This window comes from Prinia subflava (assembly GCF_021018805.1).
Source record: "Prinia subflava isolate CZ2003 ecotype Zambia chromosome W unlocalized genomic scaffold, Cam_Psub_1.2 scaffold_22_NEW, whole genome shotgun sequence".
Classification (NCBI taxonomy): Eukaryota; Metazoa; Chordata; class Aves; order Passeriformes; family Cisticolidae; genus Prinia; species Prinia subflava.
This window is the reverse complement of record NW_026960606.1, coordinates 4,838,066-4,910,154: the sequence shown is the minus strand read 5'-3', so window position 1 is coordinate 4,910,154 and position 72,089 is coordinate 4,838,066. Positions and strand designations below refer to the sequence as shown.

General features: G+C 44.4%; 1 long non-coding RNA gene across 2 annotated transcripts; it reads left to right on the top strand.

Annotated features, from left to right (window-relative positions):
• The first annotated feature begins 31,190 nt into the window (after nt 1–31,190).
• Nucleotides 31,191–70,798, top strand: LOC134564913 (uncharacterized). Of its 2 annotated transcripts, XR_010083703.1 has the most exons (4): nt 31,191–31,422; nt 50,692–50,806; nt 57,460–57,547; nt 69,388–70,798. It is a non-coding gene; the product is annotated as an uncharacterized LOC134564913 (long non-coding RNA). The 2 variants fall into 2 exon arrangements; XR_010083704.1 differs by lacking the exon at nt 57,460–57,547.
• The last annotated feature ends 1,291 nt before the right edge of the window (nt 70,799–72,089 follow it).

The following is a 72,089-nucleotide window of genomic DNA, read 5'->3' as shown; positions in this document are numbered from 1 at the left end:
GCACAACTGGTTTTCCAGTAAAGTGCAAGACTGGGGAAAAGGGAATGGCTTTAAACTGACAGAGAGCAGAATTAGACTGGACATTAGGAAGGAATTGTTCTCTGTGAGGTGAGGCCCTGGCATAGGGTGTCCAGAGAAGCTGTGGCAGCCCCTGGATCCCTGGAAGTGTCCAAGGCCAGGTTGGACAGGGCTTGGAGCACCCTGGGACAGTGGAACCTGTCCCTGATATGGCAGGGGGTGGCACTGGATGATCTTTAAGGTCTCTTCCAACCCAGGCCATTCTGTGAGTACATTAAAAAAAAGGACACTGAACCATTAGATATTTGGGGTTTAACCACGAAATCTGGCATTCCCCAGCCACTAGAGATTTAGGGGTTCAAATGAAAGGAATGGAGTATAGATTTTAGAAGTTTTTCTATATTGCTGTATCCATCATGTATTGTCTTAAAGACATCCAAACCTACTGGCAGCCAGCTCTGCAAGACTGTCATGCCTAATGTTTGGGGCAAGGAACACAATTTGTATGAGTGCAAAAGTCTCTGGGTTTTGTTTTCTACATGTATCTAGTGCTTCAGGGCACCCAGAGTTAATGAAACCACATAAAAATGAAATGGTTGAAAACAAACTTCTCTGTAAAAAAGTTTCTTTTTTTTCTTTGTAAAGTTTGGATATGTACCTGTTTTGTGTTGTGTTTTCCTTAGTGCATCAACAGGGCTTGAAAAGAACTGGATCTGTAGAGCTGTAAGCAGAATCTATAAAAGAGACTCTCTGGGAATTTCATCCACCTCTCCACTTGCAGGTAAAAAGACGAGGAAAATAACACATCAAAACTATATTCCTTAAATATTTCATAGATAATGTCCAATATTCCCAGTCTCTCAAGAATGCCAGAGTAGTACTTCCTTTAGTGTTTTATATGTGATACTTTAAAAACATCTGAAGGAAGTTTATACCTTGCATGAGCTACCTATAGCAAACCATCTCACAGTCCATGTGTGATTCTATTAAAGGTAGAGGAACACCTCTCTGGAACACCTGATCTTGATCTTTACAGGGCAGAGCTGTTCTTGAGCTTGTGTTTAGGGCTGAGATATATTCCAGTGGCAAAACCATGACCAAATCTCAGATGAATCTGTGATTTATAAGAACTGACCGAGCAAACAAATACCCTAAGCTTTCAGGAAGTAGAGTAGATTGAAAATGAATTGGATGTAAGGTTAATGACTTGGCGAAAAATCCAAATGTCACCTAGGAAGGCTGGCATCATGCCTCTGGTGTAATTATAAGTCCGTAGTGATTGTGCATGTGAATGGCTGAAGCTAAACACAAGTTTGAAATATGGGATTCCTTACCCAAGAACTGGTAGAGAATAGAAAAGCATAACCCTGCATTTTAGCTAAATTGGCAGCATAAATCCAGATTAAATCTTTCTGTATTTCTTAATTAACCGCCAAGTTGCTTTATGCAAATAGTCTGATGTACATATTTGTGTGTGATTGGCACAGAGATCAACCGTGTCAACTTTAAGTAAACATGAGCATACAAACTCAAACAGAAAGATGTTTGCCCAGCAAGACAGCATCACTCTTGCAAACAGAAAGTAATTTCTTCATCTTTGCCCAGAAAATCGTTTTCTGTAATAAATGACATAAAATAATTCATGTTATTGTGTACATAAAATGTGATTTAAGATATGTTCTGTAAAATAAAATTAAAAAGCCAGACAGGCTTGAGACACGAATTTTAGGATGAACAATAGCCTCTGCCAGGAATCCAGGATGAACAATACCCCTGCCAGGGATCAGGAAATACAAAATTAACAACAGAAAAGAAGGTGGGCCGAGAAACAGATGGGCCCTCTTGGGCGGTGGAACTGTGAACGACCCAGCTATCAGGAATGATAGGGATCTTGCATCAATATCAGGAAAACGCCTCTCCATTCACAATTCCACCTCCCCATTCATGCTTCCCAGAAACTGAATTACTATTCATTTTCCCTTGGAAGAACCATTCAACAGACCCGAGGCAGAAAAGGGACTCCTATGAATATGAAGAAAAAAAAACGGAGGACAACGAACTGTGGAGAAATACTCTGCCTCCGGCTAAATAAATTGTATATAAGGAGACTCCTAAAAGACTGGACTTTGTGAACAGGGGGAGTTACGGTGCGCTAGAGGCTGTAGCTAAGGTTCACCCAGTGCCAATCCTGGGACTCGACACTGAACTTCCGATTGCTGGCTTGTCCTAAATTCTTGTTTTGTTAATTCTTTAATTAATAAAAGTATTTATTAATTTGGAATTGGCTGAACGTTTATAACATTTTCTAAGTGTCTTCCTTCCCTAGGAGCCCTGCAGAGTCAGGTCTTACTGCACCAAACGATTCTGTATGGATGCAATCAAGTGTATTGTGAAGTACCTCAATTTTGCTTACTGGTACAAAGATCGCTGCAAGGTAAAGCCTTTGAGATCTGGCAGCCTCAGACAAAAAAAAAAAACCAAACTTCTGCAACTGTTACTCAGTTAGTAGTCAAGATCTGCTCCAGAGCAAACCTTGACCTTCTTATTTCCATTAATTGAATCAACCTGATGTGTCTGAGGGATGCTGGAGAGACATAAATGCAGCTCCAAATCCATTGTCCATTCCATGGACAGTATAAGTGTATTAAAGTTGTCTTTTCCTTTTCTTGCTATAAAACCTTGGGGTGGGTTGGTCAGTGAATGGCTTAATGTGACTCTGGAATGCTCTTCTTTCCTGTAGAAGGTACAACGAGTGAGATCTGATTTTTGAGATGCCCCATCACGTGCAGGACAGAAGGGGTGAGGGTGCCAGAGCTTCAGGCCTCTGCAGGGGCACCCGTGTGGCCTCTGGGTGGCTTGGAGCAACTTCACAGCCCACAGGGGACAAAGGAAGTGGCTCAGAGCAGCAGCAGTAGAGCTAATTAGGGTGTTAATTTTCCTTGTACCTGCGCCTAGACCACAGTAGCTACTTGGAGCAAGCAAGAATTGGCAAAGGCTTTCAGTCACTAAAGGCTCTGATAAGATCCAAGCTCAAACTACTGAAGAACTGAATGATGCAGGGTGTGTTAAAAAAGGTGCAAAGAGTTCCTGCCAATTGAGCATGAGCACAATTACCGATACCATTTGAACAGTTACAGACGTTTTAGCCTCAGCTTTGTCGGTCCTATAATTTCTACAGCCCACGATTGGACTCCACAAGGGACCTTCTTCACGTGCGTGTAGTGTATACTGTGTAGAACTCACTCTCACAGAAGCACTGCATGGTTATAAGTGACATGTTCATATGTTGATTATATGATTTCACTTAGTCTATCATGTTGCTGTGACAAAAGAACCCACACAGTTTCTTGTGATGAGGACATGGAGCCTTTTGCCAAACACAGTTTTAAACATAGGAATCAAGAACATGCCATCAGTAGATAGGTCTTCACCAAGTAGTTACTTAAGCAAAAATCTTCACTGATATTATTGCATGATTTGTGGTAACTTTGCAAAATACAATTTAAAATGCTTTTTAGTTTCAAATGGGAGTCTGGTAGTGTTCAGAATGGGTTTATACAGGAAGTTCATGACATAAATGATGTTAGCTAAAATTCATATCGCTACACAGTTTGGTACTCAATAGATGTTTAAAGATTCTTTGGTACTCAATAGATGTTTAAAGATTCTTTGGTACTCAATAGATGTTTAAAGATTCGCAAATTTCAACTATAAAGATGAAAAACTCCATGTCATAGAACTGCTGACAAAAGGTTTTGCTTCTGTTACGTTTTTCTGTTTTAGGGTTTCAGGAACAGGGTTTATTTTCTTGTGCAGTATAAATGGTGTAGCCACTTCTCTACTTCTGAGAATGATGTTACATAAAATATACTTTAGATCACATTACAAAAAAAAAAAAAAAAAAAAAAAGAAAAAAAAAGAGAAAATTTTGTCATGGACATGTTCTGGCTCCTACACAATTTGGTATGAATTCATATAAATGACTGTGCCTGGTCCTATGCAAATTTGCCCAAATCTAGCCAATTATAAATTTGTGAAAAGTCATACAGTTCCTACCTCTCTGAAACCTCATATACACGTTGAAAAATCTTGCCAGTCTCACAACTAAATGGCATGCTGCTTGATCACAGAATCATAGAACCACTTAGTTGGAAAAGACCTCTAAAATCACCAAGTCCAGCACTAACCCAGAAGTACCAAGTCTTCTGTTAAACCGTGTTCCCAAGTGCCATATCTACACATTTTTGAACACCTTCAGGGACGGTGATTCCACCACTTCCCTGGGCAGCCTATTCCCATGTCTGACCACCCTTACGATGAAGAAATTTTTCTTAATATCCAATATAAACCTTCATTGGTCCAACTTGAAGTCATTTCCTCTTGTCCTTGAAGAATAGAGAACACTTCTTTTGCCCCATATCCTTTAGCTAGCTGTCACGGTGTGTGACTCTCTCCAGTCCCAGGGCACACAGCGGCCAGGGGTGCGACACCTTCCCCCCTGGGGAGCTCTCACCTCCCCACCTAGGGACTCCGATGTTCTCGGCAGTGTCTATTTCGGAAGCAGAGATGGAGTGGAGGCGAGATGGGTCTTGGGGTGAACTGAAGAGGTTTATTAAGGAGATGAGCAACTAAAAGACAACACCCCAAGAAGCCCCGAGCAGGGCTCGGGCAGTGGGTTTTATACAACAAGCTTAGGGGAGGGGTAAAGGGAGCGGTAAATTTAAAGCAACCAATTAGGGTCTGTATCTAGGGTGTTGCATCCGCGGGTAAAGCTAACAGAAACCAATCCAGGATGTGTGGGATGGGTTTACATAAGGTGGGAAAGATAATAGACAGATAACTGAAAGTCACATAACATAACAGGTGCACGCATAACTTAAAGCAACTGAAGGAGACAAAGGAATACTAATGAGGGGGGTAGGGGTACATAGAACTAAATTAAGGGCACATAAAGAAGGAAAATGGGGTACGCAAAACTGAGTTATTACAACAAATATGAAATCATAATAAAGTAAAAATAATGCACCGCCACAGCTAGCCATATAGAACATGTGTATAGCAAAAGGTTGGTGACCCAGATTTCCTACTGCTCTCCAATATATCTACATCTCTTAACAAATCTGCCAGGGTAAAATCAACAGCTTTTGAATCTCAATATTTCTGCTGTGTTGTGAGGCTCCAAAGTCACTGGTCAAATGTGTTCCTCCACTCCCCTCTAGTGGGAGGTCCACACAGCAAGTGTTTCCTCCCTCTCCGGCTTTCCACCGTACTTTGAAGAATAAAGGGCTGCTCTGCACACCTAACAACCCCCGCTCTGCTTCAATGGTTTTGCTTTTGTGGGGACACAGGCATACATGCTCAATTTACCACATTTTTTTACCTCATTCTCTGTGTTCAAATTAATTAGTTCTAAGCCACAAGGCTACACTGAAAGACAAAATTGCCCAGCAGTCCAACATTACGAAGTGTTCACATAAAGTTTAATTCATCGCTATACGAATATGTGTTTTGCCTAAGGATTGAAATTAATGATGATAAGACTCCCACTTCATTAAAAATATAGGATGAACAGTGCTTGGACATGAATCAGTTTTGTGTCATGACTGAAGATCACTTGATTCTTTGGAGACGGGCACTGCATGAGGCAGATGAACAAAAGACATTGTGATAGAAGTCACCGAATGCTCCTAGAAAACCAGTTGCATCCTGTCTTTAACAAATTTTCTTTAAAATAATATAAGTTCTATATTCTCACATTTTGGACTTACAACTTGTGATTTTGAAATATTTTTTGTTTGAAGAAGTGCTGAGCTTTTGTAGCAGCCACTAAGATAAATAGGAGCAGTACTCTGAGCATACATGCTGCTACATAGTCTGAGAAATCAGACCTTGGGCATCTCAAATTAACACCCCATATTAGCTGGCACTTTTCACAATTCCCTATCTATAAAATGGGGAGAAAAATACCACAGGGACATTATGAAGATAAATTCATTAATTTCCATTAATAAGCAGTATATTTTGAAAAAAAAAAAGCACCAGGGAAAAGCCCATTAGGAAATGAATAATTATGTATTCAGTGGAAGGTTTGGATGGTGTGCAGAAAATTAGGCATGGGGACATATATAAAGTGATGAGAAGAAAAAGGAATACTGCACGGCTGATCATTCTGAGAGCACAATCTGCCTTGTGCACTGAGTGAAGCAGGACCCCTGTGAGTGGACATGGCTGTGTAATTAATGACTGCATTAACACAGGCCACTGTCATTTTCTTCCTTCTCTCTTTGTGACTTTGTAAAATTTCTTTGCTAAGTATATGATGGGATGATAAACATATATTTAGAATATTAAATAAATTGTTTAATGTTACAGATAGGAAATTGATATCTCCCAGCTCAAAAAAATTCTAAGATTTCCCTGATTTCTTTATCAAGTATAATTGGGTAAATCTATGGGAAAATCAGGAAGAATACCACTTGTGTGCCACTGAAAAAGCAAGGATGACCTTGCATGAACATTAATCCTTTTCTTGCAGCAGTATTGTTTGCTTTGAGTGAAAAAAAACACAGGTCATCCTGTTTATGACAGGAGTCCAAAAATCTCCATACTCCTCAGAAGCTGGGTAAGGTAGAAGAGCTGGCATGCATAAAACGCTGCTGCAGGCATTGAGCATAATCTGTGGAAAAAAAAAAAAAGTGAAGAAGTCTTTGACGATGGAGTTTGTACCACCCTGGTTTTCAGAAGAATATGCATTGGTTACTCAGAAATTAGAGGAGCCAACTTCTTTAAAAGTTCTGAAGAGGGGATTTCCAGAGTTTTAAAGCCTAAGCATAAATTATTAATTTTCTTCTTTTCCCAAGGAATAATTATTTCTTAGGTATAATGACATTTTATTTAGAATTTCAAGTAATTTTCACAGACTAGGAGTGAAATGGTTCTATTTTCCTTTCAAATACTTGAAAAGAATTTTTACATCATTCTAATGTTGAACTATCTCACCAAGTTTCTGACAGAAGTGGGGCTGAAAGCCTGGGCAGCAGGCAGAGAGGAAAAAGATTAACCAAGGGTCTGAAAGCACCTTTCCAGGGAAAAGTAGTACAAATCTGAAACTATGTTGCTGCCAGAGCCACCTGCAATAAGACATCACAGAAGCTTTCAGACAAGTATAATGAGCATCAAACAGATCTGTGGTCTTCCCAATAAATATGACTATTCAGTCAGCATCTCAGTAGCTGATTGCTTTGCCATTTACATTCTGATTACCTCTCTTTGCCAGGTTAACTGATTTTAAACATCTGCCTTTAAGCTGTCAGACAAGCTGGTTCAAAGCTCACCTTAGTCAGTAAGAAGAATTGAAATTGATTTCACTGCAGGGAGTGTCTGTTGGCACTGACCTTTGCAACCACAGGGGCTGAAGGACTTCATCAGTTGTTCCTGCATCAGGTGCAGTGATTGGGTGATGGCTGGCTTTCAGTACTTGGAAGAGACAAGACTAAGATAGATCATCTTGCATTCTTCTGAACAAGGGTTAGATTAGGTTATCAGGCAAATTGTAATATTTTTCAGATGAATAAAAATTTTAGGTAGGAGTGCACAAGAGAGTCATTAAGCAAATGGGCTCACAGTAGATTTTCACATGCTGATTTTCCAACATAAAATGAACATTTCTGCATTGAGCCTCCTGATTAAGCAAGTCAGCACCAAAGCAAATTGCCAAGAAATATGCAGGGGAGGACATTGTTTTGTTTTTAAGTCTATTTCTGTTATTGTTTTGTATTTGACAAAATAGGGTCTTCTCCTTTATAAGAGGTTTCACCCTGTAAACAAGTCCATATAACAATTCTCAGCTGAGTGGATTATTTCCCTTGAATGAGCTACATTTCTATTGTGCCATGGTGTAAATGATTTTTTTTTTTTGTCATTGTCAGGAGGCTGAAGAGTGATGGCCATTGGTGCTTGGTCCTACAATGTTAATTCAGCAGAGAGAAATAAGACAAAACGTTTGCTCTGTGTACAAGGCCGCATAATAAGCTGAACTGCTGCACTGAGTGTAACCAAGTCACAGGAACAGGCTAAAACCAATGGCTGTGATGAATGATGTGACAAAAGAATCTAACTAAGTAAGGAGTGTGTTCAGGAAAAATTAGGCTCCAGTGCTATTATGTTTATTAGGCTCAGATTGGAGTCTCCAGTCTCAGTAACAATCACTATTGTGAAGGAGGAAAGGAAGGAAGAAAGGAAGTTCTGTTACTTTGAGGTGAGAGGATTGATTTATCAACCCTAATAGATACAGTTGCCAGGACAAGAACCTGAATTTGATGGGGGAAGAGTAAGGAGATGTTTGAGACCCTGCCATGCTTATGAACATGGTGAGTTATGCTGCCTTGGAAAGATCAGCTTGGCATTACTACACATGAAGAATCAATCAGTGTCCCTAAAGCACCTTGGCACAGGTTGAATCAGAAGAAGGATGGCAAGGGATGAGAAAATGGGACCCACGATGCAGGTGTGAAGCAGAGGTGGCCTTTCAGCGCTCCCTGCTCTTGTCTGACAGCGCTTGGAGTGTCAGACTCATTCCGACAGGACCGCTGCAAGCCAGGTGTGCCATCTAGGAGAGGTGTGGTGGTACCTACTGCAGGGGGAAATGGGGCATTGAAGTTCTAATAGCCAACCAGGACCACACATGAGATTGATGTGAATTTTCCTATCAGTCCCTCTAGCTGTTCAGTTTGGCCCTTTTGGATCTCTCTTTCAGCATTATCATTTTCTGTTTGATTGACACCACCTGAAGCTTGGTCAGTTACTCTTTTTGTTCTAGGGTTGGTTTCTAGGTGCTCTGAACATTGTGTGGTTGCTTGGAGGTAATTTTTTATTACAAGAACTGTCTCATGATTTTATTACAACTCTGAATACTGACAGTCATCAAACACTGCATTTATACTTTAAATAATGCAGTAGAGGTGATTTTTAATGACTTCTATATATTTCTGAAGAGGGAGGAAAGAAATAAATAATTCCTTGATAAGGCATTAATGAAGTTAAAATTTCAGTAGTTGTATTCTAATACCAGAATGTTAATAGTGAATTAATAGTATTATTCTCAAAAGTTTGAAATGAGCAAAAAAGAGAACACCATATTGCAGGCATTGATTCTAAAACTAAACCAGAATATATATAAATTCAGAAAATATCTATTTTCTCAAAATTAATATTAGTCCCAAAATCACCCTTTATCCTCCTGCATGGTCTTTTAGATTTCTTTTCCAGATTTTGGGAATAAAAGTTGCCTACTGAGTTTCCTTGGAGATATTTAGCAACATAAGGCATTTGGAAAAGTTTCTCATTTTAGTGAGTGATTGATCACTGGAAATGGTCATAGGACCAAGACTGCCAGAGTTCAGGGAGGGTGTAGATTTTGCTCCTAAGTTACATGGTTTAGTTGTAGTTAATCCTCTGAGGAGCAGGGAGCTGAACTTGATGATTCTTATGGATCCCATACAATTTCAGATATTCTATGACCCCATGATTCTTATAAACATTCATTAATTCCACACAGATATAATGAATATATAGTCTCTTTCCAGCACAGGCCATTTCCAAAGTTGCTCATTTATTTTGCAGGTATGGATTCTGACAGATACATACCTTACTTGGAAAGGAAAAAAAATTCTTTCTTAGACCATCATCTTTATCACCGGTTTGTAAAATTTTGTTATTGTGTTTCTCTTCAGGTTACTAATAAGGATGTCCAGTGTAATGCACTTCTGCAAAAAGTCTTTACTTTTATTTTTATAGCTGCTGAAGCAGGTATAAAACAAGATAACCTCTTCCCCCAGCCTCTAGCTTTGAAAATTTAATATCCACAGAGCTGCTCAAAAAATACACTGTCTCTTTTGAACTGTATGCTAATTATTATCTCAAAATAATTGCCAAACTAGGCATTTTCTCTGAAGCCCTCGTTACACATCTGCCTGTCCTTTGTCACTATTTTTTATGATTTCACTGTATCTTAAAGATTGTTCTATTTTACTAATTTGCAGGATGTCCAATTTCTTCTCACTTTCAGTAATTTTGTATAGTTGTTGAACTTTCTAAATTTATTCTAATTCCAGGATTCTGACAGATATTGTGTCTTCTTAGTTCTAGTTCTCTTTTTAAAAGATGGAAAACTTCAGTAACAAAGATGTCTCTCATTACAGCTTGCCAGCAACACACATAATTTTAAAAACTATTTCATCTTTAGTATTTTCTTTTGGAAATTTCAAGAAGTACCTGTTTCATTCTTGTACTTTTATGAGGTTACAGGATATAACTCTGCTCAGACTTTTTTTGTAGTATTTGCTTTTTGATTACCAGAATATTAACTCCAATTGTAAGTGATGATGACAGGTGATTGTTGAGAAGAATTTAGGAGGGAGGATATCCATGTATTCTGTATTATGGAAGTGAATGGTATGTGTGAGTTCTAATTTCAAAGTTAATAATTTTCCATATACTGTTAATTTCTCTAACAATTTACTAGCTCTTTGTGTCACTTCCTTTGTCCAGTTCTCTACTCCCTTAACCTTCAGGGGCAGTTTATGGCCTTTCAGCAGTCCCTTGCTCCCCGGATTTACTAAGATACCTTAAAAACAATAAAAATAAAATAATTGATTCTGCCTATAGACTCATAGGAAAATTTTTACTTTTCATTCCTCTTTTAATCTGCCTCTTTGTTCTTCCAACTATGTCCTAAAACCAAAGTGACTTCTTGATAACAGTGACTTTCATTTTCTCAGTTACTTCTTGTAGAGAACAATGTGCTATGTGTGTATTTTGCTCCTAGTTATTTTTTTTTTTTTTGTATCCTCAGCTTACAAATGGGTTTGGTTTACAGTCTGTTACCAGTATATCTACCTGTATTGCCTGTAAAACCTTCTTTTTCTTGACAGGGCTATTTGGATCTTTAACTTTTATGGATGTAATTTTTATTGACTCAAAAGTCCACAGTTTATCAGTGCATATTCTCTTAAACTTTTTGTCTTGGCAGTGTAATTCCAACCCTGTCAGACTAAGACATGCCGATATAGTATTAAGCTGTAATACTGAGAATATAGTTTAAAACTGATTTTCACATTTTTACAATAAAAATATAATACATTTCCTGGTCATTTCTTAGTCTCCCAGTATATATGGATTTCTATTTTTATCTTCTTTAGTCGTTGTATAAAAACTGTCTCTAAAAATTAACTTTTTAACCATGGCCCCAAACAGATAAATATGTCTCAGACAATTCCTTGGCATCTGCTGCTTCTTTATTTCAAATGCCCATGTATGTGGATCCCCAAATAATCCTTTCCACAAATCTATTTTCTTTTACCTCTAACCATGGAAACTCACCCCCACCCTGGAATGGTGAAGAACAATCATTCTCTCTTTGTCTTCCAGATGAAGTCCCACCTGGAGGGTTTCAGTCTGTCACCTGGGTGAAGAAGCAGTACTGTATATAGACACCGGTGTTTGGGCAGAGCTGGGAGGGTATTTCTCCTTGTTGTAGGTCATCCTCCTTCTCATTTCGGTGTTAATCTATTCATATCCCTCTATTCTTTCTTCTTGGGTTTAGAATGGTGCTTTACCACACCAGTGTTTCTTCATATGTCTGTGTTGTGGTTTAGGAATTCTTTTCTGCAGTTTCATATTCCCACTGAAACCACGCACTGCTCGCTCACTTCGCCCTCCCCTCTGGCAAGAGCTGGAGAGGAGAACTGGGAGCACAAAAGGTGAAAACCATGGGTTGAGATAAGACCAATTTACTGGAAACAGCAAAGATAAGAAAATGAACAGTAACAGCAACGATATGAATGGCAAAATGTATAGAGAGAAGTGAGCGATTCATGTGCATTCCCAGGATTTCCATCCTGGGAAACCAGGTGAGGTGGTACAGAAAAACCTCTGGATCCCATCCATGCCCCCTCCTGGCTACTGCAAAAATTAACCTTGTCCTGGCTGGAACCAGGACCGTCTGTTACCAACAGCAGGTCTTTTACCGTTTTACATGTTATTGCTCAGTTATACCTAAATTCCCTCAACCAACCATAACTTCATTCCTTTTGTTTACCACTTTTCCTGTCTTTGCTATGGATGACATTTTTCACTTTCCAACAAATTTGGCTCATAATCTTTCTGAACTAAATTCAGTTTCTGAAGAACTGCATTCCTTTCTTTCCTCTCCTGTTTGATGTGCTACTGGTCTTGATATGTAAAATGCATTACAATGCAAACTACACTGAAAAGAAAGTGGTCTCTTTTTCCCTTACTATTTTAATATAGGGAGTAGTCTTATTCATCTCCTTTATTTTCCTCCTAGTAGCCCTTGTGCCTTGTTGGAAACAGCTATTTTTTAGCTTATTTCTTGAGGTTCTAAATTTAGAAGGGATTAGAACAGAATATTTCATCTTCCATATTCACATAGTTTTGTAGTTTTATTCAGAATTCGTAGATTATCAATCCTATTTCCAGTTCCTTCTAATTGATTTTAAATCTATCAAATTCTGATCGCACTGGCAATTTAGGTATCAGATTACCAAAGTTAAGGCAGAGAGGAAAGGATAATGCATTTTTCTTGGTATATCCATTTTAAGGGGTTTCAGGTTGCATATTTCTTCAAGTTTCAGTCAAAATATATTTTCTCAAGTTGTGTCAAGTCAAAGATGCTCATTTTCATATAGTTCTGACAGTATTTTTCATTTTGTAGAGATTGTAGAGGCTATTGAAACAGCTTGTTTTATTCAATACAGCCCCTATGATTTTGTTAACAACTCAGCAACAAATCAGAGAGAAAAGGACTGGAAGGAGAGCACAAGAGAGAGAACACAGATTGTTTTATAAATTACAAGACATACAAATAAGTATCTTGGTAACTGCAGTTCTAATTTGATTAAATAAAAAAAGTATTTTACACAAATTACCTGGAAATGGGTGTGTACAATAAATATTACAAAATTGCTTGATATCATCTGAGAAATACCTGCAACCATCTCAACCAAACTCCATATTTTCCAGGCTGGGTACTTAAAGTTTCAGTCAATACAGTATTTTCTGCCTCTTTCATTCTTTTTGCACAATATTTCTCTTTACCTGAACCCCACAGCCCGAGGTAGAAGTCATCTGACTGAATGAAGAGCTGTTTGACTGCAATAGTAAACTGCTTGAAAAGCTGATGTGGGTAAACAAGGATTTCTAGGATGTGATTCTTCTTTTCTTCATGAAGATAGTTACAGTGAGTCAGTTGAATGATGATTGAAGCATCCCCATATATCTCTGTTAATTTTAAGGAAAGTCTAGGATACAAGAAGAATCCTCCATATATCCAGCTATACTTATGATACATGATAAATTATATCAACTACTGGCCAATGTGCATGTTCTTGAAATTGAAAAGGACCACTGCAATCACATAATCTGATTTCCTGAATACCTAAGACACAGTAATTTACATGATAATCTTTTCACTGAGCCAAATAAATTATGACACAATGAAAAAAGTCCAGTTTTCCTTATCTGCCTTCCTCCTTCTTATGGGATAAAAGTACTAGACCATCTTAAATTTAAAGTCAAAATATAATGTTAAAAAGCTATTTACTAGAGTCTAGAGCATTTCCACGACACAATTAGTAGGTTTGTTTTCAGGCCTTACCCAAAAATATGCACTGTCTACTTACTTTACAGCCCCGTTTGTAAAACAGTACAGCCCAGTACTCAATGCCTTGAAAATCACTTCATATTTCCAAACTTATGGTGAAAGTGAGATTGTTTGGGGTTTAGAGTAATTTTATTTTGGTATTTTATATACATTTCATTATATCATGAAACTGCTTTTGTTTTGTCATTTTATTGTAGTGCTAAATTTGGCTATAGATTTTAATAACTGTAGTGCTTTGAGACCATGCTGAAAGGTATTTTATCAATTTATTCTATTATTACTCTGCCCAAAGGCTCACCTCATTTTCAGCAAAGGCCACTTATTTTTTGTGGAGTCATCACTTTTCCTCTCTATTCATTCATCCTCCCTTTTCCCCAGACTTTTCTTTCTCATTGAGAACAGCTATTTCTAAAGCATTGCTCTATCTGGTAGGACAATTGTACATCGCAATTTGCCTGGTGCCGCCCTCCTCAGGAGCCAAAGGTACCAGGAATCACATCAGGTGTATCCTGACACTAAAAAAAGGAGTATAAGAGACACATGAAAAATCACAGTTGAGAATTTATGTTGGGTTCAGAAGAACCCAAAATATATATCCAGAATTTGAAAATTTTCATCCCTACTTTCATAACTCCCCCAGCTACTAAAGCTAGATTTGAAGAAATGGAAGAGTGTTTAATCTAGCAGTGAGAGATAAATTTCTTATAAGTTATTTGTATTAAGGGAAGGAAAATCTCACTGAACCTCAAATCCTTTAAGTTTTTTCATAAGAGGAGACCTTTTCAAGCCTTCCTTTGAGGCTTTCAGCTAAAATCTCAATGTTCACCTCTGGGCCTATAAATTGTGAGCTCTTCTGTAGTGACTAAGGACACATCTTTTTAGCGTGAACATGAAACTGGAAGAAACAGAGAAACTCTGTTTTGGCCTGGACAGCATGAGGCATATATGGCTCCACAGTATCATTCTGGCTTTGTGTCATTGTCAGCCTTGCTGAGGGCATGCTGCCCTATCATCCAGATCACCAGTGAGGACACTAAACAGGGCTGAACCCCGTACTGATCCCTGGCCTGCACCACTGGTTGCTGGCCTCTGGCTAGCACTGCCCTTTGGGTTTGGCCATTCAGGCAGTTCTCAATCCACATCACAGGCCACCCAGCCACCCTGTGGCTTCACCAGCCTCCCCATGAGAATGTTATGGGAGACAGTCGTGAAAGCCTTTCTGAAAGCAAGGTAAACATCATTCACTGCTCTCTCTACCTAGGGGAGAGAAAGGACTTTCAGAATGTCTTTGTCTAAATCTCTGAAGGAAGCAAATCCATCAAATAAGCTGGTTTATGGTTTGCAATAAAAAAAAATCATTCATAAATTATCCTTTACTGCTGCCAGTAGAATAGTCCTTCACTTCCTTTTTTACAGAAGGGAAGATAAAGGTAGCCTAGGACCCTTCCAAGGTAGGGTATTTATAGACTGCATGTGGGACACTTTGATTGGATTGCTTCTACAGTTCTACAACTGCTTTTCTTTCCACAACAACTACAAAGACAGTCTAGAATACAGTTATGTATTTGGACCTCAGCTAATTTCCTAAAGCTAGATTGGCTGAAATCAGGCTAAAATTTAAAGTGCATTTTTCACCACTGCATACCTTAGCATTTTGCTGCCTCAGTGTGTTTGAGTAGAACTGTTTAACATAATTGCTAGTCATTTGGCTAGAATTCTGAGTATTGAGATGGTAATATTTGCAGATGATGCATTTACTTAAATGACCAGGGCTGAATTATCTGTCACTACCCTTTCTTGAAAAAAAATATGAATTATGTAGAAAGCTGATCTGACTTGGCATTTCCTGTACAGCATACACCCTGCCCGATGCCTATACTGAGCCTTTATCACTCTTGACTAAAATCCATAAAACCCACCAGCAACAGCGGCAGAAAACTCTCTGGTACATTTCACACATTGCTCTCTTCTATGGAATCAAAGTCCTGCTGAAAAGGAGACAGAAGTCTGGGGTAATTTGGGGCATTTAGGGGTTGAGAAAAGAAGAATACAGACATATTATGAACTTGACTTCTGCTCAAAACATTTGGGATTTTTTCAGAGGAAACTTTTCAAAAGTTTCCTGATCTCCGTTGGAACATTGTTCTACAGCAAAATCCCTTAGCAGCATTCTCTCAGCCAAGAAAGCTTCATTCCCAGTTTTCACACATTTTGCTTTGGATTCCTGGCTCAAAGAGACAAAGGAAAAGAGGCTCAACCACTAAATTTTTTCGAAGGAAGAAAGATGGCAATATTGTCTTGCAGCATCTTGAAACCTGCACCCAGTGCCAGCCAGAAAAAAGAACTGAAAAGGCACACAGACACTTATCAGTTTTGAAAATTATTCTTTTCTTCCAAATGCTTGAGCTTATGAAAGTGCTCTTATTTTATCCACATAATTTTTCGACAAACAAAATTAGCTGGCAAGCCAAGAGCTGTGCAAACACTGGACAATTTTTTCTTTGATTCAACTCCAAAACACGGTGGGAGAAGAAGAGAAGAGAATACTTCTTACTCTCCACAGCTTAAAGACAGGTCTATATTTGGCATGGATCAAGCATGGAGCAACTTTAATAACAACACAAGGCCTAGTACTATAACCCAGGTTCATAAGTGTTATAAATGCCAGGACAATTTATTTCCAAATTCAATAATTTTGTTTATTAAAAATTCAAATCACAAAATTTGGATAGGAATCAAATCACAGAATTTTAGGCAGCAAAAACCCCCACAAACAGTGATACCTACTTGACAGAGTTTTCCCGGGAAAATAGTCAAGGGTGACCCGGAGACACACAGAGCCTGGCAGTATGCTATCTCTTGCAGGGTACACGAATTTGCCCGCTTAGGGACTCGGTTTAAATACTTTCCCCATAGTTTCTGTTAAGCACCGGCAATTAAGAGTGTTTACATTAAGCCCTGAAAGAGTCCCTCGATCCCTATTCAAGTGCTAATGACCAGAGTCAGTCCTTGCTTTGAGGTGATTTTGTGGATGACTTGCCGCAGGTAGTCGAGGTATAGGTTGGTTGATGTTCATTGTCTTCTTCTGACAGAGTTTTTGCCTTGTATTTTTCACCTTCTATTTCTGGACCGGGAAGATCAGGAGAGGTGCTGTGAGGCACAGGGATCTGTGAGGCACGTGGGTGGAGCACGTACACATCTATCATACATTTATACAGTATATTACAGTTTCCAGTTTATAATTATCCATAAAACATGAATTAAATAACCCTATTTTTCACAATTCCCCCATTTCTTTTTTTTTTTGTCAACAATTTTAATTCATGTTTTGTATTTGCCTTATTGTTTTCCTCTATTACTGCCCATTAACACCCTTCTTCCCAAATTGTATTTCAAACCTTTTTTAAACTTGAGCAGCCCTTTTTCTTTGGTTTTTCTTCGTATTCATAATTCTAAAAGTTCCCATTCTCCTTGTTATCCAACACCAGGGGATCATGTATTTCATGGTAAGTCTGGGATTTACCAGGATCCATATCATTCCCATAGCCCATAATCCTATTATCCCTCCTCCCCCTTTTATTATCCACCCCCACATTGAAAAACGGGTGTCTGGATTCTTTAGCTTGCTTAACATATTTTCTTCTTCCCTTTTTATAAGACAGTCCACCCTCTTTGACTGCACATTTGCCCAATTTTCTATTTCAGTCCAAATTAAATTAGTTTTACTTTTCGGAGTGTTGTCTCCCACCAGTTCCATTATCTTCTGCAGCCTTTTTAATTCAATTTGTATACTGAAATTCGTGGATTCTCATTCCAGCTTCTGCTATTTGAGCCGGGTTGCATGTGATTACCACTCCCTCCGAGGTTCCTTCTGAGGGGGTCCTCTTGAAGGAAGAGAGTATTTCTGGCCATAAATCTTTAGACAAGGTCTGTGGGCTGGAGTTTCTTTTAATCAATTCCCTTCCCTCATCCAGATTTCCCTTTTGAGGGTGCTCCATTTTGGACATTATGTCAACTTTGAGACCGCCCTCTCTAGGAATCCCCAGGCTGAGTCCAGTGTCATTGTACTGACTCTTTGTAGGTATTATAGTTAAGCTTATGATCAGTAGGGAAGTCCACAAATGAGTTCCTCTGTTTATACCAAAGCCCATTGGGTTGCCACCAATGGCTGGTTCCGGGTTCTTCTCAACAGCAAGAACAGGTTGCTCAAACCCCCTTCCTGATCCTTCCTTCATTTTGTGCTGGGTTGTTTTCCCTGGACAGCTTGAGATGCCCTTTTGTCACAATAGGAACTTTACTGGATCGATTTCTCCACTTCTATGCTTTTCGCACTCTATCCCCCCCTGTTGGCCGAATTTCAGGTATTTGCCAGATTAACCCACACTACTCCCAGCAGACCGCAATTTCTAAGATCGTATGACCAAGGAGAAATACCTTCCTTCGGGTTACCCTTCCCTCTTTTTAGTTTTCCTTTTCGGGTGGATACAAAGTTTCCTTTGAGGATTCTTTAGGCCGCAGCTTGATGTTTCTCAGGGCAGTTGCATCCTCGGTGTAGCTGGACCTCAGATCTCCGGGGGAAGAGATGACTTTCCACTCGGGGTTTTCCCTCAGGGCTGCTAATTTCTTAGCTCTGGAGGCATGTGTCCAACCTCTCTCAGCTGTTCAGATGGCTGTATCTGTAGTTAAAAGGACAAGAAAGGGTCCCTCCCAATGAGGGGTTAGTGACACCGCTTTCCAAACTTTTATCAGTACTTTATCTCCTGGTTGTATTTCGTGAACAGCAAATCCCAAGGGAGTACTCTGTAGAATTATTCCTTTTTTCCTCAATTCTTGTAAGTTTTTATTGACAGCAGCCAAATAGGGCTGCAGCTGCGAGTCCTCCACTTGAGGATGACCCACTGGCATACCCAGTTTTCCGCTTTCCATCCACAACCTGTGCAGACCCATCCACAAACCACTTCTCGCCTTCCTCCAGCTCTTCCTTCTCTAAATCGGGTCGTATTTTTGTTTGTAGTTCAACAATCTCAGAGCAGTTGTGCCAATCATATATAAATCAAAATCCTGCAACTTATTCCAAATTGAATTTACCAATTAAGAACATATACACAATACAAATTCCAAATCAGCCCGGTACTACAGGAATACTCTACAGAAGGAATGCCTGCCACGTCTACCATTTAGAAAATCTGAATATTAGAACAAGTCATCCAATAGTACATTCACACATTCATCATAAAAACAATTTTGTCCCTAGATCACTATGATTTTCCACCTCACAATTCACTCATTCATCTTCATACAAGCAAAACAATGCACCGTACAATCCAAAATATTCCTTTCATTAAAAAAAATGATTCAACACATCATCCAAAATTTAAATAATTCAATACAAAATTCAAAAATCCTTTTTTGTACTGTTACAGGGAGAAAGTAAAACTAACAGGATGGGAATTTTACCTCCCATCAAATGAGGTTTATAATAAAACAGACAGACAACAACTTTTATATTCTACCAATACATCTGAAAATGTCTACTTGGTACATGGATTTTGTACAACTAAGACAACCTTAAATCCCATAGACTAGTTCCAGGTAATATGTTTCTAATGAAGAATAGCCTCTTAAGTAAAACTAGCATTCACATGAGATAAAAATTTTAGACCTCAACCATAATCCTGGGGAATACTTTTAACAAGTCATAGAAGAAAAAGAAAAAGAAATAAGGTATACCAAATAAAAGGAAATGACCCCACAAATGACAGTCTACTCCTTTACCACTTATAAAATATTCTCAACATATACAGATGCTATAAGAACAACACTGACAGCAATATAGAAATGGCATCGCCTCAGGCACTTCTCACATCTATAGCTCGAGACTAGCTTGAAAAATAGAAAGATTTAGACCAGGAGCGTCAGGGTTGTAACTTATTGCGGGTCTGAGCTTCTTCAGTTTTATCATAGGAAGCAAATAGAACAGCAAGGCTAACCCATCTGTAACATGCATCAAAATACTTGAAAGTTTTCCAGGGCTAAGAGTCACATTAAAACTCAGGCCCTATTAGCCAGACAGCCTTTTCCAGTGCAGTTACCAGTACATAGACACCACTGTTTATCACAAAGAGCTTCCACAAACTTAGCTTTTACTACCAACCAAACTCCAGCCAATCTATTACCATTTCTTTAGATCAACGCAACACCCCTGTACCTTCCATCCATTTTTGGGTATTAGTACACCCAGATGCGTGGCCTGAAGAACTACGGGCAACTACCAGCCATATTCAATACAAATGACACAAAAGCTGCTCCACATAAGTCACTTACTCTCTATTTTGAAACACAGGTATCAGGATAGCTCCAAGGTTTACATTTTCCAGACAAAGGGGCAAGTAAAGAAGACAAAATATCAAAGGGACAACATTAACTATCTTTTCTAAGAAATAAGTAATTAAAAGGACAAATCCCTGTTTCCACTAGACAAAAATACTTACAAAATAGAGATCGTAGAAAAAACTTCTAACTACTAACACAGAGAAATTACAGATAGTAATTCCAATCAAGCAGAAAAATCCTCCATGCACAGTTATGGCTTGGGAAAGAAAAACTTTAAGGCTTGTTTCCCCCTAATTTATTTTTACTAGTTGTACTAATTTCCTGGCTTCCTCTCAATTTCTATCAACAAATAAATGTAGTAAAATAGTTCTTAGATAGGGAAATGACAGATTTAAGAGATTTCTCACTAAGGCAAACAATATACCATTCTAACTCACACACTGTTGCTGAAAACTGACTGCTCACTACTGTTTTAGAAAAAGTTGTAGCTCGCAGTCCCAGGATTACAGCAATCCTATGATCAAATCAGCAGATCCACTGAACAACCCTAATTGCTTCTTCAGCAAGCAGACATACAGGAGGGTAATAAAGAAAAAAACAACGCAAGCTCCTCAAATGAATTGCAACAAGTTTTCAGGCATTCAGCACTTGCTACCATCTAATTAACTCAAAGACAGAAAAATCCCTTTTAAATTTTCCCTACATTCTCAGGTTCTATCGGCTCTAAGTCGCGGCAGAATCACAATATCCACAAAAACACCTTCTAGCCACTGCCTTAAAAAAACTCCTAATATCCTTTCTAGTAAATCAGTTTTATTCTTGGTCCCTTTTTCCCAGTCTTTTATACGTTCCTGCCCTTCCATACTTTCTCTCCGTAATTTAGCATCTATGGCCGGGGGTTTGAAGTCAGGACTAGAAGCGGGGACTGAGTTCCCTCTCGGGAATCCCCTTTGAGCGAGAGGAGGGGGGGCAGCCACGGGTCAAGTGGCCCCGCATGGGTCTAGGATGACGTAGCTAATGCTATCACCGAGAAGGCTGCAGAGGAGACCGGAGTTGGGACAAACTTCACCCTGACCACCAGGCTGCGAGAGAGGCTTTTCCCGTAGTCCAATTCATTCAGCATTTTCTCCTGTCAGAACACGACCCTGCTTCAAACACACATCCCCCTTCTCACCTCCTGACCAAATGCTCTCGCGTCTGCGGTGTTAATAGATACATTCATACTTCCTACAACTCCAGGGGCAATGTACACCTCTCGCAAAGGGCACAAACCCTTTCTTTCTTCCTCCGCTTTTCCACCCCCCCCTCCTTTCTTCCCCCTCGCACCGGGGATGTGAGCACCGGCTTTGGTTCGGAGCGCATGCGCTGGCTTGAACCAGGAAAGAGCGGGGTTTTGGGATGGCGATAAAGCGGCGGGGCAGGGGTCTCGGTTAGTGAGACCCCATTCTCCGCCGGCGGCGCCGAGGCTGTAGCGGGATGAACTCGGGCACGCTGCGGACTAGGGTAGGGAGCAGGCTCCAGGATCGGGGCAGGGGCCGGCGCTGGTGGGGGGGTGCGCAGGGAGGAGGAAGGCAGTCCAGGGGCTCCCATTCATTCCTTTTTCCCAACTCCCCTACCGGATACACTCTAAACTGGGATCCATCCCACAACAGCACACATTCTAACTCGTCTACCTCCCTTTGCCTTTTGTTCCTGACATATTTACACAAAGCCTTACATGTCCAGGACTCAAACGTGCCGAACTTCGGCCAGACCACATATTTCTCTATCTCCTTACCTCCCCACACTTCCATACAGAAATAAATCATCCTTTTCCTGGATTTTTCCCCCCTCTCGGGGTACTCACTCCAATATTCCAGCATCCCTCCCAGGGGACTCTGCCTTGGGATTTCGGGAACCGCCTCCTCTGAGGCTTCCCACAGCTGACTTTCCTGGTCTCTACTGAGATACGATTCCATCCTCCCTGTGGCACGGGAGTTCCGATGGGTTTTCCCAAAAATTAAATCCCGAGTTTCCAAACTCAGTGCCGTTAACTTAATAATCCAGCGGATGACCGTTCCGTGCATGTTCAGTTAACAGCGGGGTCTGCAACCGCCACCGAAAAAATTAACGGACCCCTCTCGGTCGCGGTCAAGAAGGCTTACTAGTCCCCGAACTCGAAGGGACGTCCTCTTTCCTTCAGGACCCCTGGTGACTCCCACAGCCCGTCAGGTAACACTCACACGCGAAATATCACACGTTCTAATCGCTTTGTGATAAATTACGTCTCGTTCATGCACACACTCACACGCACATATACACGTTCTCAAGCACTTGGTCACCCCACTCAACCACGCTATACTTACAGTCCTTCTCCTGCGTGGGATCTTCGTGCACGTCGAATTTTACGAGTGAAAAAAATACCGCGGTTACCAGGGAAACCCCTGCTGAGTTCTAGAGCCCTCCCCAAGCTAGCTTGTCCTAACACCTAATACCTTCGCTGTTGTGGTTTCTGGGTTCGTAAAGCCAGTTCGTTCTTCCAGACTTACCCGCTCTGCCAGGCCGCTTTATATGGCGGGGCACCTCCTGGTCAGAAGTGGGGGTCCGTAGAATATTCAAAACTGGTCCCGCTGTTGGGCATCAAAATTGTTATAAATGCCAGGACAATTTATTTCCAAATTCAATAATTTTGTTTATTAAAAATTCAAATCACAAAATTTGGATAGGAATCAAATCACAGAATTTTAGGCAGCAAAAACCCCCACAAACAGCGATACCTACTTGACAGAGTTTTTCCCGGGAAAAAACAGCCAAGGGTGACCCTTAGACACAGAGCCTGGCAGTCTGTGGTCTAGCTGGGTACACGAATTCGCCCGCTTAGGGGCTCAGTTTAAATACGCTTTATTTCCCCTTCGGCAGCACTCTTCCCATTGTTTCTGTTAAGCACCGGCAATTAAGAGTGTTTACATTAAGCCCTGAAAAAGTCTCTCGATCCATATTCAAATGCTAATGACCAGAGTAAGTCCTTGCTCTGAGGTGATCTTTGCTGCACGTAGTCAGGGTGTAGGTTGGTCAATGTTCATTGTCTTCTTCTGACAGCGTTTGTGCCTTGTATTTTTCACCTTCTATTTCTGGACCAGGAAGATCAGGAGAGGTGCTCCACGGGAGTCTGTGAGGCACGCGGGTGGAGCACGTACACATCTATCATACATTTATGCAATATATTACAGTTTCCAGTTTATAATTATCTATAGAACATGAATTAAATAACCCTATTTTTCACACCTGAGGAGCAGGGACACCAGGATGGATCATGTCTTGCCAGAGGGGCAGTCAGCAGGAGCAGCCTCCGTGCCTGGCAAGGAGTTTGCTCTGCTCCAGCCTACAGTTTGCTGATTTATGTTTAAAACAGACAATTAAATTACATGGGAGCTTCTCAGGATTGTTGTTTCCCTGAGATTCTCCTTGGGGTTGCTGTTCCCCAAGGTAATAAGGGTTCCCCCAAGGTTGCTGTCCCCTGGGAGTTTCCCCTGGGTTGCTGTTCCCAGGGGTAATAAGGTTTTCAGTCTTCTCTTCGCCCTGGGTGTTTCACACCGAAGCCAGAGACGACAAGTTGAGTCCAGTAGTTCGTGTTATCAAGCTGTTTATTCTTAATTATCTATCAGTTCTTGTCCAGCTTTGCAAGGCGTCCCCGGCAAAGCAAGACACGCGGCTGGACTGGGGCGGATCAGAGAGCCCCGCACCTTAAGTACGGTATCTTTGACCCAACCACTGTCCGAGACGTATTTTTTATTTACAAAATTTTACCAATACCTATTACCTATGCTAACATGTCAGTTCTACTCTAAGCCAATCTCTAAAACCCAACTCAGCACAAGATGGGGGACGAGAGCAAGAACTAGGAGGACAAGGGCCACTCCCCAATTCCTCCATCTTGCCTCTTCAGCCCCATATACTAAGAATCCTAATTTCTATATTTATATTCTATAATAAACCATTCACTACTTATTCTAAATTCTTAGGATTCGTGATTCTTCCTGCATGTGAGTGTTCACTCCCATGGACAGGAATCAGAGTCAGTGTCCTCCTGGGATCTGTGTGGGTCTAACTGACCCCCCTGTTCAGATCCCAGACCCTCCTATACAGTCTTCAAATCCTCCAGGGTGGCCAGAGGAATATCCTGGACTCCAACATCTCCCCCTCCTGTTTGCACCAAGAACACCTCTCTGGCAGCCTTGTTCATGGCCCGCCGTATGCATTGAAGCAAGCACGGCACAAACATCAGAAGAATCACAAGCCCTAACAAAAAATATATCAAAACTTTCAAAAGTTCTCTCCTCCATGATGAGAAATTAAACCAATTGAGCACCCCATCTAGCCATGATCCAGTGACCTCTCCAAGTTTGTTAACACTTTCCCGCAATTGCTTTATATTCTCATGGATGGATTTGGAATGGTCCGACAAATTCATACAGCACATTCCCTCAAATTCCTCACACCCGTGTCCGTGTGTCAGCAATAGATAATCAATTGCTGCTCTGTTTTGGAGAGTTGCTCGTCTCACACTGTCAACATCAGTTAACATCTCACTCAGTGCAAGAGAGACGGATTGGGCGTTTTTGCTCAACCAACAGCCCATATGATCCAACTGCCTCAAAGCCGCTTCTATTGCTACCTGTGGGAAAAATATAGCTGCCAAAACTCTTCGGGTCTTGTCCCAGGTGTAAACACTATCAGTACAATTGGGATCATATTGTTTGATATCTCTTTTTCCCCTATATTTTTGCTCTCTCAACCACGTCATGTTAGGTGTTAACAATGAAAGTCTTCCAATGCTGCATGGACCACCTGTCACCTGTGCAGGGATCGCGGGCCAAATCCTGTCCCCGCAAATTAAAAAGATCCCTTTTGGCAATTGCGCTGGACCATCATGGCTGAATGGTTTGCTCTGCACCTTGGTGTAATTGCACCAAGAGGATGTATTCTTATAGATTATTTGATTCGGTGTAACATCTATTACTTTGTTTTCTGTCACCCTCGGAGGGCCGAATTTTACACAAAATTTTATTCTGACTGATCCAAAAATTTCCAGTTCCTGAGGTTCAAAGGGAGCCTCAGGAAGGGATTCCACCCAAGCATCCCATTCACCTTCTGTTGGGATTGGCCATTCGTTCACTGGCAAGCCCACTAAACATGTTGAAAAGGGTTTCTTTGGCTTTGAGTGTGTCAGACAGATTGTATCCAACCCTGACGCATTGGCCAGAGTTTCCCAGACATTTTCTCTTGGTTGTATAATTGGCAGATCTGCCACACTGCCTAAGGCAATTGGTGAGAAAACGAGGCATAGGAGTAATACCTGATCAAGCTCCATATTTAAAAACCTCATTCCTCCTGGGAATTTCTGAGATCCAACACCACCCAAGTCCCAAAAGAACCCCAAGTCCCAAAGTCTTTTGCACGCCAGACGAGAAGATGTTCACAGTCTTGGCACCGGCTCATGTCTGCGTGCTTGCTTCTCCGTTCCCGGGGCTCGCGTTTGCTTGCTTCTGGACCCGATACGGTTTCACGTGTCTTGCCGACACCCACTTTGGTCCAGCTCCTGTGGAGACACAAGCATAACCCTTGCCCCAAGTTATTAATTTGAACGGACCTTCAATTTTTCCTGACTCTGGGTTTTTGACCAAAACCAAGGGATTCTCTTTCAATTTCGCTTGAGAACTATTTGAGAAGTGTCTAATGATTGGTGGAGTGGGCTCTGTAAAAGAGCCGTTCAGGAAATTCAACACATATAAAGCTTTGTTCTAACGCATGTGAGGTGTTGTGTCCGCCTCCCTCCTTTTTTGTTTATCCAAAAGGGACTTCAATGTATGATGTGTTCTTTCAATGATTGCCTGACCTGTTGGAGAATGTGGGATGCCAAAGGTGTGACGGACACCCCATCTTTTCAAAAATTTATCAAGCACCTTTCCTGTATATGTTGGACCATTATCTGTTTTAACTTCCTGCGGTACGCCTAATGATGCAAATGCTTGTAAAAAGTGTCTGCATGCGTGTTGTGCTGTTTCTCCTGCGTGCAGAGATGCAAAAATTGCGCCTGAAAATGTGTCGACTGAAACATGAATATTTTTGAGCTTTCCAAAAGATGGATATTTTGTTATATCCGTCTGCCATAGCTGCAGACTTTGCAATCCTCTTGGATTGACTGCTCCCATGGATGCGGGGGGTTGCACGAGCTGACAATCCGGACAAGCACTTATGATTTCCTTCGCCTCATTTTTAGAGATGCGAAAGTTTTCCATCAGTGCTTGTGTATTCTGATGAAAAAATGCATGACTCAGCCTTGCCTGTTCAAAGATATTTGGCAGAGTCTTCGAAATTGGCATTGTCAGTTCGTCTGCATGTGCATTCCCTTCCGCTAAAAATCCTGGTAGAGAGGAATGTGCCCTGATGTGTGAAACAAAATATTCATGTTCCCTTTCCTGTAACAATGTCCTCATGCAAAGTAAGTATGTGTATAGCTCCTCATTGTCAGCTTCTCTCAAAAGTGACCCCTCAATCCTCCTGACCACATTAGCTACATATGCTGAATCTGTAATCAGATTAAAGGGTTGCTGGAATAATTCAAAAGTCCTCACTACTGCTGCAAATTCTACAATTTGGGGTGAGCCCTGTACTATTTTTATATTTGATTCCCACTTTCCCGTGGTTTCATTCTGCCACGTGATTACCGATTTGTGAGTTTTTCCTGAGCCGTCAGTAAACACCGTTATGGCATCCAACGGCACTTCACTTATTTTTGGTTTTCCTCTTAAACTTATTTTTGCTTTCAGCAATCTGTGGCTTGGAAAGTGAATTGTACAGATGCCTGGGTAGTCTAACAATGCAATTTGTAAATCTTCTGATTTCTGCAATGCCCAGTCAAGATACTCTTTTTTCAAAGGCAGGTAAATTGTAGCAAATTCTTTGCCTACCATGGACAACAGTCTTGCCCTAGCTTTTATTATAATTTGAGCTATCATTTCTAAATTTGTGAGGATTGTTTTGGAGGATCTGTAGGGTAAAAATGTCCATTCAATGATCAATAAAGGGTCTTTTTGTGACACATCCCACTGGAAAATCAGCCCGTACAACTGTATTTCTTCTCCTAATACTGCGAGAAAGAACGGTAATGATGTTACAAAGCGATGTGCTTGTCTTTGTTCGAGCATCTTCGCAATTTTCTCAAGGGCTTCTTGAGCTTCGGGTGTGAGCGCTCTGGGAGATTTGATGCTAGAGTCCCCTCTCAAAAGATTGAACAATGGTGCAAGTTCATCATTTGTGATTCCCAGGACTGGCCTCATCCAGTTGATTTCCCCTAAAAGTTGTTGCAGATCTTGTAGAGTGTGGATTTCTGTTCTGATTTGTATCTTCTGTGGCCTGATTGTTTGTTCCGTGATCTTCCATCCTAAATATTTCCATGGCGCAATCTCCTGAATTTTTGAGGTGGAGATTTCCAACCCTGTGCCTTGCACTTCTGCAATCACGCTGTCATGAACTCTTTGCAGTTCTTGTTGCATTTGTGCTGCGATGAGCAGATCATCCATGTAGTGAACGATCCTTGCTTCTGGATGTTTCTCTCGCACTGGGGACAAGGCCCGTGCTACAAACCATTGGCATATTGTCGGTGAGTTCTTGAGGCCTTGTGGAAGAACCACCCAATGATATCTTTGCAGGGGTTCCTCCCTGTTGATGCTCAGGATGGAGAATGCAAATCGAGGAGCATCATCTGGATGGAGTGGGATATTGAAAAAGCAATCCTTGAGATCGATGATCACAAGTGGCCAATCTCTCGGGATCATTGAGAGAGTTGGGAGTCCAAGTTGCAATGGTCCCATTTCTTCAATGACCTCGTTGATTTTTCGGAGGTCATGAAGCAATCTCCATGAGCCTGAGGTTTTCTTGCGAATCACGAACACTGGAGAGTTCCAAGGGCTATTTGTTGGTTTGAGGTGTCCTTTTTCCAGCTGTTCTTGGACTAAGTTTTTCAGTGCACTCAGTTTTTTCCGTTCAAGGGGCCACTGATCCACCCAGACAGGGTTGTCTGTTTTCCAGGTCAGTTTTAGAGTGGCGAGTGCCACAGTGACCCCTACTGAAAATCCATTTCTAGCTTCACGCCCCATTGTGCTAAAACATCTCTCCCCCACACCGTGATGGGCTTTTGCACAATGAACGGGCGGATAATTGCAGTCCTTCCGCCAGGTCCTGAAACAGCAATTGCGTTCTCACTTTGCAGACACAAGGAGCTTCCCCCTATGCCTGAGAGAGAACTCAGAGGTGCAATCAAATTCCATTCTCTAGGCCAAAAGATGTACGATATAACTGAAACATCGGCCCCTGTGTCGAGCATTCCACTGACTGTGACCATCTTCCCGCCATAGGACAATTCGCAGATGATGATGGGTCGATCCTGACCTATGTGCTTCACCCATGAAGCATGAATTTCCACATGCTCTGCAGATGGAAAGCCTTGTTGGCCAAATACTGGCATGACCTGTTTTGCATCATGGCATGGCAAAGCAATGGCCTTGGCTATTGAGGTATTTTCCGGGATGACCAGTGGTGTCCGAAGAGGTGTGGCCAAAACTGTCAATTCCTCATTGTGATTTGCTGAGACGATGGAAGGATAGATGATGAGTCCTAGAATGCTGCTCCTGTCTTTACCTACGATTAAAAAGTCTTGTCTTTTGTAAGATGTTCCAGTGACTCCCGTGGAGATCACTGCATGATTCCCGTCGAAAAAACATGTTAGTTTGGAAGCTGCCAAGTCACATTGTGCCCCTGGAGGCAGCAATTCTGGGTCACTGGGGATCCTGCAGATTGTCCTGCTGAGGGCATCTGATTGACGTTCCCCAAGAATTGTGTGTTTGGCAGAACCTGGTTTGGAGTCATCGCCATCACTTGTGTCGTTGCGCGCTGGCGACTCGCGCTCTTCTTCGAGTTTCCCGGAACTGGTAGAGGTGTTCCGTCTATATCGGTCTTGGAGCGACACTTTTTTGCAAGATGCCTTCCTCTTCGACATCTTGGACAAAGGCCTATCTGTTTCGTGGCTTTTGCGAGCTCTGGACAATGTATCTTGAGATGTCCTTGTTTGCCGCAATTATAGCATGTTGCTTTTGAAAATCTCATTGCCGTTGTTTCCGAAGAATTGGATTGATGAAGTGCTGCAAGAGCTTCCTTGAAGTTCTCATTCTGAGCTTTGAGAATTTTGTCAATCTGCTCTCCCAAAAGGCTTGCTTGAATCGATGCGACATGTTGAGGTGTGCCCACTTTGCTGCATGCTTCCACCATATCTGTCAGAGAGGGTTGACCTGGCATGGCGCTGATGATGCGCTTGCATTCTGCATTGGCATTTGCAAAAGCGAGACTTCGAAGTAGGTACGGTTTTGCCCCTTCATCATTTACTTGCCTGTCTACTGACTGCGTGAGGCGATCGACAAATGAAGTGAAGGGTTCCGAAGGACCTTGTTTGATGTCAGTGTAAATGCTTTCTGGAACTCCCGCTGGTGGGATTTGCACAATTGCTTTACGTGCTGCATCCTTGATATCTGCTAACACCCCTCGTGGTAAGTTTCTGACTTGCTGCTGCGGGTTATCATTTGGTGGGTCTCCTGCCATTTCTGCCACGGTGAGAGCTGCATTTGGTCCTCCTTGATATTTGTTTCTGAGATCTCTGAGAGCTCTTCTCCATTTTGCATCCCATATCAGGATCTGTGAGTCTGTGAGAATCATTGAAGCGATGGATCTAAGATCAAACGGTGTCAAGTCGTATGTGTTAAATGTACCTTTCAAGAGCTGCTTGAAGTAAGGAGATCCAATACCATTCTCACGCATTGCTCTCATTAAATCTCTTACTACATCGTGATTTAGTCGTTCCCATCTTGGGTTTTGACCCTGGGCATCAAAAGTCACCGGCATTGCTATACTTCCTGTGTCTGTCATATCAAAGTCTTTTTCCTTCAATGCTTTCTTTTTAATTTCATTCCAGTCCGTTGCTTCAGATGCTTGTGGATCTATATAAATGTACTGATGATATGGAGTCAGTTGCTGTGCTTGTTGCCACGATATAACATCTTCCTCCCCCTCTTCTTGTTGAGGATAGAAAAACTGCTGTCCTTGTGCAGCCTGCTTGGAAAAGACTCTTCTTTGTTGACTAGGTTGTTTTGACTTTGCTGAGTAGCTGCCTTTTGCCAGAGGAAAAGGTTGGAAAAATTCTGCAGAAGGATCTTGAGAAAACTCCTGAGCACAATCTCTGAGTTGAAAGAAAAATTGCTTCACAAAGTCTTTTGAAAGTAGATTTGCTTGAGAAGCAAGTGGAATTCCTTGTGACGCTGTGACATCATTGCTATCTATTTCTTCTTCTTCTTCTTCTATTTCTTCTTCTTCCTGTTCTTCTTCTTCTTCTTCTTCTTGTAGGATATAATAATCTGTATCTTCTTTAAAAGCTGGCAAAAATTCTTCTTCTTGCTTTGGAGGTTGTTGTTTTTTGCTTAGGAGTCGCTTTTCTTACAGGAATCTTTCTTTTGTATGAAATCAGGAAAAAATGGTGTAATTTTGGGGTTCCGCCACTGGGTGGCGCTGTTGCCGCATCAGCTGGGTGTAGTTTTAGAATTCGACCACTGGGTGGCGCTGTCGCTACACTGGCTGGATGCAATTTTAGGATTCGGCCACTGGGTGGCATTGTTATTACACCGGCTGGGTGCAATTTTAGGGTTTTGCCACTGGGTGGCGTTCGCACTGCACCATCTGGGTGCAATTTTAAGATTTCACCACTGGGTGGCGTTATTGATGCACCGGCTGGGTACAGTGAGTTTGTGTATTGTTTTGATTGGGACACTGCAGGGTCACGGTGTTGCTGTATACTTGCTTTTATTTTTGGTCGTGCACCAGGGTGGGGTGTTGGCTTTATGTGATATTTGGTGGGAGGAGGTGGGCGTGGCGGTGCTTGCGCCTGCTTCGAGGGGGCGGCGCTCAGGGGGAAATCCCCTCCCTGCTCCCGCCCCATTGCTGCCTCCCTTTGCAGAATGAAGTTCTGCGACCCCGCCTCCCTTTGCTCGCGCGCGGTGATGTGGCCCGACGCCGTTCCCGTCCCCCCACGCGCGGTGACGTGGTGTGGCCCCGCTTCCGTTTCCCGGTTTGAGGTGACAATGGCTCCTGCTCTCGACTGCATGGCGAGAGCGGCGGGTTCCGTGGGCATTTGTGTGACGCGACCCAATTCCGCCTCCCCTGATTTCACGGCGCCTGGAGGCAACCTCTCCTATTCTCACCCCATGGTGACCTCCCCCAGCACAATGGCACTGCCCGTGTCTGCTTTTGTCTCCAGCTTGAGCTGCGCGGGCACGGGTAGCTGCTGAGTCTGCCCTGTGTTCTTTGGAGTAAGTACTATTTCATGAAAATTGCCCAAAAGTGATTCATCTTCCCCATTGTCATGCTCTGATTGTTTCAGAGGCGACTGTAAGAGTTCACCTTCTCCCCATTCAATTTCTTCCTCCTCTGTTTCGTACCCCTCCTCCTCCCAGCCGATGTTTACCTCCCCGTATCGGGTGTCTGCGGGCTGCTCCTGCCCGCGGAGGGAGCTGCCCCTCCGGCTCTGGCGGCACAGCTGGTGTTTTTTCAGCCGCCCTTCCCCCTCCCTCCCTTGTTTTGCAGTGGGGGCAGGGGCAGGCAGCATGGCAGGACTGCGAGCCGGCCGCCGCGCTTTCCTTGCCGGGGGGCGGGGTGGAGCACGGAATAAACGATGGGGTTTAAGCTGCGGAGTGCTTACATGCCTCTCTCTAGATTTATATTCGTAAGGAGAGGGATCAAGCTCGTAAAATATCATGTCAAGGTGCTCCTGCGAGGCAGGATGAATTAAGAGTTGTAATTTTCCCGGGAGTGGTGATGAAGTTTGTGGCAGACTAATGCATTGTGGTGGAGTTAGGGAAAGTGCTAGGAATTGATCTTGAGCATTCCCTCCACCCTCCGAGGTTATGGTCGAGGTTTGGGGTGGCTGCTGAACAGAGGCTTGGGCACCTGCCTCCTCTTTGCCTCTCTGCTGCTGTTGCAGCTTTGATTTCTCCCCGGTATGTTTTGTTATTATTTCCAGTAGTGTTCGTGCCGGGGCCAGTAATTTGAGAGCAATCTTATCTCTCTTTGTGGCTTTTTGATATAATTTTTTGTTCACCTCTTTCCAAAATTCCGTTTGGAACAGTAGTTCCGTTTTACATTGTGGAATTTCAAGGCGAATCCATTTCAAGAGAGCTCGTAGCTCCTTATTAGATAAAGCCGCAGGTTGTGCAGCAATGATGCTCTGCAGAGATGATAAAATGTGCAATTGCTCTTGGGATACGTTCCCCCCCCTGTTCTGGGTTTTTGACCGATCTCACCTAGATGCAGTCTTCTCGCCCTCTGGAACTGGAATCAGAGATGTCCCTCGCTGTCCTGCAGCTGTAGGGTGACACTGGCCCGGGGCCCCTGGGTTCACGTCGGTCCGATTGAATTCCCAAGGTCGGAAACTGCTGTGTTCTTATCTTCTAAGGATGGAATGTTGTCTTCTGAGGGTCCGTGGCTGCTCAGATGTCTTCGGGCGCCACTTCTCAGGATTGTTGTTTCCCTGAGATTCTCCTTGGGGTTGCTGTTCCCCAAGGTAATAAGGGTTCCCCCAAGGTTGCTGTCCCCTGGGAGTTTCCCCTGGGTTGCTGTTCCCAGGGGTAATAAGGTTTTCAGTCTTCTCTTCGCCCTGGGTGTTTCACACCGAAGCCAGAGACGACAAGTTGAGTCCAGTAGTTCGTGTTATCAAGCTGTTTATTCTTAATTATCTATCAGTTCTTGTCCAGCTTTGCAAGGCGTCCCCAGCAAAGCAAGACACGTGGCTGGACTGGGGCGGATCAGAGAGCCCCGCACCTTAAGTACAGTACCCTTGACCCAACCACTGTCCGAGACGTATTTTTTATTTACAAAATTTTACCAATACCTACTACCTATACTAACATGTCAGTTCTACTCTAAGCCAATCTCTAAAACCCATCTCAGCACAAGATGGGGGACGAGAGCAAGAACTAGGAGGACAAGGGCCACTCCCCAATTCCTCCATCTTGCCTCTTCAGCCCCATATACTAAGAATCCTAATTTCTATATTTATATTCTATAATAAACCATTCACTACTTATTCTAAATTCTTAGGATTCGTGATTCTTCCTGCATGTGAGTGTTCACTCCCATGGACAGGAATCAGAGTCAGTGTCCTCCTGGGATCTGTGTGGGTCTAACTGACCCCCCTGTTCAGATCCCAGACCCTCCTATACAGTCTTCAAATCCTCCAGGGCGGCCAGAGGAATATCCTGGACTCCAACAGGAGCTGATGCCACTGAATGCATAAAGGCACTGAAATGCCAGGCCTCATCGGGTTGCCATGTAAATCATCATGGTTAAGCTGGTAACTGAGACCACAAATAGCAGGGGCTGAGTATGCATCCCCCAAAACTCCCTGCCAGCAGCAGAACCCAGGGGCATTTCAGGACAATGTGCAAGGATGAAGGGACACAACAGATGGGCTGGCATGGGGGCCTCAGGTCAGAGCCACATGGGAGAGCCAGACTGCAGCAATTTACACACCCAGCAATTCAGGTTACAGTGAACTAAAATCAATACAAATAAAGGAATGATAAGAAGAGACATTGCAAGGACGGATGGGAAAGGAAGCCAGCTACTTTGCTAGGAAAAAAAAGCACAAATCCTGCTGAGCTCCAGGCGGTTCCACAGAGGTTTAGGGTGTTGTGGGGCAGCTTCAGGGCACCATCCCACTCCACTACTCACCCTGCCCTGGCCCAGCAGAAGTGCTTAGCTGGTGGGTTGCTGAGCTGAGTCAAGCAGCTGAGCCAGTAAAAAACCCAAACCTTCAAAATGCAGCCCCATGGGATGACAGAGCTGGGCTGCTCCAGAGGCAGATAGCCCCATCCCCACACAGCAGTGCAGCTGGCTCAACACAGGGCTGGGAAAGGACAGGGCAGATCTCTGTGCCCACTGCCATCCACATCAGGGTCCTCTGTAGATCACAATCCAAGCCACATCAGGATTTTCTCCTGAAGGGAAATTTTTGCTCCTCTCCAGCCTGGGACACACCTACAGATGTGCCAGTGCCCTGGTGTTGGAGTCCATGTTCCCATGGATCCTCCACAGAGAATGAAAGATGAAGGAATTGAATTAAACCTTTGGAAAAATTAAAATATATAAAGCCACACACACATGAAGTAGAAATTTAAGCCTCAGTTTTAAGCTTTCTTAAGTGCCTAATTGTTAGTATAGAGGTACAGAGCTTCAGGCCTAGTGATAGTCTAGACATAACAAAAAAAGAGTAGAGTGCTGCTTATAATTTTGTATGAATTTTGCATAAATAAGATAGTTTTTCACATATGTTAAGATAAAATTTTTCACATAACAAGATAGAACTTTTATGCTAGCAAGATAGTTTTTGCGCTAATAGATATGCTATATGCGTAGGTTTTTTGATACTGCTTTTCGTAGTTTTTCATAGTTTTTCATAGTTTTTCATAGTTTTTCATAGTTTTTCATAGTTTTACAAACTTTAAAAATTGTACCTAGATTGGCCAGTGTGTAGATAAGGATATGAATATGCATTTGTAATTTTTGGATAAAAAGCCTCTGGGTTGAAGGTGGAGGTATTGATTGATCAATCTGATCCATCGATCCAACCTCCATCTTCTGCAGCCTGAGGAACGATCCTTGCCAGGGAGCTGAAACGGGATTTTTAAGGTACTATCTATTGTAGTCTTTGTTGCCTGGGATCTGGGCCTCGGGGTTCTCCCCCCCTTTTTCCCCTTGTGGCACTTGCCACCGGAGCGCTGGTCAGGGCTGCCAGGGACTCTGCGTGGGGTGGGACCCCGGGACCCCCCATTGCCATTGTGTCCCCGCGGCTGGGAATTCTGCCGGGTTTGGGACCCCCCCATTGCCATTGCGGTCCCACGGTCGGGAACTCCACCGGGTTCAGGACCCCCCACTGCCATAGCGGTCCCACAGTCGGGAACTCTGCCGAGTTTGGGACACCCTCACTACCATCGCGACCCTGCGGCCGGGGACTCTGTATGGTTCTGAATCTTGGGACCTTTTCTGTCACTGTGATCCCCACAGCCGGGACCCCTGTCTGGGATTTGTGATCTTGTGATCCCTTTCTGTTATTGCCACCCCACGGCCAGAAACCCTCTTTGGGGTCAGGAGATTGGAGGTTGTTTCACCTGGAGGCTGTGATGTTAAATTCTATGTTTTGATTATTGCTTTACTGGAATTTTGCTTGCTAAGACTTTATGTTTATAACTGATTGTGAGATTGTAAGACTGCTCATTTAGAACTCTCGTACCTTCAGACTTATACTTTTATATAATAAACAACTCTATTTAAGACCTTAAAATGTTCTTAGACCTTTAAGACCTATAACCTGTAGAAATGGCCTCCGCAATGCTGCTTCAGAAATAGCCCAGAAGCCAAAAAAGTTGAGAATATTTCCTCTAGTGCCCTTTCTTAACAACTCTGAACACTGGACTTTTGCTGCTCATTAATTAACTCGTTGTTAATTAACGAGCAGCATTCCTGGCATGTGTCACTGAAGAGGAGCTGAGTGCAATGGTGGGGAAGGAATGGGAGAATGGGAGAGGGGGAAGACATGAGAGAGCAGGGGAGCAGCTCCTTTCAGCAGATTTTCACAGCAGGAGTGACGGAAGGCAGGGAGCTTTGGGGATTTCTCTGGAAACATTAGTGCTGCCAAAGGTCACCCATTTCTCTGAGAGCTCCACAATTCAAGCAGCCCTTGCAAGCCAATTAGTAGCAAATATGACAGATCTGGATTTTATTTTTGTAACATCTAGCAAACAAAAGAAGATTTCAGCCCCATCTAACAGGGACACAGAGCCTGACAGGGCCACGTGCTGCATCACCTTGGTTTGCTCGGTGCACTCAGTGTGTCCCCATGGGTGTCAGGTCTTCCACAGCACCACAGGCTGTGGCATAAAGAACACCCCACAAATTACCACTAGTGCCTCAATGAGTAAATTTAAACTGAAAGAAAAGGAAAGCCTTTTCCACACAGAGCACAATTACATGGTACAGTTTATTACTACCAGATGTTGCGATAGCCAAGGGCACAAGCCGCTTCAAAAGAGTCAACACATATAAACAGGGGAGTGGATCAGCTGGCTAGCAGACCTGACAGCCTGGCTGCCATCCCTGGCTTGGGGCATCCCACGTCTCTCCCTGCTGGAAGCCAGCAGGCTCTGCTATAGGAAAGTTCGGACCCTGTTTCCAAGACCTTCTCCCAGAATCTGCTACTGGTTGAGCACAGAGCTGAGTCCTAGGCTGGCACAGGCCCCCTCTGCTCTGCTCACGGGTGGCAAGGTGCTAAAGAGCAAACCTGGAGTCAATGGCACCCTGACAAGACCTGGGAAGTGCTCCATCTGCACTGTGCAGGGCAGGTGTTTGAGGCATGGTTCAGACCCAGGCTCTCAGCTGAGCCCTCCTGGTTGGGGGTAGCCACCTGCTGAGCTTTTTTTTTGGTTTGAAATCAGTATATTGCCCCACAAGTTTGCCTATCTTCAAAGGCTCATTGGGGGCACTGCAGCATTTCACATGCCATGGCTGCACATGCCCTGCTGGGCACAAAGGGCTGGAAACCCCCCTGGCAAAACAGAGCAGGAGCTTGTTCATCCCCAGCAGCCCTGGAAGGTTGTGGGGGTCACAGCAATGCCCCACCCCAAACTCCTCCGCAACTGAGGACAAGGAAAACTACTCCACCCCCTTTATTGGAATTTTCTCCCACTGACAACTTAGAACAGTTCTCTTGTGGGTTGCAACTGTCACAAAAACAGCCGCTCAAGGAAAACCTATTTCTGTGAAATCTCCTCCCATTAGCAGTTTCCCAAGCTGCTTATGGGTCATGTGAACTCAGGCATATTGGGGTGTCACCTTTTAAAGATGAACAACTCCAAAGGCAAAGGATTCTTCATCTCAGGGAACAGAGATGTCTTCTCACTTCTTCACTGGCATAGAGGGCTTCTCATCTCTTTCTGTTCAAGCATCTCATGAGACCACAAGAATCACAGATTCTAATGCAATATTACTCAGTCCATCACAAACACTTTTGCTCAAAAATCCACAAATAAACAATCATCTCCCCAAATGCATATTTTTCCCATGATTTAAAGGATAATCTACATATAGAGTTCATTACCATGGCTCGATAAGAGAAATTCAGCTTAAAATGGCAAACTCCTCAAATTCCTCCTCCTAAAAAAGTCTTTTCCCTCCCTCATTCACTGACTTCATGCTCTGTTTCCTTTACGTTCACTCTGTCCCTTTTCTTCTTACTCAGAAGGAGGATTAGAGTTTTTTAAAAAGTTTCAGTTTGTGTCAGGATAAGAGTTAACATTCTTGTCCGGGCTTGCAGATGGTCACGTGATCTCTGCCTAGCGGCAAGGCCATAAAATTTCAAATCCCTGCCGATGGAGAAAACTCCCACCGAGAGATGGGAGCTCAGCCTGGCCAGTAGCAGAAGGTGGTAGGGGCAAGCCTCACTGGGCTGGGCCAGAGTTCTGGCTATTGCTGGAGCCACTTGCCCAGCTGCAGTGACGCCTCTGATTTCACCTGCATAATCTCTACAGCAGCCTCGGCTTTCTCTCCCCCCTCCTTTCCTCCTTTGCCCCTGAGTCATCGGAGGCGGAGGAAGAGGCTCGGCTTTTAAGCTTCTGCAGCTTAGCAGCAAGATGTTTTACAGCTGCTGGAAATCTGATCCGGGCCGGGACAGGGATATATTCTCATCCCCTCCCCCGGCCTGGGAGTCACCGGGCCAGATGGGCCTCCCATGAGAAGCCTGGGCAGGTTGGGCTGTCCTGGCCTCCCCCACAAGGAGAGAGCTGGGACTGCCTTCTTACTTCCAGTGAGGCCAGAAGGAAAAGAAACCAGCTTGGACACACTCAGGATTTATATGGGTATTTTCCAAAGTCACATCTAGCTTTCTCAGTGGTCAAACAATATGTCAATATTTAAAGATTAACTCTGATAGGTGCCTGTCTCAAAACAATTCCAAGGTCTTGACAGGGAACTGTTTCCACTTTAACTAAAAAACAAACTGTGTCAACCTATAACATAGGGGTTCAGCAACAGAAGCACATGGTGCTGCTGGATTAATCACTGCCACTCACCGGCGAGGTTCACACACACATCAGCCCAGCAGTAGCAGTATTGAGCTTTGTCACTGCAGAAGTACTTTCCAAATATACATATAACAAACCTAATACCAAAGATCCTGAAAGAGAAACTTCTTTCAGATGATATCCCAGGCTCAGTGTCTACAGAGCACAAACAGAAGGGATGAATGATGCTAGAAACAACAAAGAGAAGTAAATTGTCTCCTCTGGATGAACTAAAGCTTAAAATCTCAAAAAGGAACTTGCCTTGCTTTTGTCTCTGCTGAAAATCCACCTCCTGTCTGGACAATACACAGCTATTCAGGAGGCAAGAGGCAGCCAAAGAGCTGGGCTGGAGCCTGGACAAGCTCTGTTTACAACCCCAGAACTCACCAGGGGAACAACTGAACCTGAGCATTTGCTTTGGTTGGCCTATTCAGATCTCCATCATATTAATGTAATATGTTAATTAACAGCAACAGGTCACCCTCTGAGGAGCCTTCCATTCAATGATAACAATTCCACCACTGCTCATCTGCACCCCCCAGAACCAAGTTATACAAGGCTCTTGTCTGTCCCTTTGAGATGATTAAACAGAGGAAGAGGGAAGCTGGGTTTAAGTGGGCTTTGCAGGGCAGCCCTCAAACCCTCCTGGATGGTTTACACAGAAAAATGCCCAGAGTCAGGCAGAGCAGCTTCAAGCCCTCCCTACAAACCTCTTGTGCTGCAGTCCCTAAAGGTGGCAAGAGTGGCACAGCAACAGGGACCATGTCCCTTGGGCAGCAAGAGAACGGGCAATACCCATCTTTGAAAGGCAGCAGGAGCCAAGGCTGGGGAACACAGAGCAGCATCCCACTGCTGTGTGTCACTTAAGGAGAGGCATCCCCAGCCATTACATAAATTGCTGATTTGCCATTTAACAAGTTAGCATTAATATTTATTGCAGCATGTTCACAATTGTAAAGATTTTCATTTAAAATGTTTTGTGCCTCACATCCTGTCAGCAGGGAAAGCACTATAAGGCAGAAAGCAGGCTTGCAGGCTCTAATGAAGTGATGGCTCCAGCTTCAGAAGGGAAGCCTATTTCCAGCAGGAACATCTGCTTTCGGCATGGAAAGTGGGTACCTAGTCGAGGAGGCTGGGAGCAGATGGAACAGGTGAGACACTAATTTTGAAGATTTGAGAAAAGCTAAGGTTATAGTTTGTTGCCATGAATTTTCCTGGTTTGCTGAGCATTCATATTAAAGGAGAAATATGCAGTTTCTCACGCTGGTGAATTGTAAACACAGGACCATGTTTTGTAAATATTGGCAATGTTATGAATTCTTTCTCCAAGAGAAGGGGAGGTTGAATGACAGCCTCCTGGACCAATGTGACAGGAGAGGTGGCGATACCCTTCTCTAATCCATGGTCACCTTGCCACAGATATATAATGGAAAAATAAACTAAGGGCAGGGCTTCTGCCCTGCTGCTGTTGTTGCACCCAGATCTGTGTCTCCAGTCTGTTTTTCCTGGTCGGGCCTCCATGGTGATAATAGTTAACAATAGATGTTGCTGATTTAGCTGAAATTAATAGATAAGCTTTGCTGAAATCAGTTAAAAGTTAGAGGATGGTTGAAAGAAACCAGATTTAAGATAAGCTACCCTGGATCTAATAACTCATTGCTTGTCAAACAGAGAAACTAATCAATACAACACCAGACCTCCTGTTTCCAGAAACCCACTGAAATAGTCCTAGAAAACAGGAAACAGGGAGTTCTACCATCCATTAATCACATCTGCATTGAAATGCTTGAAAGTTTACAATGAGGAAGACTTGTTTTACTTCCTCCTTTTGGTGACCACTCCTCGCAAAAGGACCACCGACTCATTTCAGGGAATAAACTACGCATGCTTAATAGCCTTTTTGTCAATTAGCATAGGAAGCGGAGAAGAGGAAGTGACAGGGGTATGAATATGCATTTGTATTTTGTGTATTCAACATTTTTGTAAATAAAAGGCTTTGTAATGACCTGTGATCTTTGCAGTGCACATTAGGGAGCTATCCCATGGCTGCCTGGTGTCGCAATAAACACACTTTCTAACTTTAACTGTTAGAGAGTTTTTTGTCCGTCACAGTTGGATATCGATATTAGATTGACATTCATATTTTAATAAATCACAGGAAAGTTTCTCCTCCTCTTGTCACAGACCCACAGCAAGCGAGGATTACCATTCATTCCCATGCTTCCCTTTCCTTTTGCTCCAAAGCAGCCATGGAGCAAGGGGTGGCAAATGCACTTTAATTGTTCACTGCAGCAAGGCTATCCCAGTTTAAATCCAGTGCCAGAAGCCACGCTGCTGCTGGCAAAGTTGTTCCCCATCTCTCGCATTCCTGCAGAGCTACAGCCAGTCTGAGGAGGAGAGATCAGCATCTCCAACCTCGGGGAAGGTGAGAACTGTCAGCGCATCAGGAGGAGGGAGAAGGAGAGGCTGAGTTGAATCAGGCAAGGGAAAGGTGAGAGGACTGTGAAGTAAAATAAAGATTAAGGTGGAAAAGTGAGAAGAACTTAATGTTAAGATCTGTTAAACCTCCCTCTTGCAAAGTCTTATGCAGGTGCTTAACTTTGCAGGCTGCGAGTAATCCAATTTAAATCTCAGCAGGATTTAACAACTTTAATTCAGAGGAATTAATAATAGTGTGCAAAGTTAAGCGCACACTTACTGGGTAAAAATGTGAAAAAGGCTCCTTAGAGAAAGCTTCGTGACTTGGAACTTTTAGAAGTGGAAAAAACCACCATCAAATATATTAAAAATAATCTTGTGCTGGGTTGGAAGAAGTATTTGATGTGACCTTAAAGTCTCTTCCATCTCCAACTTCTATTAGTCTGTGACAAGACTTAAAAGGTCAGCCAGTCCACCCCTTTGCTAATGCAGGATTATTCCCCCTTAGCACAGTGCCTGTTACTTTGTCCAGTCCAATTTTAAATGAAAAGCCTTGCAAAACTTCCTCTTCCCCAGGACCATTATTCTCCCAATTCTGTGCTTCTTTTTGTCAATAGTTCTGTCAGTATAATGAAATCCTCACTGTGCTAAATTGCTAAAAAAGATCTAAAAGTTGAATCTTCTAACATGACATGAAAGTGCTAGTATAAAAATAGGATTGTATTAGCGATTCTCCACTGTATTGTATTAACATCCTATTTCACTTAAGCGAGGCAGGACTGAATTATCTGCGGATTCCTCCAGCCACTACTCTTAGAGCTGTGTATTTGGGGTTCAGAGCTGCATGACTTCCCATTAAAGCAATACAATAAAACCCTCTGCGGCATGCAAAATGCTGAGGCAAACGTTTGAGGCATGTGCCAAGCATGGAGCCCAATCCTGGTATTCCTTGCACCCAAGCAAAGCCCACAGGCTCTGTAAAGCAGGGATGTGGAAAGCATTATGGGAAGGCGGGTGGCAAATGGTGAGGCCCCAGGGGTAGGAAAGAGGACAGACAAGAGTCTAAGAAAATGCCAGAGTGAAAATATCCATTGTGGAAGCACGGTGTGGTGGCTCACAGGTCAGAGCTCTGGCCCAGCCCAGGTGAGACAAGGGAAGAGCTAGTGGCAGAGCCTTTGCCTCCTCAATACAATACAACTGGGCATCTGTAGCCAATTTAGACAGCATGCCAAGAAATTCAGTTGCCAGGAAGGGGTCTGATGCTCACATCACTCTTAAAGGAACAAAGCTCCTGGCATCCTTCAGGAGGGGTGGGGAGAAGCAGTGGAGGGTTGGGGAGCAGCACGGAGGCAGTACCTGAGCAGGCAGAAATCAGAGGTGATGCTCAGAGCTCTTTCAGTGCTGCCGGCATGGCTCTGACCCAGCTCAGAGGGCTGTGCACTGCCTTTGCCTGCTGCTCAGTGACAGCTACACAGAGGCCCTTCTCCACTGCACAGGGCTCTGAACAGGCTTTCAAGCAAGAAACTTTGTACATCCTGTTCCTATCAGGATCCAACAGAGGTTATTACAGATTCTTGCATTACCTTGCAATAAAACTCAATACTAGCGTAGCCCCATTTTCCTGAAAACCAAGTCTGAATACTCCAAAGGCACCTGAGCTTCAGTGAAGCTGTGGAGAGCCTACCGTTTACCAGGAATCTGGGAAAAAAAATGGTTTCATCTTGTTTCAGCCCACTTCTAGTTGCTATTCCCAGCATGTTCTGCAGCCGTGCCCTCCCTGGAATTTACTGGGGCTTATTTTCCCAACACATGCTCCTTCATTGCTATTCTTTTCTTTTCCTTTTTTAGTTCTTTATCTCCCAAGGGGTCCCTTTGTGATTGTGTTGTGGAAGGACATGGAGACAGTGGCTTTTATCACCAGCACAGCACCTCTGGAATGAAAGGAGAGGCAGCAGGGATGGAGATGTGACATTAAAGTATAAAAATCTACCATATGATAAAGATTGCTTCAGCTACAGTCTGGTCAAGATGTTGACACTTTGGTTATGAAAAGCAATATGTATCTCTCTCCTGGTGGTTTCTGTTTAAATGAAATGTTTTGTATCAGGCAGAGACCTAATAAAGAGCCAGGTTTTCCCTTGACAGAGGACTAGTAACAAATATGGAATAATGTGAAAGCTGACTTGAAAATTACTATTCCCAAAGATGCAATAAATGTAGAGATAAGATTTGCTTAGAGGACTCGAATGAGATAAATGTTACAGGTGCTTCTAGTGGGGAGTCCAAGGGGAATGAGCAAAAGTGAAAAAAGAACATTTAAGAAACACAGTCGGACCTGTCAGTTGTCGGAGTCTAGAACATCCCCCTGGCCACCCTGGAGGGTTTGGAGACCGGACAGGGGGGTCTGGGATCTGTACAGGGGGGTCTGGGATCTGTACAGGGGGGTCAGTCAGACCCACACAGGTCCCAGGAGGACACTGACTCTGATTCCTGTCCATGGGAGTGAACACTCACATGCAGGAAGAATCACAAATCCTAAGAATTTGAAATAAGTAGTGGATAGTTTATTATAGAATATAAATATAGAAATTAGGATTCTTAGCATATGGGGCTGAAGAGACAAGATGGAGGAATTGGGGAGTGGCCCCTGTCTTCCTTGTTCTTGTTCTTGTCCCCCATCTTGTGCTGAGTTGGGTTTTAGAGATTGGTTTAGAGTAGAACTGACATGTTAGTATAGGTAATAGGTATTGGTAAAATTTTATAAATAAAAAATACGTCTCGGACAGTGGTTGGGTCAAGGGGACCGTACATAAGGTACGGGGCTCTCTGATCCGCCCAGTCTGCCGCGTGTCCTGCTCTGCTGGGGATGCCTCGCAGAGCTGAGAAAGAACTAAGATAAGGTACCCTGCCAGGGAGGCCTGGCAGAGTTGAAAAAGGACTGAGATAATGAAGAATAAACAACCTTGGAAATGTGCACTGGCGGACTCAGTTTGTCGTCTCTACCTCTGGTGTGTAACACTTAGGGCAAAGAGAAGACTGAAAACCTTATTACCTCTGGGAACAGCAACCCAGAGGAAACCCTCAGGGAACAGCAACCTTGGGGGAACCCTTATTACCTTGGGGAACACCAACCCCAAGGAGAATCTCAGGAAAACTACAACCCTGAGAGTCAGTGTTTCTGTTAACACTGAATACCTCCCAGATATCAGGCACTGTTTCAGCCTCCTGCAAGCCCTCCTCCCTCCACAGCTCAGCACAAGCAAAGGACCAGGAAAAAAAAAAAGGGTATTTGGGTGTCAACCACTGAGTGTTCAAGCAAAAAGCAGCTCCTGCCTCCATCAGGGCTTTCAGCAGGGATGCAATGCCCCAGCACATGTGGGGGGGTGTAGGGAGGCCAGGGAGCAGCTCTGTGGACAGCAGGCAGGGCTCAGGCACAGCCCCCATGGCCAGGGACATGCAGGGACCAGGAGTGAGATGGAAATGAGAAACTGAGGTGCAAAACCAATGCTAAACCATCCGAGGCTGCTCTTCCAACAGACTGCATTTTGGAGGCACAGCGATTCCAGTCTGGCCCAGGCTAAAATAAACTTTGCACATCGAATATTTAACATCCTGAAAACTCCTCCCAGGGCTGTGGCCCAGGGCTGCATGCCCTGTGCAGGCAGGCTCCAGTCCCGGCTGCTGAGCTGCACACGCCTCTCCCGGTATCTTCAGTGCTTAATGCGAGTTAACAGCAGTGGCAATGACTTATTTAAGAGTAGAACAAGAAATATCCCAGCTCTCTTTGGAGACTTCAAAAGCAGCTGGACACTACCAGTATCCTCCGATGAAGACACAGCTTTGCTGTACTATCAGCCTTGGGGGAACTTCCCTCTGCCGGCAGTGGGGTGGGGAGAGGAGATGGGGCTGCTGCAGGCACATCTCTGCAGAGTGGGACCCTGCCACCATCCAGCCCAGCACTGCGGCTCAGGGGACCCAGGATGGCCCTTCCCGTGACAGGGGCTGCATCCTGCTCATGGCTGTCCAGCCAGTCCCCATCACCTTCAAGGAGGTCAATGAACTTACTATGGCAACAAGAAGAAAAAATTAAAAACTAAAAAAGAAAATTTTAAATAGTATTTTTTTTTCCTGGGAGACCCTCTCAGAATAGCTGTGAGTGTCAATGCTGGACAACTTCCCTACACCATGAGCCAGGGATGAGGCACTGCAGAATGCAGAGCCATGCTAGGGTTTGGAGACTGGGACTAATGATGGAGGAGGGATGTAGAGAGCCAGAGCTCATTGCTAGCTAAGCAAAACTCCTGCCTCACCCAGCCAGGCCAGCCACTGTTGTGCTGTGCCTTCACACCCATGAGCACCTTCGTGACAGAGGCGGAGAGTGAACCGGAGGAAGGCTGAGGAGGCAAGTGGCAGCATGTTGGAAGCTTTCCATTGAAATTTAGAGCTGGAGACTTTATCCCTTTTCTCAGCCCCAAGCACAGGCAGGCAGGGCTGCAGCAGAAAGACAGAAGAACCAATGTGCTCTAAGTGAGACCTTGGGACTTGCTTGCTGAGCAAGTAAAGAATGTCCTCCATCGACAGATGACATTTCCCACCAGGAAGCAGGGAACCTAAGTTCCATGGCCAAAGTCTCTACCCCATAGATGTATTATTGATTCACTGTTGAAATGAACAGGGCTAACGCCTTTATTAATATTCAGCTCTTTATTAGAGAGATCAGCTGGGTGGGGGAGCCTGACAGAGTTTTCCCACACTGCTGTAGCAATCTGGAGGAACAGGAAGTGCTCCAATTCACCACTCAGCTGCAGACAGTGGGTGCTGAGTCCTTGTTCCCATGAGAACAGCAAGAAGCTCTCTCTGGTCAACCCTGAGGAGGCAGAGTGGTGCAGGTCTGTCGCTGAAGTGCAAAGCAGCAGACGTCAGCTCTTTACCCTCATGAAAAAACCTCAAGAGTTTCTCTCTGAATCAGTCACTCGAGCTGGCCCAGTCCCAAGCCAGTCAGACTCTTAATAGATCGTGGCGAGTCTTCAAACCAGGCCAGGGGGTGTGTGAAAAAGGCATATTGTGTGTGTGGCTCTACGCAGATATTTACTATATGTAATACGCTAGGCAGAAAAGTTATGCTGTATTAACATTTGAATAATATAGTAAATGTAGTTTTTAACATTAAGTCTTAGTAATCAAAAATAGACGCTATGTGTGTGAGATATTCTTTTTTAGCTCAAGAAAGAGAGAAGGGATTCTTCAGAGATAACAGTTTGCAGGAACTCCTAATTCTTCTGGTAAAGAAGAATTTATGGCTCCCCCTTATCAACAGAAACAATGCTTTCAAAGACTAACCTAGACTTTCAGGCATCAGAAGGAAAAGACAAGCAACAGCTGGAATCTCTTGTTTTAAAATATGCATATTCATGAAGAAGATCCTCAAAAAGAGGGATTTCTCTCTCTTCTGGGTCCTTCTCCTAGCTGACTTTTGTCTAGGGAGAGGGGCCCAGCCCGGGCTGTATCTCTTTGTTTAATTGTCTCATAAATTGTCCTACTCTAAATTGTTTAACTTTTATTATTGTATGTGTATTACTAATTTTTTTATAACCATTTTTATCTTTATTAAATTTGCAAAAATCACAAAGCGAGTGATTGGCATATATTACAGGGTGCGTCCACTTCCTCCTCTGCCAGGGCACCATCCAGTTCCCCTCTGCTGCGTCCAGCTCCCCATCTTGGGGTGCTTTTCCTCTCAAAGAACTCTCCCAAGATTCACAGGGTCAGTTTTATTTGCATATGCATCCTTCCTGGTCGCTGCTCTTTCAGGAATCGAGGGCATTCCTGACCCATTCCTGCTGAAAAAGGTAGTCATAGCAAAGCAATAACAAGGCCATTTAGACAGTAGCTGCTCTTTTTCAAATTCTAATGATGTAGGAGAATGCCACACGGCAGGGCAGCTTCCTCTCATCCCCAAACTTGCTGGGGTGTCAGTGCTTTTTTGTCATCTCCTGCAGGGCTACATCTCACCTAGCCGGGAGGGGGGCCAGCAGCCCCCTAGGGGCAGCAACATCACACCAGCTATGGGGTTCCCTGCAAAAACCCATTTTTCTAAGAGGCTGGGTGACAGCATGAATTTCGATGGGGCGAGGGGGTTGCATTCTGAGCAATCACCTAACTAGCAACTCTTTTAATATGCTAATTCAGGAATGTAGGTGCTCCGCATTCTTCTCTGTGGGGATGGGGCAGCTGTCTTGCTATGGGGCCCAGGACAGGGATGGCACAACCCCCCCGACAGGGGGTTTACCCATCCCTGGGAAATGCCAGGGTTCCAGTGCTCCCCATTTGCTCTCTTCAGAGCCTGGCTGTTATTCCCACCAGCAGCGGCTGCGCCTGTCAGGGCCGCACGGCGTGGCTGTGGCTGCCTGGCGGATGGTGTTCTGGAGACGTAACCCCGCCACATCCCAGGGCCACAGCAGCAACAGGGGCAGCCTTTGGAGCACTCATACCCACTGAGAATTCGTTCATAACACTTTGGCCAGAATTTCATCCTGTAATTTAAACCTAACTCCTCCAAAGAGAATAAGATCAATTTTACAGAGAATCAAATACATAAAGAACAACATTTGAGCTGGTATGCAGCAAACACAGAGAGGGGAGGTAAAAAAAAAAAAAAAAAAGGTTATTTCCTTATCAGAAGAGTTAAGAAAGAAAGAAAAGAAAGAAAAAGAGAAGGGAGCCTGGAGAATGTTGTTTGCTCATTTTCTCAGTCACAACTCTCTCTCTGCCTGCTCTCCTCATGGGCACCGAGGGAGTGGAGCAGCAGAGGGTTTCTGATAGCAGTGCCAGGATGAAGCTGCTGCAGTCGCCATCCTTAGAGCCTCCTGCCCAGATCCCCACCTCACATCCAGCCCTTCCAAGGTGGTCCCTGCCCCATGAAGCTGCATCAGCACCAAAGTGGCCAAGCAGGTCTGACATACTGGGGGTCTCACATCCATCAAGGCTGGCACAGGTGATGGGCAGCCCTAAGGGTACAGGGAGTCCCTGCCCCAGTTACCGCCACGTTTGGGGGATATGAGCTCCCACCAATCAACCTCCATTCCTCCTGTCTGGGAAGCTGAAAACCCTTACACTAAGCTTCTCCCTTGGAGGTTTTATTATCCTAATTCCTTTTTATTTTTGCCTTGGAAGACAGTTCATCATGCTCAGGTAGCATAGATTGGCCTCTGCCAAGGCTGATGATCTGTTTCTTTGCCATTTTCCCCTTAAGCACAGACCAACTTGGATCTTCTTATGTCCTAAAGCAGTGCAAGGGATCAGCCTGGTGTTTGACCCTCTGCTGCCATCCCAGCCACCTTCCCTTACCCTGGCCAGGAACACCTGCCAGCATCATGGCAGAGGCTTCTGCAGGCAGCCACCCCTCTTCCCATTATTTAACTGCAATCCAGAGACAATTTTTCTTGGGAAAAGCTTTTAAGCTTGATCAGTGATGGAGTTAATATTGTTTGCCCTGTGTCTCAATTTTTTATCTATATTATGGAAACTGCCATGGCAGGGTTTTCCACAGCAGCACCACAGTGCTGCTTTCTTGGGTTGTTTTATTTTCCAGGCTGGGTTGCAGTGACTGATCACTCTGCAGTACAGCAGATTGCAGCCATGTCCCCACAGAAGCTGCCCAGACACCCCCATCAGTGGTGTGATGTCTACCCTAAAGCCCAGAGTTTGTCCTCAAAGAGCCATCCATCCTGCAGAGCCCATTCTGTCAGCAAGGAGGGAGCTGAGCAGGGCTGTGTGCAGCAGCAGAGGCAAGCTCCATATTTGTACACCTGCCTGTGTTTGTTCTGCCACGGCTCTTTGGGGATGCTCACATCACCTTCAGAAGGACAACACAAAACAAAAAGCAGCTGCAAGTTAAACAAGTAGAGGCCCACTGCTGGGGAAGTTGGACGCTGGTTCCTGCCCAAGGCAAGCAGACAGCTGGTCCAGCACCTTCCCTGCCAGCACCAGACATAGGAGCAGAACCTGGATCCAGAAAAGCAGAACGGGGACCATCACTTGCCACTCTGGGCCCACAACAAGCCCTGAGCAGAGCCCTGCTTCAAACAGAGATATATATATTTTTGCTCTATGCTTTCACACCTTTGATTCCTCCAATTCATTTGTTCTCATCTTTGTGGGTTTAACAGTCAGAGTGTACAATAAGTCATTGCTTCTTAATCCAATTTGGCTCTATTTAGATATTCCAGTTTAACATCAAACATAATATAGAATAATGTCCAGAAGAAACAGGAACAAGATCCACATCTCTGAACTTTGCCTGGTGAGGGCTGCCTACTTTCTTTGCTAATTTATTCTCTCACCGGCTTCATGGTGCTGGTCTTCACGCTGAGCCCCTCACTGCAGCTGGAGGCACAGCAGGGTGGGGACTCTGTACCTCGGGGTGCAGTACAGCACCCCTAGAAACTCTCCCCCATGGGAGAGGAGCAGCTAGCCACCTGTCCAACCCCAGGAACCCTCTCCTAGGGAGGGTGGGGTGCTCAGGGGACCAGTGATGGATGCCCATCTACAGCAGCCAGCTCCCTGCCCTGACTGCCCGTGTTATCAGCAGTGGCACAGACAGCCCTGCCTGGCCAAAGGCCCCAGTCCCAGGGACCTCCTAGGGGCTCTCTGCATCCCGGGATCCTTCCCTCGGCACCCAGCAGCCACCAAGCAGTGAGAGCCAGCACATCCCCATGGGCCAGCAGCATTTCCAGCCAGAAGGGATCCCATTTTCATCTGCAGCAGGTGCTCAATCCCTCCCTCCAGCCACCCACCTCAGCCCTTCCTGGCGTTGTTACAGATGTGGAGCCCAACACCGCTGTCTCAGCACAGGAGACGCTGTGGGGGGACAGAGGACAGTGACAACTGGCCAGGGAGCACAGCAGGGACACATCTCCAACCTGACACTGCCAATCCCACAGCCAGCACAGCAAGCAGATTGGTCTTGGAGTGGAGGGAGGTGATTAAATCAGGAGCAAACCCAGCACCCACAGGGCTCCAGCAGGTTGGGGATGAGGCTGGGATACCACAAGAAAAATCTTCAATCTGGGGGGGTTTCAGCCCCATCTCATCTCTCAGCCATGGGCTGGGGCTCTGCACAGCCCCCCAGTGAACCTCACTCAGCCTGGGCAGTTCCCCAGCCGCTGCCCTCCTCTACCCACTGCCTGCTGCTGCTGCTCCAAAGTAGCTCACCCTGGCAACTTCTCCCCAAACAGGCTCAGCTCCTACCAGGCAGCCGAGTCCATGGTGCTGGCACAGCTCTGGCTCCAGGTCCTCAATGCAGGCAGGGTCACAGCTCAGAAATACTGCAACAGCCCAGTGCCTTCTCAGACACAGGAATTACTTTCCTGCTGCTGCTGCTACTGCTGCTGTAGCATCATTGCTCCCCAGACCAGCTACAAACCACCCTCCCCAAAAAAACAGCAGCCTACATCCCTCCCACAGCCTGGATTGATCTCCTTTTACCCACCTGCCAAATGACTCACTAATGAGGGTGCAAACAGGCTGCAGGTGCTGGCTGTGAACCATTACCTGTGGTCTCTGTGCCAACACACACCTGTGACAAAGCTGACCCCAGGACAGACAGTCAGACCCTGCTGGTTTAAAGTGATGGGGCCTCATCCAGGTGTGGTTACCTGCAGCTGACCTCTGTTCCTATGTGTCCCTGTCAGGCAGGATATGCTCGGTGTGCAGCTCAAGCATCTTCCCAGCCCAGGAAAAGGGTTTCCCACGTCACTGCTCTTGTTCCAGTTCCACTTGGGTGTCACCCTGACTGAGCCACTGAGTGAGCAGAGAACTTATGGGAGCATTTAGCCTGGTAGCCACAAAGCAGATGCTCCGTGTGTAAACGTGGTCCACGAACTACTGTTAATTCAGAGGCAGTGGATGCTCCTCACCATCTCTTCCAAAGAATCCTCCTGAAATACTACAGAAAATAAAGTCTTCTCTGCCATGCCTCAGTGGAGAAGTATGTGCTGGAGATGTTTCCTGCCTGTGCTCATCCCTCTCATAACCATGTTTCCCTTGCAGGTGAAGGTGGAAGTGCAAAGGACCAGCACCGTGCCCAGTTTCATGGGGCTCAGAGCCTGCCTGTCCCAGTTGATTGTCACAGACGACCTGAAAAGAACTTAATGAGGACACGCTGGTGAGCAAAGCAGGAAAAGGGCAAGTTTATTTACAAAACTCAATTTTATACATTTCTTATGGTGCCTGTGGATTGGAGGATGGAATTCCACCTCTCAAACCACATTGGTCAAACCAACTGTCAATCAACTTTCTCCTCCGACCCAAAAATATGCAAACAATGAAGGACAGTTAGCAAAACACGGCTATTGTTTATAGTATAAAGTGTGATAAAGTAAAAATTCTGACTCTGTGGATGCATGGCTGGAAAAGCAGGGACATGTGCACAATCCTGCTCTTAGCTTAAGGGATGAGTAGAAGATGAAACGTCCTTGAACCATTCCTTAGATGGGATAAGGAGGAAGTAAAGCTTGGAACAATAGCTGTAAGAGGATGCTAGACAGGATGCATTGACCACAAGTTAGGGAAGATTTGCAGCATTTAGCCTCGTGGACAGAGCTTCTGAACCAATTATGTATACTGCAAGGATGCGTGAACACTATGGTTTAACCAATGATGTTCAGAGTTAGGTGCATGATATGCTTAGCACTGTATAAATGTAAGCCAAATAGCTGAGTAAACGAGCAAGATTTCTAACTCATATTGAGTGCTGTCGACTCTGGCTGATTCCCTGGCCAACATGACTCCAATATGAAGAACAATTCAGAAGGCTTAAAAAAGTTTTCAAAAACAGGGTGACAGTTGATCACCGGTGAGGACGGTGATGACCCCTCCTCAGGACCAGGAAAGTTCTTGCTGAGGTTTGCAGCCTCTTGGGTGCCAAAGCTGACCAGCTGTGGGACACGGATGGGTCTGGGGTGGCACCCAGCAGTGTGCTGGCTTCTGCAGGACCAGCACCTGGAGCCCATCAAAGCAAACCCACTGAGGCGTATTTAACCAAACACTTACTTTCCATTTTATTCAATAATTGCTTTAATACTAAAATGCATTATGTGATAAATATAGTGGGTTAATTCATGTTTTTATGGATTATAATATGGTAAAATCATGATTTGGTAAATGTAATATGTTATGTAGAGTATAACCTAAATTCCAGCCAGCCACGGAATTGAGGAATTCTGAGGCAGGCACCACCCTGTAACCACCATTTAGGAGAACACAATGAAATGTCAGGAACTGGAGATGATGAGATTGGCATCAGAAAGGAAGACACATTAAGATAAGGGATCAGTTCTCCTCCCTTGGGCAGCAGAGCCATCAGAGCTTCATCGCTCCCCCCCCCCCCCCCCCCCCGCCCCCATTTCCGGAAGAGAACACCTGTCCATTCAAAATTTTGGCTTCCATTCACTCACCGGAGGACCGAAATTGACACTTCTCCCTCCCATAGGAGACCCCATTCAGCAGACCAAAGACAGCGATGCATTCGAATGACTATTCCAAGGAAACAAAAAACTGTGGGGAAATCTTATGCCAGGGGCAAAATAATAAAGTGTATAAAACCTGGCCCCCAAACGGGGCCAATTCGTGAACACTGGAGGACTGCAGTGTGATAGAGGCTGCTTTCCAGTTCACCCTTTGACGATCCCCGGGTTATCGTCATCGTAACTCTGTGTTGTAGTTTAGATTTTGGGGTGTCCCCAGGGAAGGTTCCCCGGGAGCTCCCCAGCTCTAGGGTCGTGGGTGTTCACATGCTGGCAGACAAGGAGACTCTAGACGGCTGGTGAGGTGCTGATGAGATGAGGGTTTATTTGGAGTTCGACCCCAGGAAGGCAGCATGGTCACTGAGGGAGAGGGGGAAGGAGGGGGAGAGGGAAAGGGAGAGGGAAGGGAATAGGAGCAGAGCCTCCGGAGGCCTCCAGGGCAAAGAGAGGGCAAGCCCTCTCTGCTTGCACCCTTAACAGGGAGCTTAGAAATGGGCGCGGTAAGATTCTTCAGCCAATAGAGTTACAGACACACGATACTGCAGGGAGGTTACAGACTTGGGATAAACCATACACTTTCCAGGGGTGAGCCAGAGCATACCATTTCCATAAAATGCAATTCCACAACTCCACTTGTTGGTTTTACCGAAATTCTGTAATTTGATTTTTAATAAACCAAATCATATTTTCAGTTGGAAAATTGGATTGGCATTTATAACACATTAGATGCTCAAAGCAGAGAAAAGAAAATCACATTTAGGTGGAAAACAAAGTTCTTATCAGATGAAAAAAAATCACAATGTGGCAGGTACACCATTTGGAAACAGAATCATAATAATTTAATAAAGTTGCTTTATCATCTTCATAAAATAGACAGATGGTGATTCTTTTTTTCCTTTTTCCATTTTGCTGTTTGCAATGACTCAATCACTGTGAAAATGTACATAACATACATATCAGCATATACAACAAATTATTCTTCATATACTTGGCAACGGAGACATCATGATAGGACGTACCACACTCAGTCCCCTGGCCGCCGGGCTGCTGGGGGTGGGTGCTGCTTAGAGCCAGTTTGTGAGGGGTGTCTGGAGACTCTATCCCGGCTTAGATCAGCTGAACATCAGCTGATGCTGGTGAAGGCTCCGTCTCAGTCTCAGCAGAGCTCACAGATCAGAGATTACCCATAGCTGCAAAAGCAGCTGTAGCAACAAGACCATCAATTTTCCCCAATGACAGACAAATGTGTTTCCATTCAAAATTAGGATTTTTTTTTCCTCTCCCCCCCCAAGAATAATTTCAACATATTCATCAGACAGTGTGTTCTTCACAAAAGCAACTAGTTTCCTGTTTGGAAAAATAAAAATTACAAAAAAGAAAGGAATTCACTTTTGCACAAAGTGTGATCCACAAGCCACCTCCAGCTCACAACAAACAGGGAACGGGAACCTCAGTAGACAGTGCTTGGGAGGGGGGGTGGATTTTTCCAGCCATCAGTTGTGCCCTCCAGCCTTCCACCATCCCTCCCAGCACAGCCCTGCAGCCTCGAGGGTGGGAAAGGCCAGGGGCTCCCAAGAGAGCAGGGAAGAGCTCAGCTCCTAGCCCCCAGCCCCAAAGCTGCTCCAGATGGGGTCCTCGTCATGCTTGGGGGAGAATCGTCAGTGCTTGCTGCTCTCCTGGATAAACAGGAGAGCAAGTCAGCAAGTCTGCCTGAAGGAAACTAACAGATCCCAACGATTTTTCCTAAACCAAATCTGAGGACAGGTTTAAGTTATTAAAAAGCACAATAATTGCATCTGGAACCCTTCCAAAAAGCCTTCCTGCCTGCCCTGCAGCTCAGAACATTTTTTGCATGTCCAGTTTCAATGCAAGTAGGAAAAAACAAGAGACTGATTTGCCCAGGAGCCTGAACTCATCTTGACTGACACAGAGGGACAGTGACAGGAGTACCAAAATATTCTGGAGAGGGCCAAGGCAGCAAAGCTAGGGCTGCTCTCTGGGTCTCCCCTTGGCCCCGTGCAGCAAGGCTGTACCAGGGAAGGGCTCCTTGCTTACATCCCCCACTGCAGCCCGGGTCAGCCCAGAAAACTGGTGTTTAAATGATTTTCTTGGAGGCATAAGGGTTTACTGACCTCTTTAATGCCCCCTTTTAATACAGAATTATTTCACATTCTTTCTTGGCTGTGCTTTTATTCAGAGTAGCAAGGAACGTTTCCTCTGGGTAAATTAGAGAAATGTTTCTATTTTTTTTTTATTCTCTTCCTTTTCAGTTAGCATCTATTTTTCATCCAAAACACCAGGCTGGTGGTGGCAGCTCCACAGGCAGGGGGCAACGCTCAGCAGGAATTAACGGCCTGCGCTTTTCCAGGCAGCTGAGGATGATGATGGGGCACCTGGGGGGCACCCACACTCCCCACCCAATGGGCCATGGGGAAGCTGGGTCCCCTCCTGGCAGAGATGTGGGATGATGATGGGACCACATGGAGTCATTGCCCTGTGAAGCCAAGAGCCTCTGACAGATGGGGCATCGCAGGCTCTGTTTCTCAGGAAGCACATGGGAGAAGTTCCCCCTCCAAAAAAAACCTCCCAGAGCTGACAAAACCAGGTAACATCAGAATAAACTCAGCTTAGCTACAGAACACACGGTTACTCCAACAACCCCAAGCCAGCCCCTCTCCTCTTTGCTTTTGTTATAATAAAACACATTTGGGGAAAAAAAACACAAAAAAACCAAAAAAACCAAAAAACACCCAGAAATAAATGACATCAGTAACAGTACACAGGCAAGAAACACAGCAGGAACAGAAACAACATATCCCTGAAAAATGGGCTCAGAATCCAGAAGAGGAAGGAAAACCCCCAGTTTGCTTTCTGGAGGGATGCAGGACATCATGTTAATGTGTAGGATGGGAGCTGAATGAAGTAGTCATCACACCAGTGAGGGAAGCATCACAAATTTCATTAGACAACTGGTTTTTTGTTGACTCTTTCCCAATTCCTGTCCCTAGCAAGTAGCAGGGGGAACGGGCTGACTCTGGACCTGTCTTGGACCAGCTGTGGCTTCAGGCAAGATCAATCTGCCCTGAAGAAATAAATGGCTGGAGTTTAATTTTATTTTGAGAATAATAACAACTGGAACTTGTTTTTTTGTTGGTTTTCATTTAAATAAATCAAGTAAAAAATACTTTATCATGATACGTAGACCTAGAAAGACTCTTTCTCTAGAAACCACTAATTTCAACTTGCTGGTACAGCAAACATTGGCAAGAGCTATATATTTTTCTGCCGCGGTGTGCGTTTCCCAGGGCGCTCACAGCAGCATTGGGGTGCGACACATTCCCCCCGGGGAGACTCTTCCTCCCCGCTCAGGAACTCCGATGGTCTCAGCGAGTACTTTTGGGGCGCAGAGATGAAGCAGAGGCGAGACGGGTCTTGAGGTAAACTGAGGAGATTTATTAAAGGTACAACTGAAGAATAAAACCTAAAAGCTGAACCCCAAGAACTGGGAACACAATTCCCGGCCTGGGTTTAATAGACAGGGCAATACAAAGCAAACAACCAATGAAAGTGCACTCAGGGAGAAGTCTAAGGTGGGAATACAGAACTAAATCCAATGGGAATAGCAAAAGCAGTGTAATGATACAAAATAGCAAATGATATATCGAGTGAGGGAAGATTGGCAAAGAAGATTCTAGCAACAGAGGCAGGATACAGAGAATTGACACATAACGGTATGCATAATTTAAATCATAACACACAAATTAAATAGAAAGCTAGCCCGAAAATTCAAAGCAAAAACCCACACCACAACATTTTTCCTTCCATAATCAATTTAAAATTCTAGGAAACATTACTGAGGGTGGGAAAAATCTGTTCAGTGAAGGGTTCATTATAATAGCAATAATAATATTACACGAACTAAAATCCTTCTACCTTACTCATACCTCACTGAGGAATCATCACTGCAAGAGAGCAGAGAGCTGTGGAATCCCTTCCCTCTCTCCCTTCTAGTAAAGGACTATTAAAGTAGCTCAATTTTCAAATAAATTTTATATGAGTAGATTTGTACTCGCACAAAAAAGTCCTTAATTTGGAGAAAAAATAAAGAATTGCTTTAATTTTTTCTCCATTAAGAAGGCTGTTATAAATGCCAATACAATATTCCAATTAAAATAATTTGGTTTATTAGCAAAAGATCGAATTACAAAATTTCAATAAACCCACCAACATCAGAGATACTTGACAGTCTTTTTCTAGGGAAAATGCCAAGGGTGAACCTCGAGACACAGAACCTGGCCGTCTGCTGTTTCCCCCTAGGTTCACAAATTTGCCCGGTTTGGGGCTTAGTTTTCATACATTTTATTCTGCCCTTGGCAATATTTCCCCATATTTCCCTTTGTGTCCCAGCTTGCTATTCAAATCCAAGGGTGTCTCGGCTAGGCTGAAAAGAGTTCTTTCTCTCAGTTCATATGTTAATGTCCAGTTTCTATAGATCCTCATGGCTGATGAATGGTCGAGATATGGATGATGATGCTTGATGTTCGGTGAGGGTGTCGGCTGGGGGTGTTGATGGCCCTGCTGCCTCATCTTGATGGGTCTCCTCCTGGTGATTGAGGAGACTGCCGGTTTTCCTGTAAACCTTTTGTCTGTTTCTGAATATGAGCTTCTGGGGTGGTGCCTGCCTTTTCATAATTTGGTTTAACAAAATGTTACAACGTATCCTGAAACTTATACTTTCATACAACACACATATATATACAGTTTTTATAGTTTTCAATTTATCATTAACCATAAGAACATGAATTAATCATTTCACATTTTTCACAAGGCACATTAATTGAATTAGTAGCATTGTTACATATCACCTGTCTGCCCCTAAATTAACATCACTACTGCTCATTCTATACTTATGTATGATGCAGGGATAGAAAGAAATTGGAACAGTCTAAAATCCATGCCATGATGTCGTATCTACATACACATGGTGTAATCATGGCTGGGAAATGATGACTTGGAAGTGTGTGTGTCTAATTGAGAAGGTAATTAAATCTCTTAAAATAATTCCATTTCTTTGACTTGGAAATGACTGGAGGTGAGGGATATCTAAATCTGGGAACTGGAAACAAACCAAAATAACCAACTTCTGGGGAAAAAACCTTTCCATGCATTGCCTTGAAATTATGCAAAAGAAACAGGTAAGGGGAAAAGTTTAGCACAGTACATCTGACAATTGCAATCCAGGCAGGATTTTCCCAAAAACATCTTCCCATAATGCCCTTTCATTTTCCTGCAGGAGCCGGGGGAGGCTGCAGGCAATGGTGGGGGCTGGAAGAAGCGCTTGCTCCACTGGGGCTGCAAACTGCAGGTTCCCCAAATTTTAAGTAAGATGATTGTGATTTATTTTTTATTCTTTTTTTAAAGCCTGAAAGTCTTTTGCCATCACTACACATACAGTAATTTGCAATATCAAATACAATAGTAGTACAGATAAGTATGTGACAGCAAAAGGATTCATAAATGCAGTGGTGTCCATAGCAAAACACCAACACCTTAAAATACAAACAACCTTGTGCTGGGTGAATTTGAACTGAAACTCACCCAACTGCCGCTTTGAACAGTCCCACACAAGAAACAGCTGCGACTTTGTCCAGACTACAAAACCGCTGGGGTGGTTACTAAAGATGTACAAATAAGGAATTTGCCACTCAGTTCTCTCCAGGAATGGAAATTTATCTTCGTTTTGAGATATAAAACTATATAAACTCCGAGGAGGGGATATTGAGTGCTCCTGAGGACTGGGGGGGTCTGGCCTCTGCCCCCACCACCTGCCTTCCTGCAAAAGCTAAACACCAGCTCCTCCACTCTGGCTGCACACCCCTGCTGTGTGGAATTGTATTTTATGGAAATGGTATACTCTCGTTCACCCCTGGAAAATGTATGGTTTATCTCAAGTCTGTACTCTCCCTGCAGTATCGTGTATCTGTAACTCTATTGGCTGGAGAATGTTACTGCGCCCACTTTGAACCTCTGTGTTGAGTGCAAACGCAGGGGTCTCGCTCTTTTTGCCCCTCTTCCCCCTAGAGGTCTTCAGACACTCCCCTTCCCTCTCCCTCCTTCCCCCTCTCCCCTTCCCTTCCCCCACTCCCGCAGGACCATGCTCCCTGCCTGGAGTGAGGCTCTGAATAAACCCTCATCTCATCAGCACCCCACCGGCGTCTGAAGTCTCTTTGCCTACCAGCACGGGAACACCCACGACGCTGACCCGGGAGTCTCTCGGGGGACCCCCCCCGGGGACCCCCCCACGTTGGGCACCATTTGTTGTAGTTTAAATTTTGGGGTGAGAGCTGTTTCCAAAACAAACTTGGCGCTTTTTCTTTCTCTGCTTTGCTCTCAGACGCAGTCTTAAAGGCACAGAACTCAACATACAGCACAGACAGAAGATTTGGGATACAAGCATCATAAAGTCACCCTAAGACAGGGAGGAAAGAAAAGGGGGAGGAGGGAAGGTTCTTTGTGGTTCTGTTCTATATGTGCGTTTTAACTTGTTGCTTAATCCCCACCAACCTCTCACACAACAGAAGCTTTATAAATCTCCAAGATTGTCCACTCCACTGAAGATTAAATGTGTCATTCCCAGAGCTGGGGCTTTATTCATACAGCAGCAATAAAGGTTCCTTCTCTCGACTTGGGGCTGTCATCTCAACACCACTTCACTGTGCTGAAATATGGACTGGTGGTTTAACCCTTTCCAAGGACCCTCCATGACTAGGTCCAAGGGCTCCCTGGCAAGTGCAAACCCTCATGCCCGGGGCCTGCGTGCATTCCTGCACTGTCAGTTAATCCCAGAGGACTGCACAGCTTCACCCCCACATCACAGATGTGTTATAAATGCCAATCAGATATTCCAATTTTAAATAATAATTTGGTTTATTAATAACAAATCAAATCACAGAATTTCAATAACCCACCAACAGCGGAGAAACTTGACAGAGTTTTCCCAGGAAATGTCAAGGGTGAACCATGAGATACAGGGTCTGGCAGTCTGCTATCTCCCCCAACGGTTCACAAATTAGCCTGGTTCCGAGCTTGGTTTTTATACACTTTATTCCGCCCTTGGCAATATTTCCCCATATTTCCCATTGTTTCCCCACCAACTATACAAATTTGGGAGTTTCCCCGACCAAGCAGAAAAGAGTTCTTTTCTTAGTTCAAATGTTAATGTCCAATTTCTATAGGTCCTTATAGCTGATGAGTGGTCGAGATATCAAAGATGTGGCTTGATGGTCTGTGAAGGTGGCACCCAGGGTGTGAGTTGCTGGTGCCAGCTTATCTCCGGGGGTCCCCTCCCGGTGCTTGGGACAGCTGTGGGCTTTCCCGGAAAACTATTTTGTTCTTTCCTGAATGGAGGCGCCGGCTGTTTCAGGGTGGTCAGTTTCACCATCTGCTGCAAAATCTCTTAAAACATAAACTTTTACCTGATATCACTTTATACAATTTTATAAATTTCCAATTTATCATAAGAACATGAATTAACCATTCCACGTTTATAACAGATGGACAAACTGGGGCTCGGGGAAGCAGCCAGGCTCAGTCAAGTGCAAAGCTGGAAATCAAATTCAGCAGTTTCACCATGCCCAGCCTTTGCTGAGCATCTGATCGTGGCTCCTGCTGAACACCGCAGGATCCTGGCTGCTTTTCAGTCTTGGCTTTTCCATCATTTGATAAGAGCTCGTAATTGCAGCTGGCCCTCATAAAACACAACCTTTCCCCACGCAAAGATGTGGTTCCTTCCTCCCATAACCTACACACACTCGGAGCAGTATTGAAGCTCTAATGCCATTAGCTACACGAGCCCACACTCGGTGGGGGCCAGTTTGATGGATCAAAGGTGGCAAAGGTGCAGACTTGGCCTTGGTTTCCTTCCCGTCCATCTGCAAACCATTCATTCTGATGCTCTGTGCATCTGTGTGCATAACCTCCACTCCTCAGAAACATTGCTATTTCCACCACATGCGAGCACTAGGGCAGCTGATAAAAATTCTCAGCACATAACACAATGCACCAAAATATGAGCAGCTTAACACTTACAGAGAATAAACAAGTAAAAGGCAAACCTCAAAAAAACCCCAAACAAACAAACAAACAAACAAAAACCAAAAAACAACAACAACAAAAAAAAACCACCAAGAAAGAGTTTTTTTTAAAAAAAGGAGAAGAAGCCAATTGATTGAAAAATATGTGGGTAAAACAGATTTTTCTCTACATCAGAGCAGCAACCCAGTGATGTGGAGCACAGGGCTGAGTGGAGGGGAGGAGGTCTGGGTTTTGGCATCTGCCTTTACAGCAGCTTGAGAGAAGGATGCCCTGAGCCCTACACACAGAACATCCAGCACTGAGCTCTAAAAGCCCATGATCGTATACTTTGATTCTGTTAATTTCAAGTACTTGAGCAAAATAGAAAGAAAAAAAGAAAAATTGCCCAGAAAATGTTGCTGTCTCCCTATTTATCCACAGCTTAAATTCAAAAGGGTGCTACAGGCATACAAAGTTGTGTAGTCTGGCTGTGATAGCAGAGGACTTGGTGATGGCTGGAGGGGCTACAGAAATATCTTGGATTCTCATCCTTGATGAGACACTGATTTATTGTGCTGTGTGAACTTGGGCGTGCTGCTGGAGCACACATCACTTCAGCCTCTCCACAAATATGAAAGGCTGGATCTGGGAATGTGCTGGGCTGGCTGGTCCAGCATGGGAAAGCACAGGGGAGCTGCTTCTCCTCACCTTCCCTGCCCAGCAGCACAGCTCAGCCCTGAATCCATGGGACTGCCATAGCCAAGGCAAACCTCACTCCAGAGGGAGCACAAGTTTGTCTTGCCTTGACCCATTTATTCCAAACTGGCACATTTTACAGCTAAAAACAATTGGAGGACTTCCCTGATTACTGCAAGTGGATATTCCTCAAAGCCTAGAAAGGCACCTGTGTTTTAAGAGCAGTTCATTAAAGAGCACTGGCTTCGTGCCTCTGTGCCAGGGAGATAATCAGCTTTGGACATCAGGATGCTTGTTTAGAACCTGCAGCAGCTGAACTGCAGGGAAGAAAGGAGCTGAAAAGCATTAAATTTAATTACACTGTTTCAATCCTTTGTATTAGGAAAGGAATGTTAACAAATCTCAGAGGCCAGGCTGACAGGCAGAGGGGCACAAGTAACCATCATCCACAGACCTGAGACAACAGGTAGTTCCATGGCACATTCTGTCACTCTGCTTCTGTGCTCAGCACACAGCTTTGAGACCATGCCCTGCAGCCAGAAACCATCCTGCTCTTGGGGACATGTGTCTAGGCTGCCCAGAGCAGCCCTGACCTGGCAGCAGACACAAGGACCAGCACAGAGCCCCAAGCAGCAGCCTCTTTTCCATGGCAGAATGGGGATCTTCAGCTACACATCCATCCATCGCTGTCTTGGCCCTGTAGTTGATGTAAAATGCTAAATAGTATTGCGCTTCAAGCAAGGCCTGTTGATACACAGAAACACCATTCCTCTGCTGTCCCAGATACAAAGGCATGCATAGCAGGGTCTGAGCTCCTCCAGTGGCTGACTGACCCCAGGGCTGATCCCTGCATCCTCCTAGTGCCCCAAGCAGAGGCAGGCAGGGAGCTGCCAGGGGCGCTGCCCTTTACAGCTCAGTCTGACTCACCCAGCCTTAATTGCACCCAGGAGGGTCATTCACACTCACATTCACATTACTGTACTGTTCTGTCTTGTTCTTTACCACTTTAACAATCAGAAATAGGACAACAGGAAATTCTTTTACAGCCCTAGACCTGCCCTAGTCAATACAATTGTTACTGTCTGCACTGACAAAATGTTCTTGATGCATGGAGCAAAGCCCAGGTAATAACCAACACACACACAACATGGTGAGTGCCTGGCAGCCTAAACAGGCCGCTCCCCACCCCTGAGCTCGTGGTGGGGGCTGAGCAGGCTGAAACTGCGGCCTGACCAGACATGGAGAGAAGCAAAGGGAGGGGGATCAAAGGAGAGGCAAAGCAGGGAGAGATCCCCCAAGCTCTGGCACTGCTCTGTGTGAGCACGAGCACCTTATCCTGACACACAGTCCCCAAGGGCCCCAATGCACCAGGCTGGCAAGGACCTGCCAGCTGGCATGGGCTGGGGAACACCATGGCCCAGGGACCCAGAACACCACAGCCCTGGGATGGAGACCACCATGGCCCAGGGCATGACCAGGGCTGCGCTTTCTAAGGAGCTGAGTGGGGGCCTGACATTGATCTGAATTTAGGCTTCAGGCTCTGCCAGTGTCTGTGTGAAAGGCAAGTGAGCAACTTTCTCATGTTGGCCTGAGAAATCTAAAGGAGTCTATAAAAGTAGAATTTAGAGGAATAAAGTTTGCTCTCATCTTTACCATCATGGAGAGTCATGTTGTTATCCCTGTGCCATCCGAAATCCATAACAACATCTGGTGGGACCCCAAAGTTCAGACGAAGTCAACGCAGACGAGACTGATTCATGCAGCAAAGCTTGAAAATTCTACCTGCTTCCTCCAGAGAGAAGTAAGTGAAATATCTCCACACTTTTTCTAAAGAAGGCTGGTCCTGCTGACCACGGGAAAACATCAATCCTGCCCAAAAATAGCAGGTCGGACGACACCCGGCAAAACTGGACTTTGATTCCTAGAACAGACAGCTGGGCAGAGGTTCCAGAAAAACTTGGGGAACCACCCCTCTCATGAGAGAGGACAGTTTGTATCTTTACTGACGAGAGCAGCTGGAATTCTTCACTGCTGAGAGCTTCTTTCACCCTTTCACCCTCCCCCCCCCCCCCCCCCCGACTTCTGTTTCCATCTGGGAGATCACAGCGAGTGTCTGCAAGCCTCTCCCTGTCAGCGAGGACAGCCCTTCTGCTTGTGTTATGAACAAGTTTCCCTGTCAAAAAAAAAAAGGCTGGGCTGTCCCTGTCCTAGCCCCGTGGCAGGACAGCTCCGCCCCCCCCCGGGGGAGAACACGGAGCACGCATTGGCATGTTGGGAGAGCTCTGGGAGTGCGGCCCCCCTCCTCCGGGTTTGTGCCTTCGCCCAGCCTTTTGGAGGAATGGGGGCTTTTCCTGTTTAACCCCCACACCCCAGCCAGTTTGAGTGGGGAGGGAAGCTGCCCTGAAGAGGAGTTGCCTGGCAACACTTTCCTACCTCATTAAAAAGTGAAAAGGAGCGGCTCCGGCCTTGATTGCCTGGTTATTGTTCTTTGTAACGACCTCTGCTGCAACCAGGACAAATGCATATGCATTTGTATATGCAGATAGGGCTGCCCTGGTGGATCCTGGGAGGGTTTTTTGGGGAAACTGCACCCCGGGACAGGAAGCTGGATTCGTCAGAGGAGAATTGGATAGTGCCCTGGCCGAGTAATAAATGGATGCACCCCCTGGCCTGGTTTGAAGATTCACCATGACCTATGAGGAGCCTGAATGGAATGGGAACTTGACGTTGAACCCTGGAAAGACTGGGGACTAGAATAACGTGCGTCCACACCAATATGGTTCTAAGCACGTAATCCGCTTTATTCTTTGAGATGGTGGGTTAAATACAGACGGAATAGTTTACAAGAACAGGTGCATTCTGATAGGCAGTGAGAATACAGAAATATGTAAGCTATTGCAGTTTAAGGTAGCCACCGTGTCTTCCCAGTAACTGTTCTATGTTAGTGACACTACCACCTTAAGACATTCTCAGTAGTAGATAAGTTTATCTGTCAGTACGTATGCTGAACGTACTGAGGCCTGCTAGACCAGGCCTGAGGCCTGGTCTGAGGCCTGGTTTGAGGCCCAGGTGTGGATAGCTCTACCTTATGATACAAGCTATCCTCCTACACATCCCCCCTTTTTTCTTTAGAGCTATCCAAACTGGGTCTGTGACACGGTTGGCTGCTTCTACATATACTGTTATGAGCAAAGCACTACTTGAGTTACTCAAGAAAAACCTAAAGATCTTAGCTGCTAAAAGCAAAAAGATGAGAGCACACTATATTCAGTCCTTGCTCTTCATTCATATGCAGGTTCTAGATTAAAGTTTCAAATCATCTGCTGTCTCCTTCTGCATTGCCTGATGATGTTTCACAGATGAAGACTTCTCTGCTGTCACTGAGCAGCCAGGGTTATTTCTGTCAACGCAGCTGCAATGCTGCGTCTGTGTTGCTGTCTTCTCATCTGGTTCAGCTTTTGTTAGTATCTCATCGAGTCTACAGCTTGCAGAAAAGAAACTAAAACAGACCTGGTATGCGAATTGGCATTCTCAGAGACAAGGAAATAGAATAGGAATTTTGCTTACTAATGAAAGTGATAAGCGATTATCAAACTATTTTTGCTATCACCCCAGAGACTGCAAACTGCTGAAACGCTTTTCTTTAGTGAACCTTGACAACTTTCCCCGGGTAAAGATGACAATCTTCACTCCAAGCTGATTCAGCTGTCATTCTGATCGGATCAAATTGTCAAGTTAAGATAACTTGCATATTATTTTTGGAGCAGAAACCTCTGGGCTTCGTTAACAAACACCATCCGTCCAAGTTAGAGTTAGAGTTTGGCCAGAACTCAAACCTTAAATTGGAGTGATGTTTTTAGCATACCTTTTAAAGACAATTTCTAACAACAATAAACATAAAATGCCTAAAATACAACAAACTGTCATAATATCATTACATAAAAGAGACATTTAAAAGTTAAGATAAAAAATTGTTCCGATCACTCGGGAACTCGTCTTTTCTGGAACTCTTCTTGAAGACAGTTGAGTACCAATTGGAGCAATCACAGGATCAGCAGCTGATGGAAAAATCATCAGTGATGCTTCAGGTATCTCTCCCCAAGACCTTCTGAAAAACACTTAAGGATTTAACAAACTGAAATGCAATGTCTTGACTCACACAAGAGGTACCAAAACAAGCCTAAAATCTCATTTCAAGCGAAATGCGTAACACAGTTAAAAGAATCAAATGAAGCTTCAAAAGGACATGCTAAAACATTGCATAAAACATACAAGATTGATTACAAAAGAGACAAACTATATACTTAACATGACACTTAAGAGAAAATTCTGACTTGCACTTAACAATACAACCATATCTGTTAACAACATTCATGAAATATTTAGATGGCTAAAAAGATGAATAGAATCATTTAAAATGACAAGTACTTGTTAGAAAACCCTATAGACAAATAACACAACATAACTTGAACATCAGTTTACAAATGCTACTAATTTATATACTTAACATGTCATCGAATTATATTTTAAAACTCTTATCTTTTAAAACTCTCATACACTAGGACAACTCACAACTAACAATACAATTAAGGATCTAACAATTTGCATCATTTTAAATCTTCTTTATCAATGTTCTGTTATTATCATTTCAGTTAAACCTGTTTCTTCCCTCTTTCTCGCCTTTCTTTTTTTTTTTTTTTTTTTTTTTTTGGTTATAACGTCAAACTTGTTTTCACTGGGCAAAACTGTTCATTTACTCATTGCCCTAAGACCTTTCTCAAAGAATTCTTGGCTCTATTGCTACTGCTGGCAGGATTATCAGTGAATTTCTGCTGCCCTGGCATCCTCCTGCCCAGGAAGATTGCTGGCTCTCTCAACTGCCTCTTGAATGTCAGGTGGTTCAAAATGCTGTGAATCATGTTTCCAAAAGCTCTTATGTGGCTGACAAACGACAAACGTGGACTTTACAAGTACAATTTCAGCCTGTAGATTACTTAGCTGTTTCAGGAAACATTATTCTCAACTCACTGGCTGTGGTCGAAGCTGGGAAGATTTGCTATTTGGAGAACCTGGGAGAAGGTCACTCAGCTTGAGAGAATTTGTGCCACATGACTTTGCTCAGCAGAAGGCTGGGCCGTCATGGCTCTGAATTCAAATTACCTCTATTATAACTTATCTTGATCCTCTCAAAATTCACACTAACTGAAAAGTCTCACTGGCTAAAGTCCCTTACCCTTGTCCCATTCTGTCAGGCATGGGGACATCACGGCTCTCAGCTCTCTCACTAGTGCCATCACTGAACAAAACATACCACCACATTCCCAGGCTCTGAAACTCATCCCCTGGGCACACTACTGTGCGTCCCCATCGCTGCAGCACAGGACATGCTCGCCTGGGACTAAGCCAGCACAAACTTCCTGAAAAATGACCCGCTGGTCACCGCCCCAACCCGCCAAGGAGGGGTCATAAAAACAGATTCTCTCAGGCCATTCACTCCCCAGCCTCAGGAGTGACAAAGCACTAAAAGCTAATGTGCAAGACAGCCTTCTCTCATCTCTCTCCCTAGCACAGAAGACCAAACTCAAGAGCAGTAGCACAGCCTCTCTGCCCAAACAGATGTGCCAGGGACTGGCTTCAGCCAGCTGCACCCACCTCTCTAGGCAGGACAACAACGCTGAGAGTTCTGAGATGAGACTTTGTTCAGCTCTGAGAATCATTCTCAAAAACAACTACTAAAAGACCTAGCAGTAACGCAAGGGACCACTCCAGCTGGAGATGTCAGCTAGAGCCCTCTCAGCACCACTTACTCAAATGCAGCTAGCAGGGCACTAATAACTATTTTCTATGTAATTTTAAATCTAGTTTCCTTTTTCTCTTTTTGTTCTTTTTTTTTCTCTTTTTTTTTTTTTATTTTAACTAAACTTTACAAGTTAAACAACTATACCTTTTACAAATTATAAAGCACCCTTTAAATCAACTAACTCTTAAATCTGACATAAGTAAGTTTCAACAAAAATCTACAACCCTCATTAACTTTATAAACTCTATATGTATGGTAACTCACTAAAGATTAATTAATAATTAAACTCCTTAACATTTAAATATAGACTTAAACTTAACTTAAACTTATCAGGGCCCAAATCCTAAAAACAAGCTTTAAAATTATATGTTTAACAATAATTAACTCAAATTCAAATAATTCACACAAAAATTAATTTTAACAACATCAAAATGTAGAAACAACTCATCCTTACACAGAGTTAATAACTCTAGCTAAAAACTCATTTCTATTCCATTTTTTGTTTTATCTTTTTCATGATAGGATGTATCTTTCTTTTTCACGTTGCATTTCTCACACAGTGATGGATTCTTTCACAATAGAGGGACAGATGACTATTTTCCCTTCTTTTTCTGGTGTTTTTCTTGCAATGTCCACTTGTTGCATGTTTTCACTGTCTCTGTTTAACAATCTTGAAGGCTTCCTGGGTAATAGCACGACATAGGGTCGAGTTACGATGCTTGCTTATCTTCAAAGACGATAGTGACAGCCTCTGCACTCAGCGAAGGGGAGGGGTAAGAGGATTTCAGAGCCCAGTCCGTCGGCTAGTGCAGTTGATTGGCAGACTGCAGGGGCATAGGAGCCTTTAATTGAGCTGATGGTGTGCTGACATTCTCATTAGTAGACATCTTGTTTATTATATTTTTGAGCGGGACAGAGAAAAAAAAACAAGGCTCGGCCAGGAACACTGCCGGTCGCTCCGCTGCTGCTGCCCTGAGATCCGCCTCCTTGCTGCATCACTTGTGCCCTCCTTGTTCCGCCTTCGGCCCCTCTTGCCTTCTCATCTTTCGCACCGCCTCCCGGGTCTGGCAGCTAAGCCACTTCTTGGTTGTTTTCATTCGGCCCGAGAGGTGCAGGGAGCAGTTCCTGCCTTCTCCCTGCACGGCCAGCCAGAGACGAACAAAGGGAGGGGCAAAGCGAAGCTGCATTCTCACTCTCGGAATGCGTGGAATGCATGGAATCTCCACTGAAGCGTCTGGCTACCTTAGATTTTTCCTGTTGCTCCTTTATCTTGGAGAGGGAAGTAGAGGGACAGGGAATCTGTTTTTCTCCGGCTAAAATTACGGCTTTGCTCTTTACTGCGAATGTTTGCAAGGTATTTATTGCTTTTTCCCAAATTACGCTTAACTCTGAACGTCTCTTTGCTCTTTTTCCCAGTAAAACTACAACGTCCCATAGCAATCTGCCTTTCTCTTTCCGTCCTGCTTCTCTGCAAAGAGATGCTGGCCGCTTTCACTTTCCTTCTTCCCGAACCCATAGGGTTACCCGATTTATATCAGAGTCTTTGATATTTTCGCCTCTTTTCGAGACAATGGACGCTACAAGCTGCATGGCAGCCAAAAGGTACTGGTCCATAATTGAATCCCTCCGCGTCTGCCGCTCTTACCTTCTCTCTGCTGACAGTAGGTGGTACTGTCGCCTTTCTGACCAATCCAATCGACAGACGCTCCCCAGCCTGCCTCGGAAATTCTGGACTGTAGTTCGCAAGCGACACACACACGTCCTAAATCAAGCGAGGTCTTCCAGCATTTAAGCTAAATAATTGACAGCATTTAAGCTAAATAATTGACAGCATTTAAGCTAAATAATCACACAGCATCGAAGCCTTATATTTCAGTAAAATCCAGGGCTCTGTCTCTAAGTTCGGGCGCCACTGACGTTGAACCCTGGAAAGACTGGGGACTAGAATAACGTGCGTCCACACCAATATGGTTCTAAGCACGTAATCCGCTTTATTCTTTGAGATGGTGGGTTAAATACAGACGGAATAGTTTACAAGAACAGGTGCATTCTGATAGGCAGTGAGAATACAGAAATATGTAAGCTATTGCAGTTTAAGGTAGCCACCGTGTCTTCCCAGTAACTGTTCTATGTTAGTGACACTACCACCTTAAGACATTCTCAGTAGTAGATAAGTTTATCTGTCAGTACGTATGCTGAACGTACTGAGGCCTGCTAGACCAGGCCTGAGGCCTGGTCTGAGGCCTGGTTTGAGGCCCAGGTGTGGATAGCTCTACCTTATGATACAAGCTATCCTCCTACAGGAACTGGCCAGCTGAGCTGACTGATTGAGACCACGGGAAACTCTCGAAGGTTTTCCCTGAGGGCAAAGAACTGACTCTGCACCCCTGCAGCAGACTGCTCACCGCCCTGCTTGCTGATGGTTGACCAGAGAGAACCCCTAGCTGTTCCTATGGGAACAAGGACTCGGCATCTACTGTTTGCAGTAGAATGATGAACTGGGACAGCACCTGCTCCTTCGGATGGCTGCAGCAGTGTGGAAAACTTTGATTGGACTCTGCAATCCTGCTGATGATTTTAATAATGAGCTGATCACTTTAATAAAGAGCTGAATATTAATAAAGGCATATGCCCTGTTCTTTTCACTTGCAGCATCCGCTGGTTGCTGTCTCCTCCTCCTGCCTCAGGGCTTCCAAAGCCTGGTTCAGTCTTCTGAAGAGATGGAATATCTCCGCTGTGCTTCAGATGTCCCTCCAAAAAGCAGGCAGGCAGTGTTGGCCACTCAACACAGCTCTTCATGGAGTGCCGTGGTTCCGCAGTTGAGACGAACGTGGACTAAATACCATGTAAAAACAGTTTTTCCCCATAGTCCCGCTTCACCCTCCCCTTTGGTTTCCTTGTGGGTTTCAGGGAGAAAAATTCACTCTATGAGTGTTTTATGCTTTTAATTTCAGCTATGCTTGTATTTATGATTGCCTGTGTGAGTTTAGGGCTTGTCTTTCTTTGTTTCTCTGTGTTTTAACTTTGTTCTTTCCCCTCCGCGGGGGTGGGGGGTGCGGTGAGACAGAGGCCATGGCAGCACGGATGCGATCTCCCTGCCTTCTCTCTCTCTCTGTCTTTCGCCGTGCCCAGCCCTCTTTCTCCCTGCGGTGGCAGCGGGACGGGGTCAGACTCTTCCCCCCTCCCTTTTCTGTTTTCCCTACGAGCAATTCTCTCCCCACTGCGGAGGTGCTGCCCGCCCCGCCCCCGACTTCCTCTCCAGCTTTCTGGCGGGCGCCCACGGTTTCTCTCTGACGCGCTCTCCCTGTTTTCTCCCTCTCTTGGTTTTCCCCCTTCCCGCAGGTGCGAGGGGCCGGAGGGGGGGCGCTGGTCCCTTCCTTTCCCCGCGTGGTGCAGCTGAGACGGGCAGCTTGGAGCTGCTTTGTGGCTTCGTTCCCCCCCTTCCCCTCAGGAAGTGAAGGGGGGCCGCCGGCTCTCCGCTCGAAAGAGGCAGCAGCGGGCAGGCGGCAGGAGAGGGCCGAGCCCACCCGGTTGCCCCTTCCCCATTTCTCCCGCCGTGTGCAGTGGCAGTGAGAGCAGGGGCAGCACCCCGCCCCCTGCCCCCCCGGGGAACACATTTCGTGACAGCCGCCGCTGTTTTCATTTCCTTCCTGCGTGAATTTGCACAGGAAGCTTCATAGGAATGGCCGGAGCAATTTTCTCGCTCCTTTCCCCCCTTCTCCCCCCGCCATGAGCGGCGGGGTTTGCTCCCCCCCTCCTTCCCTGCCCGCCGAGCGACGCTGCGAATAGGGCATGAGGCGGCATTTTGTCGTTTCTACACAGCTTATTATGCTGTGGGAGTGCTTTGCTTGAAATTTAAGGTATAGTTTCATTTTTTTAACAGAAATGGGGGCCACGTTTGTTTGGATTTCCTCCTCCCCCGTGGAGCTGCAGCCATGCGGGGGGGCCCTGGGGCCTCTGAAGCCCCCAAAGCCCCACTCAGGGCAGGGCAAAAATAGCTCCGCTGCCTTTAAGGCAAGCGGACGTTTTTCCCTTTAAAGGGACAGTTGATTTTTTGTTTGGGTTTTTCCCTCCCACCCTCCCTCAAAAAATTGCTTCTCCAGGCGTCTCCAGTGAATAGAATTGGAGCTTTAAATGCTTGTTCATAATAGAAGAAAAACGAAAATAAAAACAAAAAACAAATGAGCAATGTTTGTTGCCTTTTGCAGATAACACAAGTATTATTAATAATTCTATATTAAAAGTATCAATTATGAATTCAAAGTCTTATCTCAGTTTTTAAGATATTTGTTGTGAATTCACTGATATGACAAAGTTATCACAGTTCTACAGCTGGCTGCTGCTTCTTCAGCTTCTTCTTCTTCTCATGTACTTTGCTATTTGTCTATAATTGCCTGTAAGACACGTGTCACCCAAGAATTTTTCCTTGTTTTCTAGCTGTCTATGCTAGCTTTGCATTCATGATTTTCTAAATATTTTCAGATTTCCAGAAAAGGTTATCTGAGTTTGTAAGAATGCCTCCTCTGTCCTGACGGTTTGGGATGCAGTTCCAATCCTGGTCACAGACCGTCTCAGGAGCCTGCTGAGCTCAGAGCATCTCTACCCTGACAAATTTAGGAGGTGTCAATTATCATATTAGTTTCTTATTATAAGATTTTTAAGAAGCTTGTTTTTAAAATTGGTGTAAGGGATTCCTCTGCAGTTAGAGCTGGGCACTGGCCGTGCCTGGGCTCTGGCTGGATGGGAATTGCCTGTTTGCCCAGATGTTTTAGCAAAAAATTACATATCAGTTATTTGACTCAGCAATTTGACCTTTAAATATAGTAGCTGAATTCATTTTTGGAGTCAACCTGAGGCTCTCATCCGGGAGGGAGTTACAGGTTGTCATTGGAAAAGAAGCACTTTAGCTTTTGCAGTTTCTGGGCTGATCAAAATTATTATCAAAAAGATAACGTGCAACAATGTAACATTTATGTTATGAATCTGAAGAAAGAATAATTATGAAACCTGGATGTTGAATTTAGACAATGGTGTCTGACAAGTTATCAGTTTAGGGCAGTGGAGCCTGACAAGTTTGTTAACTTAAGGAGAAGATGTGCCTGTGTTTTATCATTAGCAGATTCAGCAGTCGTGTTACCCATCACCTGTGAGGACTGAAAAGGGACATTGCAATAGCCTTAGTGGCTGTCACATAGACTGCAAAGATGACCATGTGGTTGGAAGTTATGGAGACAACAGAAGTCCTGTATCAGCAGCATGGTCCTGTTTTCATCGATGTTCTTCGAGTCACTCCCTGCTTCAGACATCAAGAAGACATCCAGTGATGCCAAGGATCAACATCTTGGCTCAGTGGA